General features: G+C 33.0%; 2 protein-coding genes across 2 annotated transcripts; one reads left to right on the forward strand and one right to left on the reverse strand.

Moving 5' to 3' along the window:
* The first annotated feature begins 3,847 nt into the window (after window positions 1–3,847).
* LOC149417039 (uncharacterized) lies at window positions 3,848–8,046 on the forward strand. The gene is made up of 5 exons (XM_089640742.1): window positions 3,848–4,116; window positions 5,590–6,153; window positions 6,262–6,825; window positions 6,934–7,497; window positions 7,606–8,046. Exons 1-5 carry the CDS (start codon window positions 3,877–3,879, stop codon window positions 7,972–7,974), a joined length of 2,301 nt encoding a protein of 766 aa, XP_089496868.1. The 5' UTR covers window positions 3,848–3,876; the 3' UTR covers window positions 7,975–8,046.
* A 10,564-nt stretch (window positions 8,047–18,610) lies between these two features.
* Window positions 18,611–31,498, reverse strand: LOC149417040 (uncharacterized). Its single transcript, XM_089641373.1, has 7 exons — window positions 31,227–31,498; window positions 30,326–30,684; window positions 27,502–27,835; window positions 26,635–26,993; window positions 25,156–25,455; window positions 20,045–20,372; window positions 18,611–19,191 (listed from the first exon to the last, which is right to left on the reverse strand). Exons 1-7 carry the CDS (start codon window positions 31,476–31,478, stop codon window positions 18,823–18,825), a joined length of 2,301 nt encoding a protein of 766 aa, XP_089497499.1. The 5' UTR covers window positions 31,479–31,498; the 3' UTR covers window positions 18,611–18,822.
* Between the last annotated feature and the right edge of the window lie 40,591 nt (window positions 31,499–72,089).

Genomic DNA, 72,089 nt, shown 5'->3' on the forward strand with positions numbered 1-72,089 from the left:
GTGATTTTTTAACATATTTTGGCATTTTACAAAAACGTTTTGAGAGATCGCTTTTCATACTGTGCCATATTTATAAAACGTAAAAATATGGGATAGACATCCAAGTCTAGGTACATTCATTGGTTTTAAACTGCAGTGAGCAGTTTTATATTTGATGAATGGTATTAATTAAATAACTCGGTAAATGTATGTTTATGACACCAATCACTCCAGTGGTTCCATGCTTGAAATAGGTGTACACGTTTACACGAATACGTTTTTAATATCTATTTACGAGTGACAGCAAATGATTCCTATGTCTCAAATCCAAATAATAAAAAATATATATTTAGTTTCCAGAGATAACAATCAATCTATGTTTAATCACAACATCATAATTTATAATTAAAAAATCTTCAAGAATATTGTTTAATCGCTTTACGATTTTCCGATATCCAGTGTAAACTTACCTACGTGCTCGCTAATCGATGCTATCAGATGATAATGATTTTATTGATATTTTCCTTAATGATTTATCGAAAGGAATGCAAAGAACCTTGAAAATTATGGTTACGTATTGTTTTGGGTGAAAAAGTTCATGGCCTTCGATGTATTATTTTGTTAATTATGGATTAAAACTAAATTTCCTAGAATGTTATAGATTTTCATATATTTTTAGAGATTTTTTTAATAAAAGCGCTTCACGGGAGTTTTCCATATGGTTTTTCACGCCAGTAAAAACATATCAACAACAAGAAAAGAATTAAACAAACTGTTTCATTTTATTTTATTTATTTTTATTGGAGAAAACACAGATAAAGATAGTAATACACACGACAATAAAAAAACATTACTCAGAGAATTCGTCTGCAAATATTTCTCACAGATTAACACGGCAACCTTTAAAATAATAATAATAAGCCTTTACAAATATAATATTATCAAGTAAGTTATATTAACAACTGTTAATTTAAAAATAGGAGACAGTGCACAATATCCATTAACAAATGTTTAAAAATAATTTATAGAGAATAGAGGGTAATAAGTCAGGCTGAAAACAGCGTTCAATTTTCTACTAAAGGTACTGCATATTTCAAAAAATATGTGGGAATCCTACAGGTTTTGATTTTGATTAAACAATTCATAAATTCTTCTGATTGGATCCCTGACACCAGCATTTGTGCGCGATATGCGAATGTGGAATAAGTCGTTAAACCTAGTTGTTCTGGGTGGTATGTTAAAGTATTTTAGTTTTAGTAAGTCAGGACAGTCGATAATGTTATTGCAGACTTTACAGGCAAATGCATATGTTCGTCTGTTAGAGAGAGTGGAAACGTTATATTTTAATAGCATATTTATGCGCTCATTCTGAATTTAAGGCGCTGCGGATTTTTTTTGGATGCTTTCAATACTGTCTTTATAAAGACCGTAAAGTGGAGTCCATATAGAGGGGCAATATTCAAGTTATAAAAAATAGTTCAAAATTATTAAGAGTTCATTTCAAAGTTTACAGACTACGTGCATTTAGATTCATATTTACTATAATACTCTTTTTTAACAACTTTATACAGATGCACGCGATGCAAAACGTCATTTAAAACCAATTAATTGTATACGCATAAGTCTAAAAAAAACATTTTAATAAAATAAGATTTATTTAAAAATGTAATTGTTTTATGTTTTGAAACAAAATATACACAACACTTTTAAATATTTAAAACTTCAATATTCATAGAAATTTAATATTTAATCAATAACAGCAATGAAACATTTTTACTCTACAATCCAGGAAACAGGTTATACCTAGTGGGATAGGTTATGTAAACAATAATTTTTTTTTTTTAATTTTCCGACTTTATGTCCGGGTTATATCTTCCACATAGAAAAAACTAAACCCTTCCACACACTTTTCCACAAATGATCATCCCGTCAATCAACATTATGCAAAATAAATACAAAACAATACAAGAACCAACTGTTACCAAATGGGAAAATAATTCACCGACTCCAGATATTTTCATATGAGAGGGTTCGGCTTGGTAGGAACTCCTAACAGGGCCTATAAATCTTAATGATCCCTCAACATAAATATTTCAAAAATCTTTCGTAATCCTACATGTATTTAAAATGACTGATTTTTGCATTTTTATGTATAATTTTTTTTATTGATCTAATACGCCTAAGTTTTTAATGAGAGAGCTAGGTATAATGCCAGTAGCCGAAATAACAAATGGTAATATTTTTATAGTCTGAGAATGCCAAATTCTTTTTAATAAAGAAAATTCATTATGGTAACTACTAATATTAGTGTTTTCTTTATTGGCACGAAAATATCTAAATTATATTTCAATACACGCCGATTTATCGGCACTGAACTAAAAAAAAACTTGAGTAAAACGAGACCTGGTCAATGTGTAAAGTGAGGTTATGACAAAGAACTAGTATTTTTACTCTTGCTAGAATCTTTGATATTACTTCTTTATTAAATAATAAACTAATAGCTGTCCACTACGCTCAATTACTTCCACCGGCAATTAAAAAACAGACAAATAATTAAAAAAAATATATCGAGTGGAATTTGGCTAGTTAAAAAAAGTGGATTTAAATCCTATCTCGACACATAATAGTGAGATAAGCACAGTAATATATTTTAATTTCTATTTCTTTCTTTTTCTAAGTTTGATAACTATTATATTATTTAAGTTATATTTTTAAAGTTTGCAATTATCTTTCTTCTCAATTTGTATTAAGTTATTAATTTTTTTTTGATAAACTTGGCACTGATATTAGTATTATGTCATCCACCGAAGTTGATTATTTATTTTATTTCTATTCTGTTTTTGTACAGATTAGTCAACAACATATTATGTTATTTTAATTTATGACCTAGGTTTACAACTATTTCTTAATTATTTAAGTAAATAAATTAATACATTTTTAGACCATATGAACCATAGTGATGCCACTCCCAAATCCAAACACGAGAAATAATTTTGGCATGAAGTTTTTTTCCCTTTTTTCGTTATTAGCTACGAAATATCTATATTTGTAAATCATTGTAATGTTTTTGTATATTTAATAATTATAAATAAAAACCAAAAAAAAAAAAACAATATATATATATATAAAAACCGATTTTTTATAAAAGTATTATTAAAAATAATAAAAAACATAATTTCTGAAAATAAATTAAAAAACAACGACCATTAAATTGCTACATTTACGTAGTAAGTGGGACTTACAAAGCATACAAAAGACGTCGACAGACTTAGATAATAGTAGTTAATTGACAAACTTACAAAAGACTTGGATAAAAGATAATTGGGACTTAGACACACTTTATTATTTACGGTTTATGATTTATTATTGATTACTGTGTAGAAAAATATATTTCAATTAATTAAAAAGAAAACAAAAAAAATATAGGAGATTTATCAATTTATTTTTTTATTGATGTAGCATTATTTAAAAATTTCATATTAATTACATTGTTAAATAAAAAGAATAATTATGAATATTGCAGTTGATTTTAAAGAACTTAACATACCAAGTGTGATAATGAAATATAATTAACTTAAAGTATACTTTATCAAACAAAACTGGAAGCAAGCGAAATCATAAAAGCACAACATTCCGTGCAAACGGAAAAGACACAATGCCGAATCAACTATTTTGACACAAGCCAATTAAAAAGGTGACAGGCTTAAAACAATATCAACGTATTAAAGATGCTATCGGCTTGATGAGATTACGAGATAATTTTGCTGAACTAAATATAGATTTTTAATCCGATTACCTAGGAGAGATACTAAATCTTCTCATAAAGTATAAAAAGACGAGTGACATTGAGGAAGGCAATTCAGTTTGTTTAGAAGTGTTCAGTTCAACACAAGCAAAATGAAGGTGGTTTTCATTCTTCTGGCCGTATTCGGTCTCTCTCAAGGAGCCGTAATTCCTCAGCGCGATCTCAGCAATGACCTCCAGGACTTTATCGACATTATCCCCACAGAAGAAATCCTGAACATCATCTTGGAAAACTTGGAAGATCCGGAAGTGCAGGCCGTGTTTGCATTCATCTTCGGTCCGGAATTCGCAACTTTAGTTGGGCAAGTCGAAGCTATTCCAGAATACGAAGCAGTGAGTAAAATTTTTATTTTTGCTATATTTACTTGCGGAATCACTGTTTATAATTGAATTATTAACCTCACTAGGACTAACCTGTGTCAAGGTTAATAATTTTACAAAATTCAATTTGACTTTGATTGTTATCTGTGGCGGTTGTTATTTTTTTACTATCATCGGCTATTTTATTTTACCATGATCTCTTATATTAGTAGTGAAGACAGCTCCTTGTGGTTCAAATTTAGATTTTCATAATATGATACAGTTTAAAATGGTAGTAGAACCTTTTGTAGGTGAAATTATGATTGACTTCAAAACCATGAAAATCCAAAAGTAACATGTATTTTGAGTTTTCATATTACTTTAATACAAAGTATTAATATTTACGTTCCCATATAAAATGCCTTCCTTATTTTGAAGAGGTGTAGTCAAGCGGTGCAATTAGTGATTCAAGGGAAGTATATGTATGAGTCAGGGATGTTGGTTACAAAAAATTAAACTCCTAAAAAAATAATTTTAATTAATTTAATCCAAATATATTTATATTTAAATTCTTTTCCCTTTATTTTGGCTTTCAAAAGTAGTTCCTTAAAATAAGAAGTTAATGATTCTTCTAGGAATATCACTTTCACACGGTTTGAAATCCCCTCTTCTTTGCGAATAATTTTGCTATTGTTTCTAGATTTTAAATTAGTAGGAGATTTTTTTTGGATGACCTGATCTTCTGTCATATTTTCTTATTACAGAAGTAATATCCTTTAAAGTTATTTTTATGGCAGTTATTTTGGGATGTTCATCAGTCTTTCCCTCAATTCCTGTTATTTCAATACAGTCATCAAGGTTTCACTGTTCTAAGAAAGCCAGTTAAGTTACCAGATTCTTAATACTTTTAACTTTATATGCCAAATTATTTTTTAATCTCTCAACTTCTCCTTTAACCTCATTTATAGAGTCTAAGCGAGTAATTATATTATCATATTTTTGAGAAAAAAATTCGGTCTTTTGATATTTCCAAAATTTTTTATCAATATTTTCAAGTATTTTTATTTTTTCTAGTTTTAAATCTATGTAAGATGATAGTTTTGAAATAAAAATCTTCTTGGTTAATGTCTTCAAATGCAGTATTCATTTTGAATTTGGACCTTGTTATTGATGATGTTGTCCAATCACAAGAGCTTCACTTAGTAGTAGAAATAGCTTATTTCACTGTCACTATTTCACAATGTTAATTATTTGAAATTAACTTAAACAATCGCACTTCAATGGACAAAATTTATATCACGTTTCATGCAGTGAGCACTTAGATAAATCTCGCGACTGTTTCGGATTGTATTGTTTACCAATATACAGTTAAACGGAGTTTTGACGGATCAATTTAACTGTGTGTTATTTTGATTTGGTAGGTAGTAGTAGGTATAATATTAAAACATTATATATATATGGTATATACACAGAAACCTTTCTAACAATTCACTTGTTTCTCTCTAGGTGATTTCTTATCTGGAGGGTGCCGGTCTTCCGGTCAGGAGTTGGATTGCTTCCCTTCACGAGCTCCTGGGAATTGCCCGTTCCAGGACTGCCGTTCCCCAATCCAAGAGTCTTAATGGTGTCATCGATCAAATCAGAGCGATCCTTCCAATTCAAGAAATTAAAGATCTGTACAACAGCAAGCTGGAGACCAGTCCCGCCTTCAAAGAATTGATTGAGAAAATCGACAGCCCAACCTTCAGAGGATTTGTCCAAGCTTTGGTTGACAACACGATTGTCAAAGATATCTCTGCCCGCCTTAAGGCTCTCGGAGTTGATATCGATGGATTCCTCGCTCTGTTGAAAGACATTTTCGGTTTCAACTACCGGGTGACTTATGATGCTCAGAGGGATCTGTATGGAGATTTCCAGGACTTCGTCGCACTCATTCCCACCGACGAAATCCTAAACATCATCTTGGCAAACTTGGAAGATCCAGAGGTGCAGGCCGTGTTTGCGTTCATCTTCGGTCCGGAATTCGCAACTTTAGTTGTGCAAGTCGAAGCTTTTCCAGAATACGAACCAGTGAGTAAAATATTTATTTTTTCTATATTTCATATGAAATTTAATTAAATATCGATTAAGTTTTATGCAAAAAGACGCATTTCTAACAAAATACTTGTTTTTCTTTAGGTAATTTCCTACCTGGAGGGTGCCGGTCTTCCCGTCAGGAGTTGGATTGCTTCTCTTCACGAGCTCCTGGGAATTGCCCGCTCCAGGACTGCCGTTCCCCAATCCAAGAGTCTTAATGGTGTCATCGATCAAATCAGAGCAATCCTTCCAATTCAAGAAATCAAAGATCTGTACAACAGCAAGCTGGAGACCAGTCCTGCCTTCAAAGAATTGATTGAGAAAATCGACAGCCCAACCTTCAGAGGATTTGTCCAAGCTTTGGTTGACAACACGATTGTCAAAGATATCTCTGCCCGCCTTAAGGCTCTCGGAGTTGATATCGATGGATTCCTCGCTCTGTTGAAAGACATTTTCGGTTTCAACTACCGGGTGACTTATGATGCTCAGAGGGATCTGTATGGAGATTTCCAGGACTTCGTCGCACTCATTCCCACCGACGAAATCCTAAACATCATCTTGGCAAACTTGGAAGATCCAGAGGTGCAGGCCGTGTTTGCGTTCATCTTCGGTCCGGAATTCGCAACTTTAGTTGTGCAAGTCGAAGCTTTTCCAGAATACGAACCAGTGAGTAAAATATTTATTTTTTCTATATTTCATATGAAATTTAATTAAATATCAATTAAGTTTTATGCAAAAAGACGCATTTCTAACAAAATACTTGTTTTTCTTTAGGTAATTTCCTACCTGGAGGGTGCCGGTCTTCCCGTCAGGAGTTGGATTGCTTCCCTTCACGAGCTCCTGGGAATTGCCCGCTCCAGGACTGCCGTTCCCCAATCCAAGAGTCTTAATGGTGTCATCGATCAAATCAGAGCAATCCTTCCAATTCAAGAAATCAAAGATCTGTACAACAGCAAGCTGGAGACCAGTCCTGCTTTCAAAGAATTGATTGAGAAAATCGACAGCCCAACCTTCAGAGGATTTGTCCAAGCTTTGGTTGACAACACGATTGTCAAAGATATCTCTGCCCGCCTTAAGGCTCTCGGAGTTGATATCGATGGATTCCTCGCTCTGTTGAAAGACATTTTCGGTTTCAACTACCGGGTGACTTATGATGCTCAGAGGGATCTGTATGGAGATTTCCAGGACTTCGTCGCACTCATTCCCACCGACGAAATCCTAAACATCATCTTGGCAAACTTGGAAGATCCAGAGGTGCAGGCCGTGTTTGCGTTCATCTTCGGTCCGGAATTCGCAACTTTAGTTGTGCAAGTCGAAGCTTTTCCAGAATACGAACCAGTGAGTAAAATATTTATTTTTTCTATATTTCATATGAAATTTAATTAAATATCGATTAAGTTTTATGCAAAAAGACGCATTTCTAACAAAATACTTGTTTTTCTTTAGGTAATTTCCTACCTGGAGGGTGCCGGTCTTCCCGTCAGGAGTTGGATTGCTTCCCTTCACGAGCTCCTGGGAATTGCCCGCTCCAGGACTGCCGTTCCCCAATCCAAGAGTCTTAATGGTGTCATCGATCAAATCAGAGCAATCCTTCCAATTCAAGAAATCAAAGATCTGTACAACAGCAAGCTGGAGACCAGTCCCGCCTTCAAAGAATTGATTGAGAAAATCGACAGCCCAACCTTCAGAGGATTTGTCCAAGCTTTGGTTGACAACACGATTGTCAAAGATATCTCTGCCCGCCTTAAGGCTCTCGGAGTCGACATCGATGGATTCCTCGCTTTGTTGAAGGACATCTTCGGTTTCAACTACTAAGACGTTTAATTTTTTTTTGCTTACAAAAATATGTTATTTGCGTTATTTGAAAATAAAATGAATTCAAAAACATTTCTTGTTATTAACAGCGTTTCTACCAATATGTAATTCAAGATTTCATTTAGTACTAACAAAGGTACTTCTGGTAACGTTTACAAAATGAACAAACGAGTATACACACAAAATAAATATCACATTCCAAAGTAATTTTTTTAAAAACATTTTTAAGCCTTGTTTTACCACACATACTCCAAATATTTGGTGGATGTAAAATTGTATACAGTTATAGAATCAAAGAAGTATATAACTTTTTTTTTTCACTCTTTGTTTTGAAATTTTTTGGTAAATTATTATATTCTGCCAGAAATACAAGGCGCACATAGGAGTAATAATGAAGAAATATAGTCAAACGATTTTCAAATATATATTTTATGGCGTTTTGGTGCCTTCGTAACTGACTGAAGGTTGCGAAATACTATTTTAAATCGAATGTTGATAAATTTGTTTGCACGTTCCGTTTCCGGTTTTGAAAACCTGCTGCACCCACTTTATTATTTAAGCAAGGCTAACTTTTACCAAATGGCTAACTTTGACTAGTTGACTAACTTTGATCAGTTGGCCAACTTTGACTGAGCTTTTCAATAATATGGTACTGACCTGCCAGAGTAAGCATGAAAAAAAAAATGTCTTTGAGACAAGGGCGTTTGATTAATTTTATAATCATTACATTAATAAAGCATATTAAATTGAAATTTTAAAATAAAGTAGGTAAGTAACAACCATTTATTGGATACATAAAACCCCTGCCAAAGGTCATCACAAGCGGTTTGCTACGTTTGGCGACTTAGCAGGGGTGCCCGGGTTCATGGGGTGAGGTTTAATAATAATAATAATAATAAGTGTTTTATTTTATGTAACAAATAGATATAATGATATCCTCACTGGGATCTCCCGTGCTGAGGATTTCATTTACATATTATGTATAATTTAATTATAAGAAAATTAATATTACATCAAAGTTACAAATAATTTTAACTATGAACATATATCATGCAATATAATTTTTTTAATAATTTTATAATAAGTAAGATGTTTTTATATATATATATATAGATATATATATATATATATATATATATATATATGAAGTGTTTTTTGGTATAGTTATATATATGAAGTGTTTTTTGGTATAGTTCAGTTGATTCTGTTTTAGTCTGTGTTTGATTTCAGTAAATTTTCTATTTCAGATCTCCCTATGTTAAGTATCCAGCTTTTTATTTCAGATTTAAATGTTAAAGTGTTGAGGTTTTTAAGTGTGAGTGGTATTTTATTGTAGAGTTTAATACTATGATATAAGAAGCTTTTTTGCCCAAAAGTTGTATTAGTAATTATTTGTTGGATAAGTTTTTGACCATGAGATCTAGTGTTTCTATTGTACGTGTTTGTTGTTATTTCTTGTATTTGTTGTTATTTCTTGTGTTTTGTACTTATGAATGTAAATGAGTATAGTTTTAGAATATAGTTGTTTAATTGACATGATGTTAAGATTGGTGAAGATTTCGTTAGTGCTAGTTCTTACAGGAACTTTCAGTATAATTTTCATTATGGCTTTTTGAGATTTAATTAGTGGATTTAGTATATTTTTATTTGCACTGCCCCATCCGATAATACCGTATTCTAACAGTGATTGGCAGAGAGCCATGTAGATTTTGATTAAGTCTTTTTTGATGAGCACATTCCTGATAGTTTTGAAAAAATAACTTAGTTTTTTAATTTTATTATCTAAATAGCTAATGTGATTGGTCCATTTTAAATTTCCATCTATTTTTAGACCTAGATACGTTATATGGTCAACGTTTTCTAATGAGGGACAATTACAATGCTCATTTAAGTGATGCGGGCTATGAATTTTCAAGTTAAGGTTTTCTTCAGAGTTTTTTGTATTTTTTATTTTGAAAGTGATGAATTTGGTTTTATTAGCACTTAGTGTAAGTGAATAGTAGTCTAGGTCTGTCTACAGATGCGTTTGCCCACCTACTGGATCGGGAGAAACTGGTTGAAGGAGACCTTTTGACCTCTCCAGCCGGACGTCTTGCGCCGCAGTGGGAAGGATTGATTCATACGTCAGTCACTCCTGGACATATGACCTCCAGATTCCTACTCACCCCTCATACTCTTTTCCTTGCGGGAATTTTCTCTCCTTCCTTTCCCTAAAAAGACCATCCACATAGTATCTCAAATGATGAAATAAGTCCACCTGTGTGGAGCTATTGTAAAAAAAAATCTGCTTAAAAATCTTATTATGGTTAACACTATTCACAGAACAACTTTTAATATGAGTCTGCAATGTAAATAGCTGCAGACTCGTGAGGATTGCATAAATTACATTTATAAGCGTATGAATATTGCATCTTTACGTTTTTGTGCTCTTGATAGATTGACTTGTTTGACCCTCTAATGAAAAATCACTACCTTTTGTTACTTCGTTCACCTTTTCAGCTAAACAAATATTATGTGTTCTGAGGGTACTGTCCATTTTAAATAATTTCTTCCAAAGGTTATTAATACTTTTGTTAAGCATTTAAAAATAAATACTCTTTTTCTACAGATGCCAAAAACGTGTATTCAAATTTGAAAGCTTTATGCTCAAAGCTTATATGAAAATCACATTTAAAGTTCCGTTCTTAAAACTTAAAGCTGACTTGCAAAACATTTAAAAGGTTTATAGTGTAAAATAAAAATGTCAAAGACTAAACAGTTCAAAACTTTAAATGTTTCGAGCGATAAAAACAAAAAAAGCATTAAAAACTATAATTGACATTTTATTATTGACATTTATGAATGGTTACTAATTTCGGGTGTGTTTCTGTAACTCCGGTTTGATGAACTCCACAACATGAATTTGCTTTGCTTTTTATTATTGGAACTGATTGTGAGAACAATTCAAACAAATGAAAGTAGGTATCACATAATTAATTATTATTTCAACATTTGAAATGAGTATTTTATTTGTTCAAACTTTTGACAGATATCGTAATTTTTCAAGTTTACTGTGACAGTTTACATTTTGATAGTCTTTAAAATTGACAATGTTTGTTTTTTAAAGGCCGTGGTTTTGAGGCGAATATTTATTTATAATTTTTTATTTATTTATTTAGTACAGGTGATGATACAATGACAAATGTACATATACATAAAAAAATACTTTGACTGCCCAACTAGGAGGAATTCCCGTTTTAGATTATATAATAATATAAAGCTTTAAAATAATTCTATAAAGCTTTAAAAATCGGCTCGTCGATAACAATTTTCTTAAATTATTTATTTACTGTGGAAAAAAGTGAATCCAATTACATTTCACAAAACTTACAAATAGCACATTAATTACACACAACTGACATGAAGACGCATTTTTCATAATCGCATTTTAGTACTGGCTGGCAAACGTGCCTAACTAGTCCAAACACCGTTTTTTTTAAATTCAAAACAATAGTCATATAAGTCGGAAAAGTTTTCTCAAATGCAATTGGTATAACTGGTGATGAGTGGAAAAAGTCAGTAAATGCAGTCTGAGTTTTAGCCCAAAGTATAATTTACATAAACTGCGCATAGTGATTTTATCAACAGAATATCTGCTCATTGGACTTAATGTCATTTTCAGGGATATTTCTCATTTCACTGATGTAGATTTTTTAAATATGAATAACGCACAAGAATTCCAACCACTCCCAACCGTTTGGAACCAGTGTGATTATGTCATCTCCAATTGGGGTTTGTTGTGTGGCTGAATAAATTGGGGAGAATAAGCAGATAGGGAAGAGGTAAGAGAGTACCTGGCTATTCAGATCTTGTCTCCAAACACAGCTTAAGCTATTCCAAGCAATGTTTCAATTCGGAATGGCAGTCTACCAGGGCGATGCTAAGTGTATCTTCCGCTCTGGAATGTGCCGCAAGTACACTGCGTATTATTTTAATTGTGAAATAGCATACTCATATAAGATTTACTAGCGCAAGCCGGGATTTGAACCTGCAATCAGCTTGCTAGTCGAGAGCCTTACCACTCAACCACATAGGCCGTCAAGAGGAAGAAATGTCATTTAAAAAAAAAAGTATAATGAGTATTACCTGTATACGTTCGAAATTATTTTACACATGTCTTAAATGATCTCAAAACCTCATCTAGCGCCTTAAATGTTATTTTTTATTCCCAATGCTTTATTATTTATTTATTTATTTTTTATTTATTTATTAGATACAAATAATTACATATATATTAAGGAAGCTTTGGCTCTCCAACTAGGAAATTTTACCGTTTTAGGACAGCCAAATTGCCTGGTTTAGTTAACATTTGTACACGCTGCTGTTATGAATTATATTTCCATACTTTACATTAATAGTTAAGCTAGTAACATATAGTCGATATACATGTATATTTATCAAAGTAATCAAAATAAAATTTTTCAGACATATTTGTACACCCGAATATTAGTTTTTTTTTAATGAAAACACCTGATAAATTTTATCAAGGTACATGTAATAATATGCATAATTAAGGAACACTGTATCAGGGTACATGATAACATATTGGATTAATTCAATTTATAGTTAAAATATAAGAAAAATATTTGGTGGGTTTCTTAATTTGATTGCTGTTACTGTGCTGTGAATTAATTTACATAATCAAGGTACATATAATATAATATACATAATCAAGAAAAATATAAACAAGGTACATGAAAACATATTGTATATTGTATAAACATAATCAATCACAAAAATTATCAATCGCATTGTATCAATCAGATGCATGGTAGGAATTTTTTATTTAACTGCCAATAACAATAATAAATGTGAGTACATAACATTTTGGTTTATCTGTTGGTCATCATAAGTTTGCTTTCGACTCTTCCTAAGTCTAGAAGCCAATAATTAACTAATTTACGCAGAATGCTTATGCTTTTCGATTTCCATAAATCGGGTAAGAGGTTGAATAATTTTGGACCAAGGTAATAGAATTGTCTTTGGGCAAAGGATGTCATAGTAGTAGGTGGAACAACTGGATTCCTCCTTGAATGTCTAGTGTCGTGATAATGATCAATGGAAGGGTAGTGGTGACGTTGTTTTTGAGTGTGTAGTATAATTTTTTTTATGTATAGTTGCCTTACATCAAGAACTCGTATCTCATTGAATAATACATCACTGGGGTACCTAAATGGTTTTTTTAGGATGACCCTTAGTAGTGATTTCTGTGTTTTTGCTAAGGGATCCAGTATTGATTTGGTACATCCGCCCCATCCCAAAGATGCATATTCAAGTAATGAGTTACACAGAGCATAATATAAACATTTCAGATCTTTTATGCAGAGAATATTTCTAATGCCCAGGAAAAGATGAGTAAGTTTTCTGACTTTTGTGGAAATTGAGTCTATATGTAGTTCCCATCTCAGAAATTTGTCTATCATAATTCCTAGATATTTTATACTATCTACGCATTCTAGGGTGTTACAATTACAAGTAGTTAGGTTATTGCAGTGGTGTATAATAATGTTTTGTGTTTCTTTCGGTTGTCCCGCTTGAGTTGCACTGAAGCGGATGAATTTTGTTTTCTCCGTGTTGATTATGATATTACGTGTTGTATTATGACATTACGTGATTTTTAACACATGCCTAAAATGATCAGAAAACCTCTTTTGTCGCCTTATATGTTATTTATTATTCACAATGCTTTATCATGATGTTTCTATTTTATATTATAGCAAAGATTCAATCCAAAAAATTTTTTTTTGTCTAAAACATAATCTTATCAAATGATTTGAAACTTCAGGTCAATGAATTTAGTTTGAATGTTTTAACAAAGATGTCGTATGTCTTATACCTATCTATAAATCTCTGAAATTTCGTGTTGCAAAATAATTTAAAATTCAGAAAAAAATAAGTCGTATCAGTTATTCCAAAAAAAAAATTCATCCTAGACCCGTAGAAAAGTCAATAGCTGTCGCACATTAAAATAAAAATGGATATATTTAACCTAGAGTCTAATTAGATTGCATGTACTTCAAAAAGAATTTTGCATCATACACAAAGAAGCAAGATAATATTGGTAGTACTTAGTCGAAGTATGATACAGTCAAACATGACCAAAGGGGGTGTGGTTGAATTAGCTTCGTTTGAGACCAAAACCCCGGCAAGTCTGAGGTCCTGGTTTACGACCTAGATGCGGCCGAATATTTTACTAATTTTTCTGTTACAAATTTTCGTTTGAGAATCGCTAATATTGTCTTCAATAATTAAATATTTTTTTTTTTAGGTTTTACTCATTAAGGTATTTAAAAAATGTATTTTCCACTATTTATTTATTCGTAATACTTTCACGTCTCGGTTCACATTTTTAAAAATCATCATCTCGAAAAATCCAATCCTGAAATTAAAGTAATAATTATTATAAAGTTCCTATGATGTTTCCTCGTATAAGCCGATTTGTTCATCGAATATATTATGAAAATGAATATAAAATTTCTTCCAATTACTGCTAATTAAGAAGACACCAACGTAAATACAAATTTAATCGGTGTTATCAGCATGATTTTGCAGCAGAAGCAATTCTTTTATAAGTTCTGTCATATCTCTTAATATGAGGGTAGTAAAATCTCCGAAATTGGAATTTGTTATTTTAAGGAGGATCACGTATAAAGCAGATGAATTTAAAAAATTCAAAATTATTTTTTTAAAGCGTTTGGGGTTTCTGTGGCATTCCTTTGGTATGATGGGTCAAATATATTCAATCAGTAAGGGACGATAGACATTTGCTTTTCGGGGTAGGAAATTGGTCTGAGACTGGATTCCAGATGAGGACATTCTTCGGGGTGCATTTGAGATTCCTCACCCCTCCAACATTCCTACAGGTGGCGCAAAGCTGAATACTCAATCATTAAGTAGGAACCCCACAAATTCAAATGTTTGCACCACACGGTAAGCATCATTGTAAATTGTAGACGAAGTTGACCATGAGCTACACATATTATTATGTAGTGTTTGAAAAGTGCGAATCAGTAACATTTTAACTTTTGGATTGTAAAACAGATATCTTAAATATTGAAAATAGATAAAGTTTACACATAACTTGTTCCGTAATTTATTACTAATATTCTCCTGGGTGGTTATAATCCGATCTATCATTCTATTGAAAAAGCCATTTTATGGCGTTTGATAACATAATTAAACTCTGAGCAACGGTTCTGTCAGATTATTTTAATGTTTTTTTTTTGATAAATGCAAATATTTTTTGCACATAATTTTCTTAAACCTAAACATAATTAAATAACAATACGTTCAGCGCATTCCACTAAAAAGTCGATTTTCATTTGTTATCTTTGTTCAAGAAGAGGGTTCGTCGTTGCCTATTGATAGCATCAATGTTCAATGATGAATTTATTTAGAATTAAATATGATTTGAGATTTTCACGGCCAAAATAATTGACCAAAGAAAGAGAAAACGCGACACAATATCCCTAAAACCAAAAAATTAACATAGAAGGAGGAAACGCATTACGACACAATGACAAAAAAACAAAAGAAGGAGGAAAGGCAATACGACACAACAACCCAAAAACAAAAGAATTGACCAGATAAGCAGGAACGGCAATACGACAAAATAACCCAAAAACAAAATAATTGACCAAAGAAGAAGGAAGGGCAATACGACACAATAACCGAAAAACAAAAGAATTGACCAAAGAAGGAGGAAGCGAAATACGACACAATAACTAAAAACAAAAGATATATACATAAATAGTTTAAAGTCTTTCACTCTACTGATTCATTTTGCCCCTTTTTTTCCTCATTTTTATTCATATTAAACTAAAACATATTTGCAATAAAAAGATATAAATTTGTTTTAGACCACTTTAATTTTAATTACACTCTACCGGTTTCGGAAGCACCCTTCCTTCGTCAGGAGAGTATTAAAATCTTTTGTCAGGAGAATATTAAAGTTTATTAGAAAGAATATTATATATTTAACATATTATTTTATTAATCCCATTACTAAAAATATTAATATGGAAATATATAAAAGTGATTAGTGCTGCTTCAAACGACTGAATCCAACTAGATTCAATTGTTTATCCCATATTTTTAGGTTCCATAAATTTGGCATATTATGGCGAACGATCGCTCAAAACTTGGCATAATTGCTCAAGATCGCTCGGGTGGTTGAAAACATATTTTTTTATTTTTTTATTTATTCTTTAATATATTTGTTAAACAATGGTAAAGTATATTGCCCTCCTCGCTAGAAGTTCACCTGTGTTGTAGAGGACTTTTTCAATTGTAAAGATATATAATTCTAAAACAATACCGTGGAGTTGGTTACACAGAGAAACATTAAAAATTGAAATATGAAATCGATTTTTCCATAGTTATTACAGTAGTTTTTCCATAGTTATTAAAAAAAATGAAATATAAAAAATTAAATATTAACAGGATTGTAGCCAGTTCCATATGTGTTTTTTGTATTCTGTAAGATTAGATGTTTTATATTGTGTTGGAAGTGAATTGAATAGTTTTATAGCCTGGAATCTGTAGTGTTTTTGTCCAAAGGATGTGTTGGTTTTTGGTATTAGTAGTTGGTGTGCATGTCTTGTTCTGGTATTGCGAGAAGTTTGTGAAGTTTTAAATGTGTTTAGGTTCTTGTAAAGGAAAGTAAGTATTTGTTTTGAATATAGTTTTTGAATCTTCAACACTGGGAATTGTTTAAATATGGTTGAAGTGGGTGTTAGTATTGGTACTTTAAGTATTACTTTTATTAAGGTTTTCTGAGCTTTATATAGTGTGTCTATGTATTTTTTACTGGCATAGCCCCAGGCAATAATGCCGTATTCCATTATAGATTGTGCTATTGCGAGGTATATATTCTTAATATCATATATGTTTAGTATATTTCTCACGTTTTTGAAAAAGTAAATCAACTTGTTTATCTTTCCTTTAACCGATTCAATATGTCTGTCCCATTTTAAATAACGGTCGAAGTATATTCCAAGATATTTGATATTTTCGGTTTGTGTGATTGGAGGACAATTGCATGGGGTGCTCGCTGAGTGACAGGAATGTATTTTAAGGTAGATGTTTTTGACGGGTTGGCCTCTCGAGTTTATGCTAAAGGTTATGAATTTAGTCTTATCTATATTTAAAGTTAATAAGTTAGAGTCAAGCCATTTTTTTGTAATATTTAGGCCAACTTCAGCTTTTGTGATAAGTGTGTTCCAGTCAGTGGCCTTAAAAAGTAACACAGTGTCATCAGCAAAGCTTATAATTTCCCCGTCTATTTGGAGGTGACATAGATCGTTAATATAAATAAGAAATAGGATTGGGCCAAGTACGCTGCCTTGTGGTACTCCGTAGGATACTTGTTCCTTGTCACTACATGTGTTTTCTATTGAGGTATATTGGGTGCGATTTTCCATGTAGCTTTCAATTAATTTGAGTTCTGTTCCCGTGATTCCGAAATATTTAAGTTTATTGAACAGGTTTTGGTGGTGAATTGTGTCAAACGCTTTTGCCAGGTCTAGCAATATTCCAATGCATTTTTTACCCTGATCTATATTTGTTTTGAGGAAGTCTGTTACTGAGGCTATGGCATGTGAGGTACTCATATTTTCCCTGAATCCAAATTGATTTGGTGATAGTATATTGTTTTTGTTAAGAAAAATTTAATGGTGGTTTTTGATATGTTTCTCGAGAATTTTTGAAAGCGTGTTTAGAATTGTAATTGGTCTGTAATTATTAATTTCTTCCTTGTTTCCTTTTTTGTGGATTGGAATTACTTTGCCCGTTTTCAAAATAGTTGGGAACACTCCTTCTTTAATGGACCGATTTATAAGTATAGTAAGTGGGATAAGAAGTGCTGACTTTATTATTTTTAGTGTCATCGGTGATATTTTGTCGCTACCCTGAGAGTTTGTGTTTTTTAGTTCGTTTATAAGTTTTAGTGTTTGTATTTGGGTAATGTATGGAATATTAAAGGAAGAAACACTAGTGTGTGTATAGTGGGTTGAGAATTCTGGGATATCGTCATTTGTAGTGATTCTGTTTGCTAATACCTTGCCGACGTTAGCGAAATAGTTATTCACAAAATTAAATACTTTTAGTGGTTGTTTTGATGTCTTTATAATCTCGTAATCTATTTTAATCTCGGTTATGGAATCGCTTTTCTTTAAAGATGTATGGGATATTTCTTTTAGGATTTGCCAAATTTTTTTGGGGTACTTGTTGCATTTATCTAATTTATTTTTATAATATATTTCTTTCGATATACGTGCAAGTCGTGTGCATAAGTTTTGATATCGTTTATAGAAATTTATGAGAAAGATGTCATATGGGTTAGATTTGCATTGTAAAAAATGAATGGTAAAAAAATTGTTCTCTGAAAACACTCCGAAAATTATTGATGGCATATTTTTTATACAAATCTGTGATGGTGTCCTCTAATGGTAATATTTGGTCCAATTCTATTCTTGCATGTGTAACATAATTTAAGATTGGGGCTGGAAAGCAGTAATACTTATAGGAAATCTTAAGCTTAAATCTTGAATCTTAATGAATAATTGAAGCGAAGAAATAAGACGATGAACCAGTTACAAAGAAAATTAAATTACATATAAGGTTAAGAATATGATGATATATCAGAGAGAAGTAGTAGAGGTACTTCATAAAATGAAAAGTCTTTTTTTAAGTACAGCGGGAGGTATTTTATTATCACATTATTTGAGAGTCATTTTTACAAATACAATAAGATTTCTTATCGAGTGTAGATGAAATACGATTAAACCGGAAAATTAAGAATTCAGTTGCTTAATAAGGCTTTGGGTAGAAGAAGTCTCTAAGGGCCTGAAGGAAGGCCTCAATATCGAGTCCAGCAGCCTTCAGCTGAGCAGAGATCGCCTGGATCCTCTCGTTGGCGTACAGGGCATCAACGAATCCTCTGAATTCAGGAGATCCCAGCTTTTCGAAGAGGTTGGCGAACTCGGGGCTGGTCTGAAGTTTGCCGTTGTACCAGGTCTTGATGACGTCGAAGTCGATGAGGGCCTTGATCTCATCAACCAGGCCACGGAGTCCTCCTAAGTTAGCCCTGGAGGCCTTACGAGGGATGCCAAGGAGCTCGTGGAGTCCGGCGATCCAGCTCTTGACGGGCAGACCAGCGTCATCGATGAAGTCAATGACCTGTGAAACAAAAAATCCAATTAGATAATGCTTTATAATAAAATGCATCAATCGTAAATAGAAAACTGTGTAACAAGTACAATCAAACATGCTAAAGAATAATCACAACAAGAAAACATAATATTAGCTAATTTCATGACAGGTGATTTCAAAATAATTGTTTTGGCATTTTTGATTTACGACTTACCAAACAACGCAAAGTTAGTCTTTTATTTGAAATTACTTCAACATTGCAGGTAGTTATTATTTAAAAATATGTAATTATATTTTTCCTCCTTTGGGAATTTATTTAAAACAATAATATTATATATTTGAAGAGTGAAATTAACCGAAATAATATAAACCGAACCGAGTAATTTAAAAGTTGAATTTGTTTAAATATTTATCTAAACAAAAGTTATCAAGAATTTCTTTTGTTAAATTGTGTTAGATTATTTACGAGGAAATTATTTTGTGTTATCATAACTAAAGCTAAAGGTCAGGAATCAGCTTTTTAATATTAATGCAGAGCCGCATGAAAATGTTTCACAATAACTAAAAATACTTCTTAAAAATGTGTTACAATAAAATTAGAATGTCAGTTGATTAATTTTTAAATGAAAATAAATCTCTTTCTAAACACCACTATTTAATCGATGGTTTATACTTCAGGATAAATGTATAGTGAAAATTAAAAAAGAAATATAATTTGAATCAATTAATATGTTATTTGCATCACCATTCAAAATAATTTTAAGATGTACTATAGATAAAATGATGGTTAAAAGAATGAAGAAATGTATAGATTAATGAAAACTAACTCACAATGGTAGAAAACAACAGTTGAAGAATAAATAAATAGAAAAGTACTTACGGCATTGTATTCGGGAATGGTTTCAACTTCGAGGACCAGCTCAGCGAACTCTCCACCGAAGATGAAGACGAGAACCTGTTGGAACTCATCGTCTTCCAGGTACTTGATGAGGACATTGACGATGTCATCAAGGGGCAGCAGGGCGACTAGCTCCTCCCAGTCCTCGGCGAGACCCTTCTCCGCCTTCAAGGGGGTGGCCAGGCCACTGCTTCCCAGGGCTACCACTGCGATCAAAGCAAACAAGAACTTCATGTTGGTTATATGAATCAATACCAAAACTGAATGATTATTTGGAGTCTTTACTTCGGTATTTATACGTTTCTTAAATCTGATGCGTTTGGATTTAAGTATGTTTTAGAAGATAAGAGACACCTGTTTGATAACCTTATCAAATTTATTCAAGGTGGACCATGATACCAATCTCTTTTGATCCAAAATTTTAGTCTTAATTCAACCGCGTGCTTGTCGAATAGTCCACATTAAAAAAATGAAGTGTGGTTTAGAAAGCACTTGTACAAATTTTTATGCTTTTGCATATTTAATATTTATTTATATTTTGTTAGTGAGTTTAATTTGTGGAACTCCATTTTAATTTTCTCTTTTCTTTCACATATTCAATATTATTAAACCAATAATTCAACTAACAAACTACAGGTAATTTATAAACAAGTTCCTCTGTGTTTCGCCTTATATATAGAACTGTTTACACATTATCAAAAGGCGAAACAGCTGTCACGCAATAATTATATGGCAAAACTTGTAAACAGTAAGAAAACAGTTTTTCATATATTGAATAATAATTTTATTGGATGCATATATTTTTTTTGCTTTCTTTAATCTCAGTGATAAAAATGACATTTTTTAACTTTTTTTATTAACTTTACAATTATACATAATAAATGGCACAATAACAAAGAATGAAATATATTTATACGTATAACTACGCCAATGAACAGAATGAGCTCTTGATCCTGGTGTTGTTGTAAAAAGTAATATCATAGAATGTATAATAATAGTATAAGATGTGGTAACTTTACAAAAAAAGAAATATGTTTTGAAATGAAGCTATTGAAATTTGTTTTTGGTGTTATGAGTGTTCAGTTGTTTTTAAATAATTTAACTTTTTTCTTGACGAACACCAATTCTTTTATAATATATAATTATACACATTTTATATTATTATCATAATTGTTAAACAATAATTGTTTTATTATATATAATATAATTTTTATTATCAGTCATTGTAAATACACATGTTATACAATTTCGTTATCCTACATAGGATAATGCAAGATTTTTTAAATATTTATGTTGAGGGATCAGTAGGAATTATAGGCCCTGTTAGGAGTTCTACCGAGTCGAACCCTATGATACGAAAATATCTAGAGTCGGTGAATTATTTTCCCATTTGATCTCTGGTGAGTTGACGTCTTGTTCTTGTATTGTTTTGTATTTATTTTGCTTACATAATGGACTTGCATAATGTTGATTGACAAGATGATAATTTGTGGAAAAGTGTGTGGAAGGGTTTAGTTTTTCCTATGGGGAAGATTTAACCCGAACATAAAATCGGAAAAAAAATATAAGTATATAAATACACAAAATATATATATATAAATACATAATATAATATATAATTTATTGTATATTTAAAAATACATTTATAAATATATATTTGTGTATTTTTTTTAATAAATAAAAGAAAAACGTAAAATTCATACAAAAGTTGGTATTTAAACTACACGACACGCCGCATTTCTACCGTTGGTATTTAAAAAAAATGTAATTGTATAGTTGATGGCCAAAAAATACATTTTCGTTTAGATTTTTTTTTGTACAACAAAAATACCTCATGATACAAAATAGAAATAAGCCCCCTTAAGAGTTTTCATAAAAACAGCTAAATCAAAAAATCCGCAGAAACTGTTTTGTGATAGTTTATTCATTTCCATAGATAGCGCACATCAAGTCGATGTGGTTTACATAGACTATTGCAAAGCTTTTGATAAAATTCCATACAGCACCTAAATTGGGACAGTCAAATCAATGTGTATACTATACAAGTGACTTCCTTCCTCTCATCTCGACAATCGTATGTAAACTGTGAACTGTTCAAAGGTTCTGCTCTAGTTTCGTCCCTGTCACCTGAGGAGTTCCCCAAGAATCTCACCTTGGCCCCCTTTTATTTATTATTTTTTATCAATAGCGTTAACAAAACTATCCGTAATTCTCGTCTATATTTATATGATGATGGCAGAAGGATTGTCGAAATTATTAAACATGAGCATGTAAGAAAGTTTTTATAGAGGTCCAAGTTGACATGGACTCTCTGTTCAATGTATATTGTTTCAAAAATCTTTTTTTAATGCAAATAAATGTAGCGTCACAACTTATTGTCGAAAGCGTGGAATCTATGTACTAGCTGCATGGCTGGCTGGATCGGAAGAGGCCGTGGCAGATTAAGTGAGTTACCGTTTTCCTTTCCGGAACTTCCCAGAACTTCCTAGAACTTCAGAACAACAGAAATCTAAATTCGATTATAGCTAACTTTTGTATCTCTATAGCCTACACACGTAAGAAATTTGGCAAAATGCATTATTCCACAATAAAGCAAATTAAAATTATTCATATATTATACCCTTGGAGCTACTCAAATCATCCAAATATTCTATATTATTATTAATATTCCGTTTAAATACATATTATTGGTACATATCTTGAACGATGTTGATGTATACGTAACAATACATCACACCGCTTTGAACAGCAAAATCATGTAAAAGTTTTTTTCTAGATACATAATTAAATTTTATAAGTTAAATATAAAATATTTTTTAAATATATAATTTTAAATAAATTAAAAATTTAATTTTAAAAATTATACTCCTCACAGCATTCCCATAGATTGCAAAGGTCCTGAGACAAATTATTTTCCTCACAGATTCTTGTGTAAGGTTAATGTAAAAAAAATATATGGTTTCCCCCGCTTCGAAAAATCATTAAAATTACTTTTAAAATGTCTCTCATATTCAGTTAATTTCTTGCCTAGCTAATAACATAATCATATTTATATACTTAAAACTTTAATTTTTTTCACTTCTAAAATAAGAATAAATTCCAAAAAGTTTCTCATTATTTGATTTCTTTCATTTGCTTATTTCATAATATGTTTAAATGCTTTCCCTTTCTTACCGTGTATAAAAAATTATTACTGACGTTAACTCATAAGCGAAATGTATTAGCCCCTTTGGCGTGAATACATTAAATAAATAAAATATAAATTATTAACTCTAACATAATGGTGTTTTAATATATTTTAAAAATTATTTTGTAATTTGTAAAGTCTTTGAGGAGGTAAGCTGGTAGGCACCTACTCAGTTTTCCAGTCTCGGAGGAGGTAGGCCGGTAGGAACCTACTCAGTTAAACATATTTAGCTCCGAGAAGTAACTGGAAATCCTGGCTTCGCATATATATTTGATATTTAATGGAATGGCGATATACGATGTCAAGTAGTGAAAGAGAGACGGAGCGGGCATGTTGGTCAAGATCTAATAAATAGTGAAAAGGTTTTTTGTTTTGCATTGCCATAAAATACCTGATTGGTCTATAAATACACCAAATAATGCGGGATATTAAAATTATACACTAACTTGTAACTTACCGCTTTGTGTTTTTTTTAGTATTTTCAAGGGAAATGAGGCAACATCCCTTTGAAATTATATTTAAAATCAGTGAATCAAAATTTTGAATTAACTTAAAAATTAGTAATCAGAACTATGATGTGATTAGAGTGCAGCTTGTTAAAAATGAATAATCGAAAATTTTGCGAAAAAATATTCGAAATTTGATGAAGTTGAACATGCGACGAATATCGGTAACTGTAGGTATGCTAGACGTTTTCAACGGAATTCCTGGAAACTCTGAAGGCCCTAATAAGGGTTTCGTTAAGTCTAGGATAATTTATTATCCCGACCGTCGCCTTTTATTGCGGGCACATTGCACCACTAACACAATCACCAGGAACAAGATTACATGGAGATGAATGATGGAATGGCCGAAGGTCACAGCGGTGCTGCCAAGGTCTGATATATATGTGAGGATACTGTGTCAGTGCTTAATTAGCAGCAGACACATACCTGGACGGATGACGAACCTCGTGCTGGTACTAGACGCGGTGTACTCTTTCGCTGCAGCAGCTGGTCCAGTTTCCCCACCACCTAGGATTCTTGCTGCAGAGTCTCCATCTTCTATCTTCGTGTCACCTGTTCCTGTACTTCATCACCTGTTCCAGTGCTTCATTTTATTTAACTTAATTTTACTTTATTTTTGTAATATTTATATTTTTTGTAATACCTGCATCAACTGTCAAGCGCCCCTGAGGTGATATCTGACAAAAGCGGCGGTATTCAAATTGTCCAATAAACAAGAACGTCAAGATTGAACAATAAAATCCTAACTTCAATGTTTCCTTAAACATCACAAAATTAAAATGTTCTCAAATTTATAAAAAATATTAAAAAAACGTGGTTGATGAAATCAATCCAAATAAAAGCTATACTGTGAAATTATTTTGCCTCCAACATTATAATATCTTAGTGTGTTAAGAAATCATATGAATACTATTGATTTTGTATGCACCGATTGTCAGTAAGGTAAACGGGCTGTGTTGTTTATAGCTAAATATCACTAAGCTTCATAGCGTACACCAATTGTATTTATTTTGTATTATTTCATGCTTTTTAGAAAAAAAAATTGTTTGTGTTACAAGCAAAAAAACTACACGGAATGCTGTTACATTAGAGCTTATTAACGTAACTTATAGTTATAAGTTGTTACATTAGCATTCAAGCCAAGTAATATGCTATGAGTGAGTACACAAGCTGAGCTTGTACTCCAATCTCCAGGGTGTGGATTATATATAGTCAATTTCCCCAAATGAAACAAGTCTCTTGATATGAGTTTTTATTGTACAGGTAATACAGGTAATACAGGTTATCAACAGATCTACAAAAGGTACATAGCTCTTTAAGGCCTGACTTGTTTCTAGCAATCTATTGACTCTAAGGGCTCTGATTGACAAAGGTATAATATTAGCTCACGTGTACTTTACGGTGGATGCGGTGAGACGGTCAGCAGGTGCCAGGGCTGGTGCCATGGCAGGGTGCTGGATGGAAGCCGAAGGGTTGCCACGTGGGCACGCCACGCTGGACGACAAAGGACGCCAGAGCGGCGGCTGGAGGCGCAGAGACGATGGAGCAGGGCGGGGGCACTGATTGGAGGGCCAAGGGGCTCCACACAAACAGGCTGGAGCGGCAGACGCCCAGGACTGAGGCAGGGGTCTATGAGTTCACTGTTCTCAGCCTGGCGTGGACGGTAGGAAGGGCGGCCGGCATCAACAGGCGAGGAAGAGCTGGAGCACGGGTCGGTTCGCCAAAGGGGTACTTCACGACCCGGCTGTGGTGAGCAGAGGTGTCTGGGCCGTAGACAGCATGTGGCCCGGACGGAGGAGACATGACCCAATTATATAATGTTACGTGCTGGTGGGCCTCAGGCAGAGGGAGACATGACACAGCTCTACAACGTATGGGGCTGGTGGCCAGCGGCCGATGGAGACAGGACACAGCTCTATAATGTAATGGTGCTGGTGATTCTGGGGATCCCTTTGAAGTGGAGAACTGGTACTCGAGAGGCGACACGCAAGGTGAAACAATTCCGCCGGTCCATTTTTACGGCGTCACAGATTTGAGCGGCAAAAGTTAACTCGGAACCAACACAGCATGTTGCAATCCACGCGCTTCCCAGGGAACTGAAGCGTGGGTAGCTGGCCGCGAGTACTTGACCTGCGTTGGTCGCTCGCGGGGGGGGGCTTGTCCCACTCTTTGGCGCGTGCCCCATGCCCTTATAAGGACACGTTTTGCATCTTAGCCATATGATTGGTTGTAGGTACTTATAGGCCTACGTGACCAATATCAGGTCGGAGACATCGCGGATGTACGTGTATGTATTGGTGTTCACCCGATTGTAGACATGCCGAGATGCGTATATACTAGTGTGTTTACACGCTCTGGGTGTATGATCGAATTCCGGCAACGCGTGAGCATATACTTAACTTTGCAGTTAGCTCTTGCAAGCTTTGTGCAAACATAACAATGCACTTCTATTATCTCTTCAGTGAATCTTTATAAAAAACTTGAACTCTTTTAACAAGAACTCCATTGAAGATATTTATCGCCTAGAATGGCCTGTTTACCAGTGTTATTCCGCTAATTATTGATGATTTGACGCCGCTATATACCAAATCATCGAAAATAAACAGCAATTGAAACGAACAAAGAATTTTATCGGCCGTTCGAATGTATGTATCGAGACTGGATAGGAAAGTGGAAATTATATCACCTACGCAGAAAGGAAAGAAAGGAGAGAATTCGTTAAATGAAAAAATTTATTTAAAATTAGAGTTGATATTATTTTATTATCACATTATAGTAGTCAGAGTAACAGTCATTTATATATCCAATTCATTGTTTAATCGAGAGAAGATGAATAAATCGCAAATATATAAAACATGAAACTTTTAGCTTAATAGGGCTTGGGGTAGAAGAAGTCCCTGAGGGCCTGAAGGAAGGCCTCAATATCGAGTCCAGCGGCCTTCAGCTGAGCAGAGATCGCCTGGATCCTCTCGTTGGCATACAGGGCATCAACGAACCCTCTGAATTCAGGAGATCCCAGTTTATCGAAGAGGTTAGCGAACTCGGGGCTGGTCTGGAGCTTGCCGTTGTACCAGGTCCTGATGACGTCGAAGTCAATGAGGGCCTTGATCTCATCAACCAGACCACGGAGTCCTCCCAAGTTAGCCCTGGAAGCCTTGCGGGGGATGCCGAGGAGCTCATGAAGTCCGGCGATCCAGCTCTTGACGGGCAGACCAGCCTCTTCGATGAAGTCAATGACCTGTTAAAGAGAACTCCGAGTTAGACAAAGATTTTTTATCAAAATGTATCAATTGTAAATAGCACATTGTGTAACAGGTAGGTTTTGAAGTATTGGCATTACGAGAAAACATAATATTAACTACTAAAACATAAAATTCGCCATTTTTAATTATGTAAAGAATTAGTTATTCTTTTATTTAACATTTCTCTTGGGTACATATTTAAATATCTAATATTTTTTTCGTTCCTTCTGATATTTCTAAAGAATTTCAATCTTGACTGGTGAAATTACTATTCATAACAATTCTCGAACAGAATAATTACCAATGAGGTGTATTTGCTTTAATATTAATTAAAATTCAAATAATTAGGAGAAAATCAATTTGTTTGTACACATCCAAAATAAAAAAGGAGGAGTCAGATCATAAATATTAAAAATAGCCACTAAAAATATGTTGAATGATGAAAATTAACTCACAATGGAAGAAAACAACGGCTGAAGAATAATTAAACAGAAAAGTACTTACGGCATTGTATTCGGGAATGGTTTCTACTTCGAGGACCAGCTCAGCGAACTCTCCACCGAAGATGAAGACGAGAACCTGTTGGAACTCATCGTCTTCCAGGTACTTGATGAGGACATTGACGATGTCATCAAGGGGCAGCAGGGCGACCAGCTCCTCCCAGTCCTCGGCGAGACCCTTCTCCGCCTTCAAGGGGGTGGCCAGGCCACTGCTTCCCAGGGCTACTACTGCGATCAAAGCAAACAAGAACTTCATGTTGGTTATATGAATCAATACCGAAACTGAATAATTATTTGGAGCCTTTGCTTCCGTATTTATACGTTTCTTAAATCTGATGCTTTTGGATTTAAGTATGTTTTAGAAGATAAGAGACACCTGTTTGATAATGTTATCAAATTTATTCAAAATGGCCTTTGGTATCGATCTATTTTGATACCAAATTTTATTTGTAAATATATCCCTTAGTCTAAATTCATATTTTATAATATTGTGGTTCAGCAAGCATGTGTAGAAAATTGCGTGTGCGTATTTTTTAGTGTTTCGTTTCGTTCATTTAATTTTCGTTATTTTTCAAGTTTAATCTGTAGACCTCCATTTTAATTTTATTTTTTTCTTTTAATTTATTCAATTATTGCATAATTATTTAGTGGGGTCATTTTAAATTTAATAAATAAATAACTTTGTTAACACCACTCTTTAATCAAAAAGGATTAATAAGTTTCAAATTAATGGTATCTTTGTAAGGGTTAATGTTTAGTGAAAAATTAATTCAAATTTACCATCCATTTTCTAAAAATATTCAGGTTTTCATACCATGCTTAGTAAATTAGTTTATAAAGTTTACTTAGAAATAAATATTACTAAACAAAAAGCAAACAATATCAGTTTAAAGAACGAAATTATTATGTAATTAATTCAATAATTTGCTGTATTAGATAAATCAATTCGGGAGGCGGGTATGCGTACCGCCGCCCCGGGAAAAATTTATTGTATAGCCAACACCCCTGCCATAAGTCACCCAAGAGGTCCGCTACGTTTGGTGACTTAGAAGGGGTGCCCGGGTTAATGGGGGGATGAGGTTTGTCTAGGTCTTGTCATCGGATGCATTTGTCCATCTACTTCGTGGCGGGTCGGATTGAGAAAAACTGGTTGAGGGAAACCTTTTGACCTCTCCAGCCGGACTCCAGCGCAGTTGGAGGGATAAATTCAATCGTCCGTCTCTCCTGGACACACTGTCCTCCAGATTTCTATCCACCCCTCCATAATTTTTTCCTTTCCAGAACTTTCTCTCCTTTCTTTCCTCAAAAAAACCCTCCACACAGCATCCCTAAAGATAAAATAGGTTCTGAAGGAAATTATCTTCCTCAGGGACAAATGTAAACAAAAAAAAGAAAAACTTTTAAATAGTATAATGATATAAACATCGTGCCTCATAATAATAATAAGCCCCCTTGAGATCTTTCACAAAACTGCATTGTACAAAATATCCAATTATTTTTATTATTCTTATTTTATTTAAATATTTTGAAACTTTTTATCTTTTATTTTTATTAATTTATTTAGAAGCCCATTGTGCTTTTCATGCTCGGAAATGGTTTCTTACGATAAGGGTCGATTAGTAGATTAGAAAAAAGTAGCCGGATTTAAATTTTGATAAAAATTGTTAAATTTAATGTCATCTAGTACACTAATGAAAGCACGAATCTTATGACTTATTTTTTACGACAGAAATTCGTTCACTATTTACATGACTGCGCGGAACCCTCCAAGAGGCGCACTGGCTGACCAACTTACTAAACGTCTATTCTCATAACAAAGTACTCGATGACGTTGGTTTTTTCGTCAGGATTCTAGACTATGTGTACTTAAAATGTTAATTGATTTAACCCTTAAAAGTAAATATTCAATCAATAAAGTTGTAAATATTCACATTGATTTCTTCTGATTATTTTACAATATTATGTTTAAATTTTTCCTTATTCTTACTGTGTTAAAAATAATCAGTTTTCATGTTAACATTTTCCAAATTATGTGTTTTTTGAGAAGGTTCTTATTTTTCTTCTTTAAAACTTAAAAAAATGTATTAGAAACTCATTTGTATAATCTATCCGAGTAAAATCTCTGAGTTGCTACAGTATGAAATTATTTTACCTACAAGATTGTAATATTTTAATCTTAATATCTTAGTTTTGTTAGCCATATAATATCGTATTTTGCATGCATTGAGGGTCGATGAGGTAAATATATTGTGTTGTTTGGTGCTACATAATTTATATGCTTTATTGTATAGTAAACGCAATGCATTTGATTTATATTGTTTGATGTTTATGTACAATTATTTTATTTGCGGTTCAAATAAAAATAATATAAAAAGTTTACGGAAGGCACTTCCATTATCTCTTAAGTGAATGTTTATAAACAACTTTAACTCTTTTAACAAGAACTCTGTTGAAGATATTTACCGCCTAGGATGGCCTAGTTACCTGTGTTATTCCGCTACTTATTAATGATTTGACGCCGCTATATACCAAATTATAGAAAATACACTGTAAATTGAAACGAGCAAAGAATTCCATAGGCCGTTTGAATGTATGTATAGATACTGGATAGATAAGTGGAAATTATATCACCTGCACAGACAGGAAAGAAAGGAGAGAATTCGTTTAATGAAAAATGTTTTTTTTTTTAAATAACAATTGAAATTATTTTATTATCACATTATTGTAGTCAGAGTAACAGTCATTTTTACATCCAATCCAATGTTCAATCGAGAGTAGATGAATAAATCGGAAATATGTAAAACAAGAAGTTTATAGCTTAATAGGGCTTGGGGTAGAAGAAGTCCCTGAGGGCTTGCAGGAAGGCCTCAATGTCGAGTCCAGCGGCCTTCAGCTGAGCAGAGATCGCCTGGATCCTCTCGTTGGCATACAGGGCATCGACGAACCCTCTGAATTCAGGAGATCCCAGTTTATCGAAGAGGTTAGCAAACTCGGGGCTGGTCTGGAGCTTGCCGTTGTACCAGGTCCTGATGACGTCGAAGTCGATGAGGGCCTTGATCTCATCAACCAGACCACGGAGTCCTCCCAAGTTAGCCCTGGAAGCCTTGCGGGGGATGCCGAGGAGCTCATGAAGTCCGGCGATCCAGCTCTTGACGGGCAGACCAGCCTCTTCGATGAAGTCAATGACCTGTAAAAGAGAACATCGAGTTAGACAATGATTGTTTATCAAAATGTATCAATCGTAAATAGCACATTGTGTAACAGGTAGGTTTTAAAGTATTGGCATTACGAGAAAACATAATATTAACTACTAAAACATAAAATTCGCCATTTTTAATTATGTAAAGAATTAGTTATTCTTTTATTTAACATTTCTCTTTGCTACATATTTAATTAAAATATCTAATATTTTTTTCATTCCTTCTGGTATTTCTAAAGAATTTCAATCTTGACTGGTGAAATTACTATTCATAACAATTCTCGAACGGAATTATTACAAATGAGGTGTATTTGCTTTAATATTAATTAAAATGCAAATAATTAGGAATTTTTCTTTCTCAATTGTTTGATTTCGAGTAAATCAATTTGTTTGAACACATCCAACATAAAAAAGGAGGAGTCAGATCATAAATATTAAAAATAGCCACTAAAAATATGTTGATTGATGAAAATTAACTCACAATGGAAGAAAACAACGCCTGAAGAATAATTAAACAGAAAAGTACTTACGGCATTGTATTCGGGAATGGTTTCAACTTCGAGGACCAGCTCAGCGAACTCTCCACCGAAGATGAAGACGAGAACCTGTTGGAACTCATCGTCTTCCAGGTACTTGATGAGGACATTGACGATGTCATCAAGGGGCAGCAGGGCGACCAGCTCCTCCCAGTCCTCGGCGAGACCCTTCTCCGCCTTCAAGGGGGTGGCCAGGCCACTGCTTCCCAGGGCTACTACTGCGATCAAAGCAAACAAGAACTTCATGTTGGTTATATGAATCAATACCGAAACTGAATGATTATTTGGAGTCTTTGCTTCTGTATTTATACGTTTCTTAAATCTGATGCTTTTGGATTTAAGTATGTTTTAGAAGATAAGAGACACCTGTTTGATTGTCTCATCAATGTTATTCAAGGTTTCAGGTGGTCCGTGACACAGTTGGATTTATTGATATCAATTATAATCTGTTCTTTTATTTTATTGATTGTTCGTTTCCGCTAATTGATGTTTTTTTGGATTAATGTGATATTACGTTTGTTATCTTTCGTCACGTAGCTGACACACCTCTTAGGGTATGTATCGGCTTACTTTAAATTAAAATTAATATTTTAAACATAAAGGTTTGTTTGAACTTTTTCGTGATTGAGGTTCAAATTCATACCAGTAGTATATGCACTACCTATATAACCAGGTTTCATGATAACTCAACATAGTGACAATTCAACACACCTTTAAAAAGTGATATAAAGTCATTCGATGAAAAATAAAAAAATTAACTTAACCTAACCTAACCTACTTAACCCAGTTAATGAAGTTTTTGTTTCATCACTTTCCATGACTTGATATAACTTTTTAAATATGTGATGAATTATCATTGTGATGATTTATTCGGTCAGTAGTAGTCAGTAGTTCGGCAGTAGGTTTGAATACATAAAATTGTTATAATTTTTTTTTCATATTTAGTAATTATTCCAAAAAATGTTGAAAGGTTTGCCTGTTTTTTTTTTAAATAAAAAAATCGTAATTTCTAGAGGTTGGGTATAAATCATTTAGTTTAGGATTGTATTTCTAAATTTCTCATCTTTTAAGGGGTTATTCGCCATTGTATTTCACTTTTTTTCTTTTACAAAATTACATTAATGTTTTAATTTCTTATGTATTGGTAATTTTGTTTCAATTTTCTTATTAAGTTTCTTTTTATTCTGCTTCTTGTGTCATAGTTTTGTGTAAGGCACGCACTGGAGATGAGTTAGAATTAACAATGGGTCATGACTCATTTTATTTAAAGTGGGAGCCACGGTACCAGATTAATATTATCGTACGGCTCAAAGAGTCGACTCAATTGAACGACGGCTCAATTGAATGGGATCCATGAGCTCAGAGCGTATGCGCAATGATATTATTGTTCTCGCCCGATACGACTGGCTGATACGGCTCTCCGGGTACAGCTCCCCCGCTACACGGCTCTTACGATACGACTCCCAGCTCCTAGTGATTGATCGTGAACCGGTACGCCGCTCGTACCGGTTTGAAAAATAAGATTCTAGTTAGTAGGTGTAGGTACATAATGTCCAGATGTCGAACTGTCAGATGCCGTTCATGTTTCTGAGTATGTAACAGCAATTAATACTTGGGATAATTTTCATGGCGCTATTTTTCTAAAATATCTACTGTTCAAAAAGAATAACCGTTCATGTGAGCCGTGGTACGGTTTACCGGGAGTTGTACAAATATAGCTAGTTAAAAAGATCTTGCTCAATCGTGCGGCTTGTGTTTTTGGTGATTTTAGATCGTGGCAGTCCCTTAAATGTATGGACTTGTACCTTGCTGTCTAGTTGGCGTTGGCCAACTAAAAACGACCATGCAGTGTACCTATTTTATTGCACTGTCCTACGAAATAATTTAACACAAACTATAATAATTTCTTCGATTGAAAAAATACGATACATCAACATACAGAACATAATATTTGCATATAGTTTAATAATGCCCTTGAACGAGTTAAAAAATGCAATAGTTTAAAAGTGTTATATTATCACACCGTGTCTGTTATCAATTACATAAATTAAATTTCAGATTTATTATATTCAGTCTCATTGCCGTTTAGAAAGATTGTCGAACACTTTTTTTTTCTATTATTATTTTTTTTTTGGTAAACTAATGTTTAAGACAAGATTTTTTATGCATAGCACTAAGGGTAACAATTATTTTACAAGCAATAATTATTCGCCTGAAACACTCATCCACATTGAAAAATCTCCTGATAAAAATACATGACGCCAATTCTTGTCTCTGTATGCATCATGTATCTTTTATCAAGAGATTTTTCAATGTGGATGAGTGTTTCAGGCGAATAATTATTGCTTGTAAAATAATTTTTACTTTTTTTCTGATTGGTGAATGGATATCAGCCGATATTTTGGTGATGTTATGGCCTCCTTTAGACATCGAAATGGCGTGCACAGAGTTTTGAATCAGGGTAAGCAGAAGGGAAAACAGCGAATTCTTAGAACTTGCCACAGAAAATTACTTCTTATTTTCGCTAACAATGGAGCCAAGAGAAAGTGTTAATGGAGTTTGATTCAATGTTGTTATCTATTTCGTTCATAATTTTAGTTATTTGTAGATTATCATCCTTGATTTTTTCAATTTGGTGCTTATGTGCCTATATGGAATGCCTGCTTCTGCCTGAATGAGCATCGTGCACACGGGTACATTTTTGGTTCGATTGAAGACAACGTTTAAATATAATTCACCTATTTGGTCCGCTTTAACAATGTAGACAGAGTTCAGCACAAATTTCTTATAAAAATTCCAATTGAATACATTAATTATGTAAGTTTGATAAATCAATTGCATCTAATAACACTGTCTGGCACAAGAAATATGTCAGACCTGGTTGTGTTACACAAAGTCATTAAAAAACTTAATTGACAACCCTGCCATCATTACCACTAATCAATTCCACGTGCCGACTAGGAACACAAACAAGATGCTACATTTTTCTGCATTACATACATAACCAACTATTAGACACACTCACTAACCAATATGATGCATGATGTGGGCAACAAGTTTAGGGATGCTATTGACATATTTACTGAATCTATTTATAGAATTAAGTGTAATCTATACCAGCATTTTGTTGAATCCTACAAAATTATAATTGCGTTGGTAATGTAGTTTTAATGATTTGTCTTATGATAATTCTTGTTTCTATATTATTTTATTTTATTGTTCCATGTTTTACTAATATTGTTTCGTATTCAGTTTAACAATTCACCGTTGATTCATGCTTTTTTTGTATATTTTTCGATGGCTCACTAGGTATATTCTGTTCTTAAAAATCCATGAAAAAGCCCAACTACTTAGTTCCTGACTTTGGTGCCTTATGGTAGTGCTGTTGGAGCGGCGCCCATTCTCATTTAAAAATCATTCTAATATTTTTGAAACTGTGTATTGTTTTCCTGGATTAATTAAATGCATTTCAATATTGTTTATATTTTTATGCTAGCAAGGCATAGAAGGCAGTGCTTATGTTCCTATATATCACGCCCCTGCATATCCCCTACTAAAAAATATTTTTTAATTATGTTCATAAAACTCCTCCCGTAACCACGAACCATGTAGCTAAAGTATGGGTAGAAGAATAATAATATTCTCTTAAAAATTATTTATGAATGTAATTTGAACTCTTTTATATTTTCCATGATAATAAATTGCTAAAACTTTCCTAGTGAGGCAAGATTATTCAAAATCTCCAATAACGATCAAGTAATTAATTTTTAATTTTATCCTTGCTCAATCTTATAAAATACACGTGTTTAATTTTTATTGTAAAATTGAATATTTCAAAAAAGATAATAGTTATCAAAAATACAAATTTCAACTGTGAGTCAGACTTTCATTGTAACTCTGGTTCAATGAATTCAGATTCATATTTCAATATTAAATGACACTAAAATTCATTTTAGTGTCATTTTCCAAATTGGAAATGATTGCGTGATTCTCACAAACGATAAACTACCTACATACATTACAACATTTTATTAGAAAATTATTTTAACTATCATTTTTTAAATTGAGACTGATTTATTGAGATTTCAAGTGATAAAATACATATATTATACCCTTAAAACTTTTTTTATTACCAGCGGATTAATTTAATTCAAACAATATTTGTATTTCCTGGTTAATCTTCACACGTAAAATAAGATTATGTGATTTTCCAAGAGTCTACGCTTTTTAGCTAAAATTCAATTGTCAATCCTACAATTATAATATTCAATGGGAGTGATGAATATGGTTTATGTAATATTATAATTATTAATAAATTTTCATTTTCAGATAAAATTCTTATCTCCTTGACTCATAACAAATCATTTTATGTTATTATGTGACTTAATATTTTATCTGTACAATTTTTCGGAAACGTGATCCCGGGTGATAATTAGCCATCAATAATAATGTTACATTGTATTCACTTGGTGACAATCGTAAAAATTAAAGGATTACTATTTTATTTATTTCTTGTATCCGAGTAGATTTATTTGGTCAAAGATTAACCTACAGCTGGTCGCTATAATTTTGATTATATAAGCAACTGCAGTTATTGATCAGTCAATCATCATTTTGATAGGAAATGACCTTACCCAAAACTTCTGCTCACTTAGTGATTGATAATGATTTTTTGGTAATATCTTATGCTTAGCGTCGGATATAATATAGATGCAGACTAACTCAACTAGTCCCAATTATTGGATAACCAACACCTCTGCCATTGGTCACCCCCAGGGGTTCGCCACATTTGGTGATTCAGCAGCGGTGCCCGGGTTCATCGTGTGAGATGTGCTAGATCGGGGGGAGGCTAGCTCGGAGAGACCCTTTGACCTCTCCAACTGGGCTCCCGACCCATCGCCTTGAGCCGTAGTAGGAGTAATATATTCATATGTCCGTCAGTGCTGGACACATTGATTTCTAGATTCCTACCCAACCCTCATACCCTTTACCTTAAAAATACCTCGACATAGCATACCAAAAGATGACATTGGCCCTGAGGGAAAATATTTTTCGCAGGGACTCCTGTCTGGGGTAAATGTTAAAAAAGGCGGAAAACTGACTAGTTAGAAAATCGAAAAATATTTTTATATCATCAAAAATAATATTTGTATTAAAAACTTTTCACGTGAAATAATCTCACGGAGAATATAATATAAAACAAAATGTCTTTTCATTGATTTATGTAAAGTTCATACATAATAAAATAAATAAATTGTTAAAGCCCTTAGGGTTTTTACATCAAACAAGTCTTAATTAGCGAATTCAAAATTATATTATAACAACAAAGACAACAAAAGTTTATTCCCAGCTTCATGAATGGGATATTATATAATTCAATTTATTCGTATTGAGACTCAAGCAAACAACAGAATATCGAAAATAAGACAAGAATAAAATGAGTCAACATAATACTCGTATAACAAATATAAACAAAAGAGAAAAATAAGTACTGTAGATTTCAATAGCAAAAATGAATATAAATCCAAAAATTTAAATAAAGGCAAATGTAACTTATTCGAGTATATTTTATTAGAGCGGAGACGGTATACATAAAGTCCCTGTGACCACCCAGGCCATGGGCCCATTGTGCTACTATTTCCCATTCTACCTTATTACTTCGAGTTTTTTTCCAGTTCAGGTGAGGAACCTTGTTTTCTTGCCTATGGAATCCTGCATCGGTAAGGGTTTTCCCATAAGAAGTTCCTCTTAGTTTGGGTTCCCTGAAGAGCGACTAGTCCACGGAGGTGACCTCTCCTCTCCACTGACCTTTTGTTTCCTGAAGGCCCCAAGAGGGAAGATGGCCTCTCCACATGGTTGCATGAAGGCCCTGCGACGATATCCACTCCACTGACATATTGTTCCCTGAAGGCTCCACAAGGAAAGAGGGCCTTTTCACTCACCCTTTGATCCATGGAGGCCCCACGACGAAGAGTTCACGGGGGTGGCCTTAATTCTCCTCTCTGTGGTTCCTCTTTTTAGTTCCTCGTTGCACACCCCACAAATGCAGAGTCCACGGAGGAGGTCTCATCTTTCCTAAGTTTCAGAAAAGCCCCTAGTTTTTGAATGGTCCGATTGTTGTCTCACGAGTATCTAAGGATATAGAAGGTCCACTCCAGCAGAGCCCTGGGGGCTGGGATAAGGTCTCTGTTTGTCAGAGGCACCGTTCGTGACACTGTTCCCCAGGCCATTCAGCTTGTACACGGTAGATCACTCCTTAGCTTGGGATGGCCATTGCAGGTCGTGTTTCCACTCCATGAGCGATCAGTTTACCACACTCACTACGCTTCAATTACATACATTTGTTTATAATTTGTAAAGCGCCCTTGGGTTGATTTTTTAAAAAAATGACGCTAAGCAAATGATCCAAATAGTATTCTTAATTTTTTTTAATATGGCAAATTTAGGTATTGCATATAACTAGGTACTTTGATTTTGAAAATAATGAATAAATATGAATTTATACAGACTGAAAAGAAATGTTAATTTTATTCTGTAAGCACCTGGTAATTTAGTTCACATGAAATATTCCTACCTTCCACCAAGAACACTTTACACATATCGAAACGAACATTCCATTGATACATAAATATATAAATAAAATAAAGGCGTCCAATAATACTCGTAATTCTGTAAAAAGTATATTGCACGATATCGCGCCGAAAGGATAAGGCGAAAACACTTTCTATTTAATTTGCATTATATGAGACGTTCTCTCTTTCCTCTTTTATTGGTCTATCGAGGAGGGGTATCGATCTGGTGTAGGCGCGGACAGATAGGGGAAGGTGGGCCGCGGGCTCCAGGCTATGAATTCCAGCATCAAATTTATTTACCTGGCATTTTTACTCTGCAGGATTCCACTCTTGCAAATAGTCGTAAATAGCAAGTGTGGATGGATGCAAGGTGTATGGAAATTGGTGATCTACATTAGAATTTTATTTTAAATAAATTCGCTACTCACTGAAGATGTGTGTGCATGTGAGGATTTTGACATTTTTTTATTTAATATTTAATATTAGAAAAAATATTTTTTTTTACATAGATAAATACAGGATATTAACGAGATATAAAACAATAGAAATTATAGCCTTTCCTCACCATAAAGAGACAATGCTCTTGTGTTTGGTGAGGGAATTCTAGTTCAATTATGTAATGTTAGTATTAAAGTAAATAAATTATTTAGAAACAACACAAGATTTAAACACTATTACTTCTAGATGTAAGTAGTGAACGTATTTAATTAAATTTAACATTATTCTTACATTTTGATTTCTAATAACATCATTTGATAGACTCCGTGGTCGATGGGTACTAGCAACCCGAAGGTCGCGGGTTCAAATACCGGCGTGCGAAAGTAAATTATATTTTATTAATTTGTGTTATTTCTCAGTTTATAAATTATAATTATAATTTATTTTTTTGACAATATTTTTTACATTATAAGTTTTCCAGTAATGTAGGCCTCACTGGGTGGCTTGCCCGTGCTGAGGTCTTCATTTTATAATATGAAAATATAATCTACATAATACATTTAAAGAGAAAATAATACATTTAAAATTAAAAATACATAATAATATATTTAAAATTAAAAAATAATAACATTGAAAATAATCTTGTGTGTTTGTGAGTGATGTGTGTTTATATTGGTTTTGTGTGTTACGTGTAGGTTTTATTTTTATTTTATGCTATGACATTTTGGTAATATTGTTTTTTTTTGTTCTTTAATCCATTTTGTAATTTTGTGTGTGAATTTATTTTTATTTTTTCAATTTTAATTTCAAGTTTTACACTGTTGAAAGCTTTTATAGCATGGTATTGGTAGTGTCTTTGTCCAAAGCTTGAATTTACTTTATTTTTATTTTTATAGTGAATACCTCACAAGAGTCCCAACTGCTCCCGTCTGGAGCCAGTGAGACTATGGCATCCCCAATTGGGGGATGTTGTGAGGCTGAAGGTAAGTGGGGAAGGGAAAGAGGAATTTGGGGAAGTACCTGGCTATTCAGATCTAGTCACTAAACACGGCTAAAGCCATTTGGAGCAACGTTTCAATTCTGAATGGTGGTCTTACACCAGGGCGATACTGGTAGTATCTTCCACTCTGGAACGTGCCGCAAATATACTATATATTATTTTAATTAATTAATTGTGAAATAACACAAATTAATCAAATAAAATTTATTTGCGCACGCCGGGTTCGAACCCGCGACCTTCGGAATGGCAGTCCAATGCGTTACCACTGGACTATACCGGCCGTCATACTGTCGGAGTTTTTATGTTTTCTTTGTACGCTTGTCTAACTGGTCTGTTAGTGTTATTTTGTGTATGTTGAAATTTATTTTTTTTGTCAAAAATGTAGTTTAGTAATGTTTTTACGTATAATTGGCGTATATCTAGTACGTCACAGCTGTTGAATATTTGGTCTGTATCAGTCAGTCTATGTTTTTTTAAGATCGTTTTCTGTGCGGTTTCTATGTAATTGCTAGCCGAGTTTGTTGCTCCTCCCCAAGAAATAATTCCATATTCTATTATTGATTGGCAAAGTGCAAAATATATTGTTTTCAATTGTTTTATTTTATATATGTTTCTTATGTTTAGGAAAATGTGTATTGTTTTGAGAAGTTTATTTGTGATTTGTTTGATGTGAGGTATCCATCTAAGGTATATTAATATATAGTACACTTTCGGCACATTCCTGAGCGGAAGCTACTATTAGTATCGCCCTGGTGTAAGTCCACCATTCAGAATTGAAACGTTGCTTGAAATGGCTTCAGCCATGTTTGGTGACCATTTTTGAAAAGCCAGGTACCTTCAACATCTCCATCTCATTTCTCTCCCCACTACCCTTCAGCACAGCGTAAATATATTAATAAATAATAATACTCAGTATAATCAGTTTAAATGTTGCATTCAAAACCGTTTTTCAGTAAAAACGCGTTTCTCTATTTAAAACTAATTTATACTGAATGCCTTTGTTACACCTAGAATTTCCTAGCTATTACTAGAATTAACTGCTATGAATGTTTGAATCTTTGATAAGACTTAATCCATTAAATTATTTATTTGTTTTAAAATCAAAATTCGTTTCGGATCGGGACAGTTCATTCTTTTGACAGGTTATAATAGGGCTGTCTAGAGAAGGAGGTAAAACAAAGAATAGAAAGGTCTAGTTTTTTCTCCTTCATATTATCTAATCTTTATCATTAAAAATAATAAAACTAGTTTTAACTTTGAAGATTATTTTGTCAAAACAAGTTTTGTCTAATTAAAACCAATTTTAACTGACATTCATTTTTGATCAAAATTATAAATTCCAGTTGTAACAAAAGTATTCAGTCTCTAGTTTTAAATAGTGAGAACGCATTTTAACTTAAAACGGGGTTTCACTGTAATATATATATTGGAACATTTATTGAAAGACTTGTAAGAAGTTTAAATTTAGAAAGTGTCTTATTAAACTACATAAAAACAGGTACATCAATATTTATTTAGACAAATAAATTTTCGTTAATGATTATGTTAATTATTTTTTTGGAAATTATTGGTACACTAGTTTCCAGACACCATGTATAAAAAAACTAAGAAAGGTGTATACCTAACAAGCTTTTACTTATACAAGATATACGGTTGGTATATGTTCGTTTAATATAAACTCATAAAAGTCGATACATGTATCTTCCGATGTAGATACTTTGTATTTATGTACCCACTTTGGTGGATCCTTCGTTTGGGAGGTAACATCGAGTGGATAGTTCCAACCTTTCGTGTTTAATTTTATGAAAAACCGCGTGGGTTTAGCTATCAGACGCGGTAGTCCCCTATGATTTTCTCGCGAAGGTCTGTAATGTCACTTAGAGTGATGTGGAAAGTTGGGTGATCTCTGTAGAAAGATGGTGATATTATATCAATATGTTAAAAATTAATGTGCATATTTTGAATCAATAAATTTACATGTTAATATTATTATATTTATATTTTTTTAAATAAGTTATATTCAGCGCGCGTCAGTGCAGTTTGTTTAGATAACACAAATTTTTTTTTCTGAAAATTATTTAATAAAGTAATTACATATTGAATTAATCAAATCAAATACAAATGTGTTATTTATCATCCTTAAAAAATGATATTATCACACTGAATCAACATTCAAGATACGTAAATCGAGTATACATATGCCTGAATTCTGTCGGAAAATTACACGAATAAGGAACGGAAACATACTCGATTTCCGGAGTGGCGCTCGATGAAGATTGAAGCCGGAAATTGCCGTGTTATGAGATAGCTTCCGGTCGAGAAACGGATACTGGATTCCCTCATATTCCGCTACTGGACGGACTCTGACAAGAATATCACTGAAATTAGATTTTCTTTGGAGAACTAAAGGATTCTTTGATCAGGTAGTGGCTGAGTAGTCCGAAGCGTTTGTTTTCCACACGGGCTGTTATTTCAGTGTTGTCAGGAGTATTATCAGCCGGATTAGATTGTCAGGGTTTATATCAGAGAACAAATTTGCGAACGTAAATATCTCTAAACATGAGCTTAAAAAGCAACTGAAATAAAGACCCTAAGTGCTTCATCATTGTACAAGCAACGTTTTCCGTTTATACTATTATGTAAGTATAAGTAAAGCACCCCAGAGGCGATTAATATCAATTGGCAAAGGTTACGTCAGTTTAAGTCAATGATGCCATCGACAATTATAACTACTAATTGATCATTTACAAAGTCAATTATTGGATTAAAAAGCATTGCCTAAAATTTATTTACACGCGTCCAAACAATTTCACGAAAAATTCAAATCGATCTAGCCAAAGACATGGCAATGTGTATATGTAGCACCCCATCGCTAAACTAGATTCCCAAAGAAATTTTAATTTTACTGCCCCTAAAATGTACAACACACATATTACTTACACATACATTTTCTTATTATGCTAAAATATTGTGTCACACATATATGTATATATATAATTATATTAACAAATTTCGATATAATTTTCAATGAAATCATAATACGGGGATTTGTTTAGTGTGGTAGTCGAAAAGATTGTAAAACAACTCTGTACAAAAACTTACATCTATCTATCTATCTATATAAAAAAAATGTTAACGTTCGTTTTTTCAAAATAAATCACCAAAAGTTCTTCACGGACTGCTTTGAAATTTTGAAATAACGTTGCATTCAAACCGTTTACCTGTAACCTGTGAATTTTTAGCAGGCAAAGCATCGATTACCGACAGTGAAATTTAAGTGAGAAAATGTATGGTCGACTATATATCGAGTGTGAAATGTACTTTTTACGAATAAAGTGTTTTTTAAAATAGTCTTTTTTCCTAGCCGGGTTATGAATTTGCGACCTCCGGATAATGCTAGGGACATTTTTTTAGAAATTCTGTTTTATAAAACAATCACACCGTTTTTTATATTTTTAGTGGGTCTAAGAAAAATAAAAGAGATAGGAAAAGTTTTAGAATAAGAATACCTGTTAATAAAGTATATAACTTGAACGGTAGACGCCTACACTGGATAAAAAACTAAGCATTTCAAATGTCGTTTTCTTTTGGCAACGCATTTTCAGCATTATTATCAAGAAAGCTCGAAAAAACGTTACATTTAGGAGTACGTTTAATTGAAAACTAGTTATTTTGCTTATTTTTTATGATATCTTACGTCCTCTGCGTTTTCCGGACTTCAAACAGAGTTTTTAGAAATCAGAACTAATCAGTGACCTTTCTTAAAGGTCAAGTGTGAAAAATTTCATCAAGCTCGGAACAAAACATAACATCCAAATCAATTGGAGAAAGGGCAAAAAATCAACTTCGTGTAGCGCGTGAGGTGACGTAACCGTCCGGTACCGTTCTGTAATTTGTCAATACAATAAGATTTCTGCGTACAGTTAAGGATTATGAAAGGTTATTCCCCAAATTACCAAAACCGCATACAATAACAGCGTGTCAACAATAATTGTTTTTAACGAATCAGAATCAATTGGTTTTGAATGGGTACCGACTCATAACAGATTAAATCAACTAATTGCCTGATCGTGTTATTTTTATCCACGTTGATTGCGAAGTTAGTACAATCTGAAAATCAATATTATGATTTGATAATAATCTAATTGTTTTTAGTTTATTTTTTTTTGTGTAATGATGTGACTTTCCCGTGAGATTTATTTAAAATTATGTAAATTTTATTTAATATTTTTTTTAAATATATTTTTATTAGTTTTATGAGATTTTAAAATTATTTTTTACTTAGTTTTTGGGTTTTATTTCAAATAATATAAATCACGCCATGCCATTAACAAAGATAGCTAGTATGTATTTATTTATCTATAAACAGGTGTTGATTTGTAATTTGTACACATCAAGTCATTTCCAGGTGGCAATTTATGATTATGATTAAATAAAAAATATTGGTGTTAAATTTTCCGTGTTCACATTATAATAAACTATTTAGAACTAAATAGTGTATTATACAAGGGTAGATAGAGATGACGAACCGACAAAAAACTCGGCTTTGGCACACTCTCTTTGATTCACATTGATACATCATCTCATACATATTCGGAAGGCGGTTTTGGTTACCTATGTCCCAGGAACCATTTATTGGATACCCAACACCTCTGCCATAGGTCACCCAAAATGGTTCGCTACGTTTGGTGATTTAGTAGGGGTATTCAGGATACGCATGCCTACCAGCAGCGTGGAGTGCCAGATCGGAAGATGCTGGTTTGGGGAGACTTTTTGACCTCTCCAACTGCTCTCTCAACCCATCGCCTTGCGCTGCAGTAAAAGGGATATATTAATATGTTCGTCACTCCTGGACTCATTGATTCCCACCTACCCATCCGTCATATCTTTTACCTCCCCAGAAGTTCTTCTCCTTCATTTATTTAAAATCGATCCTCCACACATTATCCCAAAAGATGACATAAGCCCTGAGGGAAATTATTTTCCTCATGGCCTAACTGTGTGGGGGGTAATGTAAAAAAAAATATTTTTTAATCTTACTTATAACCCTAACATCAGTCTTGCATTTTTTTAAATGAAATACAATATGCAAACAAGTTGTTCTGTTAACAGTAGCTAGACTTCTCGTATGTTGATTACTTCGACTTGACATCCCGCAACGCTCGTGCACTCTGGTGGAATAAAATGGTACTATCAAACACGGCTACCGTCTTGACAGGTTTCACCGGCCACGGAACACAGAAACAAATTTAAAGATTAGTAGTCGCCTCATTAAAAGACTTCACTACCAGTCATTAATGACTGTCAGACCAGCGCTATAGTGGCTCACTATTTTTAAGTAGGTACTGTATTTCGTAATTAATGCCATTTTATTAACTCTGATGCCTTTTGCTTCATGCAAACATTAAATTATATCAGCGCTTTAACAATATCTATCGATGATTTTTCCATACGGATTTTTAATTATTTTTTTTTCAATGTGAATACCACATAAGATTTCCAACTGCTCCCAACCGTCTGGAGCCGGTGAGACTATGGCAACTCTATTTGGGAATGTTGTGATGCTGAAGGTAGTTGGGGAGGGAAGGAGATGAGAGAGAGGAAGGTGAAGAAGGCTTGGCTAAACAGATCTGGTCACCAAACACAGATGAAGCCATTTCATGAAATGTTTCAATTCCAAATGATGGTACACCAGGGCGTTACTGAGAGTATCTTCCACTTTGGAATGTGCCGCAAGTTCCTATGCTTTATGTTATTTTAAATGAAAATGTTGTGAAACAACAGTATTTATTATTATTATTTAATTAGATACGCTCATATCTGATTTCATAATGAGTTTAACAGTAATTGAGTTGTTTTAAATTTTAAATAAATTAATCCTTTCTTTTTTCCAAATAAGAATTCAAACGAGCTTTAAAATTAACAATTCAAATTGGTTTATATTAGTAGAATCGATGACATATTGTGGAAGTTTTTTCTATGCCTCCACCACTTTATTTGCAACGAAGCGTTTCCTAGGATTGGATGTAATAGGTTTTTAATTATTTTTTGTTTCCACGGAGATTTATATGTTTTTTATTTTTATTCTTTATTTTGGCTTTCACCCATTAAGAGTGATCTTGGCCATACATTACAACATTTTTCTTATTAATAAATACAACAAATTACAGGATAAAATTGACATGATTGACAAAACAACATTGATAAAACAACATAACATAACATAACGTAACATAAATAAACCAAACATAACATAAACATAACATAACATAAATATAACATAACATAAACATAACATAAGCATAACATAACATACTTAACATAAACGGTACAGAGCTGGTAACAGTAGATTATCACAAAATTATAAAAATAGGAACTTGTGTACAATATATATAAGTGGGCGCTTTTCGTTATTAAACCAAAGATTTTTCTAAAATTAGTAGCGTTTTTTAAAAATAGAATTATGAAATTGGCAATCTTATAAACAAACACAGCATATGGGAGTAAACAAATGTGATTATAAAACATAAAGATAAACATAACACAAACATACTATGAACATAACATAAACATATCATAACATAACATGCACATAACATGAACATAACATATCATAAACATAAACCTACCATAAACATAACATGGGTGTAACATAAACATAACTTAACAAAAACAATACAGAGCTGGTAATAATGGGTAATTACAAAATTATAAAAATAGGAACCTGTGCACAATAGTAGTGGGCATTTTTTGTTATTTAAAAGAACAGATTTTTCCAAAATTAGAAGTATTATTTTTTTAAAACAGTTCTATGATATGAATATAAACAAATACAATAAAAGAATCAAGAAAAATATACAAATGCATAAAGAATAGTGTTTTAACTCAGTCAAAATATGCAGAGTTGGGATTAGTAAAAATAGATGAAAATAGGAACCTGAACAAGTGAATACAAATGAAAGTGAAAGAAATTTGGTTTATATTTATTATTATGGTCAGATATTAAGGCCATTTTTATAAATAAATTTTGCCAACAAATGGTAAATTTCAGGAGTGTTTAAACTAAGAAGGCAGGGAATACTGGTAGGCAATTTAATATCAAGTTTTACCAATTCATGCATGAAGTTTGGAAATTGGTCATTGATAGGACACTCAAAAAAATTATGGTCCAGAGTATCCTCTGACCCACAATCACAGTACGGCGAACTGACTATGTGGAACCTGGCAAGATGGCTAAGACAACAAGTGTGACCCAGCCGCATTCGGGTTAAGGAAGAAATATATTTTTTAGGCATGGTAGTGTATTTGTGAAACCAGGGCTTAACAGGAATAGAAGGTTGAATTAATGAGTACTGGTGACCTTTTATCAGAGAAGATTTTTTCCATTCAGAAGACCATTGGAGTTGGTACTTAATTTTTAGAATAGGGAAATGGTCTCTAACCGGAATAGGGATATCACTTAACGGACCATGGGCAGTGGCTTCCTTTTTTTTTTCCTCTTTTGCCTTTATATGTTTGTTGGAAGTGAAGATTTCAGCTTGGATAACAGGGCAACTATAAAGTATAAAGTCCATATAAAGTTTTGAAAGTCTCAATCAAGTAACCCCTATCTCTTCTTTCTTTTAACGTTATTAATCATAGTTCCTTTAGTCTATCTTCATTTTGTCGGTCTTTCAAAGCTCTTGATATTAATAAAATAAAATTTAAGTAGCAATTTAAGTACCCAATCACTCGGGTCTCGAGTATGACGGGTACCTAGACTTACGGCGATGGGCGGAACATCGATCTCTCTTCTCATGGGTTTTCATTTTTAAAAGTATCTGATCAAAGAGCGGGTTCTCTCGACCGATTACTTTGCCAGTGGGTCATGAGCGACCCAGGTCAAGTAAAATGATCGATTGATCCAGACACAGATTCGACAATCTTGCAGAATTTTCACAAATAAAAGGTAAGCCTTCATGAAATCGACCCATTCAAAACAATCTTAGTGATAAATTTTATTATTTTTGGCATATTATAACTTCAATGTTTGAAGTTGTCATAATATACTCAGAATTACTTAACTACTTTGAGCGTCTCAAGAGACCATAATCCAATGTAAGATGTTTTGAATATCCCGGGGGTGCAGATTTTCATATGACAGATGAGGGGTCGGAATTATAGAAGATATCGGTTGACAGAGGTCTCACGAAAGCCCAGTATATCAACAAGCAGTGAAATACTAGGCAAAATTATTGTTATAAAAGTTTATGAAGTTCCTAAGGAATTAATTCATCATTTTATTGAAAAAAATAAAATAAGTGCAACCCATTTTTCCTTTCTCTAAACATTTTATTCGATTTATGGCAAAAAATAGATTCCCCTTAAAAAATTAACATATTTTTTTCACTTAAAGATTATGCATTTGCCTATCACTAATTTACTAATTTCACCAAGACCATTGATGTATTATATTTAGATGAGACATGAAGCGAAAAAACAGGTTTTACGTTTTTTACCTCCAAACGACCTCCAAAGTTCCCAACACTCTAACTACAACTAGCAAATCCGATCTCCGCACACCGCTTATCACTTTCAAATAGTGGAATATCTTTCGATGAGATATTAAATGGGCAATAGCGCCTCTAATTGTATATCTTTACGCCAAAAACAGATTGACTGTTTGCCCACACTTTAAAATTTCGGAATTTACTTAAAAAAACTTGTGCTCTGGACAGTGGACATTTCTCCAAGTTTACACTATAATGATGTCCGAAACATTCTAGAACCAGAAGACCTAGACACATATCCAATGACAACCCTGGTGAACTTTATAAAAGGGAGTGGCTTACCTGGTAAAATGGGAGATAGCACAATGGGCCTATGGCCTAAGTGCTCACGGTAACCTTACGTCAACCGTCTCCTATAATAAAAAAATATAAATATAGCGAATCTATAAATCTACCATCGGGCAGCACAGCATAAGCATATTTATATTTAAAAATGCTGTTGAAGAAGGCCAACAAGATATGGTGCGCTAGTCGGCTGTGCAAATTCAGAAGATCGCAAAGTAAAGCCACAGTGTGAACTTAACTCGGCCGCCCTTTATAAGGGAAACTTTATTTCCTGAGAACACAATAGGCACTCTACCACTCTGCACCAGCAGGAACCATAAAGCCAGGGGCGTACTTGGGGTGAGGAAGTTTTATTATCTTCTTGTTGTCTTGTCATTGGGGTGATAATATTTTTGGATGAAATGCTGTGAAGAAATGTAAATAAAAACACAAAAAAAATCTTTTTGACTTCATTGGGAGTGAAATTCAAGTTCATCAAACAAGTTGGGACCTTAGAATTATGGAGAAACGCACATGACACACTTGCACAATATACAAAGAATACAGAATAAATCTTCAATTATTCTCCAGATAAGCCAACGAAAAAACTATACCAAAAAATAAATTGTGCACTCATCATTAAATACTGAAAGTGGTAAAAAGTGGTTTGACTGAGAATTGAACCTTCCTCCCCAAGGACTATTGAATTTGCCTTGCGACTTGCTTGAGACAAAAAAGGAAAAACCCTTTTAGCAGAAAATATTTTCTTTTTTTTTTACCTAATATTAATCATTTTTAAAATTTATTTTTCCTATGCTCCGCCACTGCACATAAAACACCCCGCAAGAAAGGATGAGCTGCTGTGAAACTTTGAATGTAGATTTTTAAACTTTTAAAGTGCGGATCACTGTGTTTTTAAATGCATTAAGTCCTCGCCAAAAGAAACAGTCGACAGTTGCATTTGTGCTAAGAGAATAGTTAAGTTTAAAAACCTTAAAAATGTAGATGCTTTGTGTCTTAGCTATAAACTTAAAGCGTAAAAAAATGTTGGAGAGAAAGATCGACTATGGATTTCAAATGCAATTTGAAACACAGCATTCTTAATTTTTACTGACGTCTAACGTACTATTCTTTAACCCATGTTTAAAGCTCTTTTAAAAATATATGTTATCTTAAATTAATTATATGAAATTTTCAGGATGGAAATTTTTTTTGTAAATAATGCTGCAAAAATTCTAAAAATATTCTGGTTATGTTTTCTGACATGCTATGTGTTATAGGTATGAAAAAATCACAATGTTTCTTCTTATGCAAATAAATTCAAAGTTTTTTTGCCATTTTTTGAATAATTTTTATCCATTAAATAATTAAATTAATTACAATTATTTTCACATTAGCGCGTCACCTTTATCTTTCGTGTTTACATTTTGAAATTCTTTAAAACCATGTTCAATAATCTTCTTCTTCTTTTTGAACGCTTATAACAGAGCTTTAATTAATTGGGATACATACATTTTAAGGGGCGTTTCTTGTAAGTAAGTACCGATTTGATACAGAAATTTTATAAACAATACTATTTTTACAGAAACACCCGGTTAGATCCAGATCGAGACTTTTCAAAATAATTTATGGCTATATTAAGGAACTTTTCATATCGTACGGCCAGCTTCTTTAAGTGCAGGAACAAGTGATAAGGGGGATGATCAAGTTGTTTCCGGACATAGAATAAAGAAGAACACAGGAGTTGCCTCGTGGACATGTTTTGTGATCCAAATATTTGCCCAATAGAGGAATAAATTTCCAATGCAAAATTGTGTTTACCAAATTCACATGCGATGAAGATTTACAATGTCAGGCGAGTGTAAGTAAGAGAGAACGCTGAGCTAAATGGAACATTCATTTCCATTCAAATTTGTTTGGATGGCACTTCCAGTTTTCTTTTTAAACAATTCTACGGGCTAAATAGAACATTTCTTTCCATCCAAATTTGCAAGGAATGCACTTTCTTCTTAGTGCCCGAATTACAACTGCCGAGTGGTCGGTCGAGATAGTGCATTCGGCCTCAGCTGATATTTATTTATTTATTTACGCCCGTCGGGCTATTACATAAAAAAATAATTTAATAAATTTACACAGTGCATTAATATTTACATATTAAATTTAATAATAATAATTAATGAATTGGATTTGCAATTTAATTTATCCGTATTGGAAGTACTAGCAACAATAGAATATAAAAAAATAACACAAGATGAAAATTAATCAGTGTAATCCACATAAGTACAAAAATACAGGTAAAATAAGTAATAATATTTTTATTCCCATCTGAATAAATTGGATTTGCAATTAAATTTATCAATTAAACTATTGAATATAAGATAGCAACAAAATAAATCAACGTAATACACATAAGTATAAAAAATACTAAAAAGAGAGAAGAGAGAACAAAATATATTTTACATCTTTTTTAAGACGAACATTTTTGGTGTTATAATGAGATACAATAGGGATTTTATTTCTAGAAAATAAAATTTAAAATCATGTAAAAATTGTTCAGTATAATTACACCATTTCTGTAAGCAAACAAGATTATATTGAAGAATATTAGAATCATCATTGGTATAGATAAACGTTTTGTAAATCTTCAGGTCATCGGCAAACAAGAGTATGTTTACTCTTTCAAATAAATAAATACCAAAAATAATATAGGTCCCCAGTGAGAACCCTGTGGAACTGAAAGTCTCAAATTGTTTAGAAAAGAAATCCAAAATTTTAACTGATTTTTTTCTGGATGACAAGTAGGTTTTGAACCAGTTTAACATACTATTAGAAAAACCTAGAGCTTTTAGTTTTTGAATTAAAATTTAATGTAATACATTATTAATTGTGTACACTGTATCAGTTTGGGAAAGTTTATTAAATGTTTCAAATATATGGTGTTGATAAGATTTGTTAGTTTTGATCTTCCCGAAATGAATTCGTGTTGAAATGGTGTTATAACATTAATTAATTCTCTGTTAAGTTTTGTTAGTAAGATGGATTTAAATAATTTAGGAATTGCTGATTGTATACAAATAGGTTTATAAATATGAAATATAAGATATAAACAAATATGATCAGTATAGTCAGTACTCCACCTAGTAGCGGGCCAGTGATTTAGGCGAGACATTTATTTTATTTTTATTTTTATTTTAATATTTATACATTGTATAGAAGCAAAGCCTAATGACTCCTGTCGAGAAAAAAACCCCTCCTCCACCTGCATATTCAACTCAGCGCTTCACTAGTTCTCCACTCGGATAGTGCAATCAGCCGTGTCAGTCAGAAAGAGAGAAAAAATATATTTTATAATTTTTTAGGAGTGTTTGACGTATGTTGTTGTAATTTTATTAAATTTTTTCCGTCCGTCGTGAAACTTTGTTATCAGCACTTTAAACTGATTTCAATGAACTGACTCGCCCTTTATCTTTTCTACATGAGATCACCTCTACTATCCAATAAGTTGCTCGGCCGAGTAAAAAAGCGAGTGACTTGGCTAAGCACTCGGCAGGTGTAAATCAGCTTTAATTTTGTGAGCTAAATGGAACATTTAGTATCCATTAAAATTGTATGCAAGGCACTTCCAGTTAACTTATTAAGTCAATGGGGTAAAAGGAATATTTGTTTCCATTCAAATTTGTATGGAAGGCGCTTCTAGTTTTCTTCTTAATTTTGTGGGCTAAGTGACATAAATACAAAGAGACGTTATGTTCATAATAATCGAACAAAAATATGGCACGTTTCTGTATCTAGATTGAAATCGAATAACGAAATATACGAGAAAAAATATTCACAACGAATCAGTGTGAATTAATGAAATTTCTACAAATAACATCACATATCTAAATGAACGGAACGCATTAGAAAGAGAAAGCCATGAATGCCCCTCGTTTCTCTTGCCTTCTTGCGACATTGCAGCTTAATGCGGGCCACTGACGGGCGAGCACGTTCGCGGCAAGAATAACGTCACCGGCGAGCGACGCGCATTTATGTTTCGACGACTGCTCGCCGCGCACGTGTTCGCCCGTCAGTAGGCTGCTTTTACCCCCCATTTTTATGAAAAAAGAGCGAGCTAGAAAACGACGTACTGCACTAGTTTGTCCTTCACACTCGTATGTGTGTCTGCGTTTGGTTTGCTGTCTCACTTTATGTTATTCGAAAAGCATTATGAATAATTGTATTTATTGAAATAAGAAGTGATTTTTGACTACATGCGAATGGAAAGAAACTCCATCAGGTTTGGTTTTTACTCGAGAAAGATTTGTGCACATCTCAAAAGCACAGGAAAGCATTTTCCACAAAAAAAAGCCTAGAACTTCATGTTTGTGGCAGCCAACGATAGCTTATTTGATACTGAACGCAGTATCACCAGTTTATCCACTGTACCCAGTTCAGCGTAACCACGCCCGTTGTCTCAGTAACATATCGTCACTTTTAATTCATCTAAGGTTTCCATTTAAATTTGTATTGATTGAACTTCTAGTTTTCTTCTATATTCTGTGGGCTAAATGGAACATTTTTTTCAATCAAAATTGCATGGAAGGCATTTCTAGTTTTCTTCCATTGTTCCAAGCAACAACGGACTGCGCTGCAAACCGTTAAATAAAGGCGATATAATTTTTTTAACTTACATAAATGAGAGAAGTCATAGATAGGTACACGATCCAAATGTTAAAATGCTAAAATTGAATTAAAATCTTTAACAAATTACAGTTCTTATTATTGTTATTCCCACTGAATTTACGTATTTCGCCGGCGTGGCATCAGCTATTAAGACGTCTTGTTATTTAAGTCAGTTACAGATCCCCTAGACTTCGGACAAATCCCGCACAGTCTGGACAGTGGACAGGCGCCGGGAGACCGGACGACCCACAGAGGTCCGGACAGGTCCCGGCAGAGTCAAAGAGACGGGTAAAAGGGATAAGGGAGGGAAGGGAGTCGAGTAATCCGGCTGACAGGAGTTAGATGGATGGAGAAATGTAAGGACTAATGAAGAAATGTGCCGGGTTCGGACGAGGAAGACGCTCCGGTGCCCATGCAGGAGGGTTAATTAATTGATCGCCGAAGGGAGAAAAATAGAGCCTTCGAAGGGATGGAACCACAGAGAAGTATAAGTTAAATAAAAGACAAAAAAGTGTTTTTAAAGGATGAACTAAGTAGGAATGTGTCCCGAATGATTTGTTGATGAATATAAGAACAAAAGTCTTGCAAGAAAGGGTAAAACTGGTGAATGATTAATCTTAATTTATTTATTCATATACATTATACGCCCAAATGGAGACAAACATGTTTTAAAATGTATATAATTCGGTGGAACAGTAATCAACTGCAAATTATTCTTTTAAAATTATATAGAACCCATGTAGGAGAAAAGTATTATGCTAACCTAAATTTTTATTATTACTGAGGTATTATATTATATCCTTCTTGTTACATTCCGTGCAGGCAAACACATCTACTATTTCTGCGAAACAATTACTAAATGCATGCAATATTGGTACTAGTATCTAAATGATGGTCCTGATATTTCTGTTGAAATTAAAAATAATTTTCTATCGAGTGGTTCTAGTTAGTATGTTGAAGGTGATAAGTCTTAACAAATTAGGGCTTTTAATTCCATTAAAGCCCTCTGGGCGTTAAATAAACAAATAAAAAAGGCTTAGAGTTTTGATAATTTTAATTCTTTCGTCAAGTAGTTTTAGTTTATAACTGTTAAAAAAGTCGAGGAGAGGACACGGACGCCTGGAGGCGCCTTATCGAAGCGATGGGTTCACTATCCGAAAGCGCTAGTGGAAGAATATGACACAAGATGAATGAACAGGAGCAAGTTGACGATTTTGCGTATTGGTAAGAATTGTCGTTGGATCCCAGAAATCTGACGAGGATACTAATATAAGGGTATAAACTTACGTACATCAATTTATTTAATAGATAATTGAAATAAAAACACTGCCAAGAAGTTTTTAAAAGAAACGAGGTTAGCACTGACGTCAAAAGAGATGGATATGCTGTAACGCAAAATCTGGGTATCATTTTGACGAGCTGGTGGAAAACCACGTGACATTTTTTTGGCACCAGGGTTAAACAGGCATACACAGAGTAATGTTGCAGTTTTTTGGACGATTGGAGAATTGTGCGGCGAGCACAACGGCGACCGACGATGACCTGCGGAGTTCGTTTTGGAACGGTAGCAGAAATGGCCTCTCCTTTCACCATTAAAGGTGATGTTTGACCACCAGATAATTACTTCCACAACTGTATCGTAGGGGCGGATCGGTTGAGACCTTTGAATTTGGTTAAAACTTTTTGTGAATAACGGCATTCTCTTACAAAATGCCCGCGTGTAAGCTTTGTGGACAAGTGACGCCGTAATCTCTGCGCGACGGCGCCGCTGAACACCATGGGAGGCGCTTTGTATTATTCTCTTATTCACAATGGAAATTTTACGACAGATAGAAGCGATTTCCATTAGAATATAGTTCAGGGCTATGTTTTATTTGGGGAGTTTGAGAGATTACTGATTCCTGACGAAGGTCTAGCCACGATCCCTGATGACTCTAGAGTAAATTTGAGCTTGAATGCCAAAAACACCTAGTGTGCTGCGATCTGGCCGGTCCCGTACTTGACTAGTAGATGAATTAAAAGAGAAGAAAGGTTACTGAGACAAATAGTGCGGTTTCACTGAACTAGGTCCAGTGGACAAACTTGTGATGTACTGCAGTTACTACCGCAGATAATTCCATCGATCAGACAAACTGTCACCAGCTGCCAAAAACACGTCACTCTCTTGTGATGTGCACAAACCATTATCGAACAAAAACCAATGCGATGGAGTTTCTTAACATTCGCACGTACTCAAAAATCACTTATTAAAATAAATACAATTATTCACAATGATTTTTGTTACAAGAAAACGTAAAACGTCAAATAACATAAAATGAGACAAACAACGCAAAAACACATACTCGTAAATGAATGAATGACAATCTAGTGATAATACGAACGTCGTATTCAACAAATCTACGTCCTTCGCCTGTGACGTAACGCTTACCGAGGATTCGCGCGGCCGTTTAAGCTCGCAACTGGTGGCGTGAGGAACGCATATAAAAACGAGGGGCGTTCATAATTATATAGCTATTTCACCCGTACAAATATTCTTTGGATGGCTATCTCTTTCTAATGCGTTCCGTTCCATTAAGCTATTCATGGTGTTATTTGTAGCCATTTCGTTCATTCGCGCATATTCGTTGTGGCTATTCTTTTCTCATGTTTTTCGTTATTTCGTGATTTCAATCTAGAAACAGAAACGTGCCATATTTTTTGTTCGATTAGTATGAACATAACATATATTTATCTCAATTTTATCCAATTTTGCCTGTCTTTTTTTCTGATTTTAAACTATATAACATTCCCTAAAACTCTACCTATGAGCATTATTGTTGCCCACATATATGTGTATGGCGGCTACCGTAAAGTGGACTTCTCTACACGTATCAATTTATTAATATACCATTGTTTAATGACGAAATTAAAGACAATATTCGATTTAACACCTTTAGACTTATTGCCTTATTTGTGTTTCACAGTTCTGTGGAATAGCTCGAAGGAAAACACTGTTTCTAATTGGCCCAGCCGCTAACGATACAAAAAATCCCTTGGATTTATCTGCGAGTTAATTACCAAACCACCTCCACCTTGTGATGTATCCCTTTTTACACGCAAATTTAGCGCAAAATAAGGCATTTAATGAGATTAATTTCTACCCATGTTCAAGAAATGGTTCCAGTAAAATGCCCCATGAGGTCATTGAACATCAATTTGCTTTTGAAAACAAGTAAAAATATGTACCTATTTTATTTTGTGTACTAACATTTTGGACATGTTTAATATTATTGCTGTTTGATGTTGGGACTATAAAGTCGTCGACACTTTTATTAGAATATCAACCATATGCATACTTAAAATACTTCTAATACACCATTCTACTTTGGTCTAAATTTTTGCAATATACTATTATTGGAATCTGTATAGATAAATATAGATGTTGCCAACTCCATTAAGCACAACGGAACTAAAATATGTTATTTAAAATAAAATAATGTCCATATAATATATATTTTTTTCATTAATCCCACAAATGAGGCCCTGAGGAAATTAATTATCCTCAGGGCCTATGTCATCTTTTGGGATGCTGCGTGAAGGGTCTTTTTTGGGACAGGAAGGACAAGATGTTCTGTGAAGGAAAAAAGGGAGAGGGGTAGGTCGGAATCTAGGGATCAGTATGTCCAGGATGGAATTTTGAATCTATCCGTCCCGGAAGGTAATGGGTTGAGAGACCAGTTGGAGAAATCAAAGCGTTTGAACGCGGGCATCCCTGCTAAATCACCAAACGTAGAAAACAATTTGGGGCGACCTATGGCAGTGGTGTTGGTTATCCAATAAATCATTCTCGGGGTAGCCGTACCCAAAACCGCCTCCTAAATTGAAAATATATAACTTAAGTATCAAGTGACAGCTTCGCAAAATTTGTGTTAAAAAACTTAATTTTTTATTATTTTAAACGCCCAAATACCTTTTACATACCATGTAGCACCGACATTTACAATGAAAAAAATAATAAGAAACTCCGTTTTAACAAAATCCAGGAAACAGAAAATAAAACATCTAACATAATAAATAATCTGCCAATATCCACATTTTTTTTATAATTTAGAAACTAGGTCAAAATAGTTAGCACACGGCTTTTAAAGTTTGCTAAGTTCAAATGATTGTCAAAATATTTATTATCAAGACTCTGAAAACTATGTATTGGAGAATGCAAACCATAGTTTTTGGAATTAGGCTTTGTGGCTTGACATTATACGAATGAAAAAATTCTATGTTTAAAACCACTTTATTTGATTTATGCTCAACGATCGGTTTCGGATGATCTAAACCTTCATCAGGACAATAAACATAAAAAAACAAACAAACATAGATAGAAATCAACATTTTACTAATTTGTATGTTGATGTGTGTCTAGTCAGTCATTTAGGTACGTATAAATTGCAGCAAATGCAGAGGTTCAAAACGATGAATTATTATGTTTTTCCGACTTTATGTCCGAGTTAAATCTTCCCCATAGGAAAAACTAAACCCTTCCACACACTTTTCCACAAATGATCATCTAGTCAATCAACACTATGCAAGTGCATTATATAAGCAAAATAAATACAAAACAATACAAGAACAACACGTCAACTCACCAGAGATCAAATGGGAAAATAATTCACCGACTCCAGATATTTTCATATCAGAGGGTTCGGCTCAGTAAAAATCCTGACAGAGCCTATAAATCCTACTGATCCCTCAATATAAACATTAAAAAATATATATTCTTATGATTATTGTATAAATATTTTACGATGATTATTGCAGTAGATAATCTGAGAGATGGCTTACAGTATAATTAGCTTGAAATCCGTTTACCGTTTTTTTCTCAGTTCGTAGGTCAAGTATGTTGCACAAATGAAAGAGTTCAGAGGATTTTTTCCAACATTTGTCAAAAAATATTTTCACCCTGACAGAAATACATTTCTCTAGTTTTTTAATCATTCAATCGCTAGGATCCAACCTATGTGTTTGTCAAAGATATCATCAAACACTCGATTAGATTCTATGATAAAACAGATCACAGGAAAGCAATTATTTTCTTTGAAGTTCAGAAAAAAAGTAATTCTTCAGTTGGCTATTTTTATCCGAATTCCGCCGCTCTGTGTTTTATCTCCCGTGAAGTAAAACTGAGTTTAAAATGCTGATTAGGAACCCGCATACTTTACGTCGCGTTTACTTCAAAAGCGAACTTCCTCTGTGTTTTAATATGACGTTACGTCGAGTTTTCTGGATGTGTTTGAAGTATAGAATATGACATATAGTAAGTACATGCTAATTTAATATTATCTAAATATATGGAAAACTTAAAAATGTCACAAAAAATAAAGGTTATTAGAATTTTAGAAAAATAGGTCAAGTCCCATTTAATAAAATAAAAGCCCAATAAGGCGTCAATTAATAAATAAATAAATATTTTTGCCGATGGGGTGGGACAGACATTTATTTCGTATATTAACTGGTGTAATGTCATGCAATTTAAGAGAAATGCTTATATGTCCATGTGTGTACGCATCACCAAAATATTTGTAGGTAATTAATATTTGTAATGAAAATTTATTTTAACGGATATTAAATTTTCTGAATAATAAACCTTTATTTTCATGCACTACCTGTACCACCCTGTTAAAGGTGGGGAACATCATATGGATCCCAGGAAAATTAATTTAATGTCTGAACGAAATTTATTATCGTTTCATCAAGCTTTGATTTTCAATTTCCGTTTTTCCATTCAACTTTGAAATGAGAAATATTAAAGAGGTGCATTTTGCCGGGTTGTCTAGCCAATGATAAAGAGTGAGATGAAACGAATATGTCTGGTACAGGGACGTGGAGCGATTCTGACCAAAACCTTCTAGATCACAAGGCTAGGACACTGAATCAAATAAGCCTACTAATTTGTATGAGAACCTCAAAAAAATGTATTTTTTTAAAATTAATTGCAACATTTTAAAATGTTTTAATAAATGAGAATAAATTTAAAAAATAATTAAAACTATTTCTTTTGCAAACTCGAGTGTCCCGGCCTTGTGATCTAGGCGGTTTTGTTCTGACCAACCGCTGGCGCAATATCACCTTGACACCTGTCCTGACTTTAATCATTTATTCTACAGACCTCTCCATGGAAGGTTGATTCGTTCTCAGCACTTTGTTCATTGCGTATTTTATAACCCTAAATGTAAAAATTGTGATAAAAAAAATAAAAAAATGAACTGGAATATTGACATCAGGCATTCTGCAAACGATAAAACGAAATGTATTGTGTATAAAAAAATGAGCTTTTTAGCAAAAGAAAAAATAGAATATTGACTAGAAATAAGATTAAACCTGTCTCAAAATAGATTTAGTGTTATTACATTTTATTACATAAATATCGTTATAAAAATTATAAAAAATCACAAATTAACTAACAAAAATAACATTATTATATTACATTATTTTTTTAATAGTAATATCATAACGTCACCTTCAAAAACATTTTTTTGTTTACTTAAACATGCATTTTTTCACTGTGTACTATATTTCACATTCATAATTATAAAAACAGCTTTTAAATTTTTTTTAAATATGAAAAATATTCTGAAATAACACTAGATGTGAACATACAGTTTATTTTATATTTATTAAGCCTTTATCAAAAATTACTTGTACCAATTAGCTTCAAATACAATCACTTTTATTTTGTTAAATATTTAACGTTAAATTCTTCAATTTATACTCAAAATATGTCTGTTAAACAAAACAAGAAAACAATTAATTACCATCACGAATTAAATGGCGCAGAATAATTTTTCTTATATAGATAATGATAATGAAATAGAAAGTAGTACAGTAAATAATTTAGAAGATTGGATAAAAAAACAAAACATAAATTCGTCTGATAATCTTGTTTGTATTCAATTAAATATTAGATCTATACAAAAATATTGGGATGTATTGCATATATATTTAATTAATTGTTTGAAGCATATTGACATTCTGATGCTATGTGAAACATCTGTACAAAATGAAAGTATGTGTATTTACAATATTCCTGGATATAATGCATATAACTACTGCAGAACTGATAAGTCAGGAGGAGGAATTATATTGTATATAAGAAACAAATTTGAATTTAGACTAAAAACATTAAAATCAATACATTTTGAAAATATATCAGGAAAGCTCATACTCCAGGACAAAACTAAAGTCAATATAATAGCTATCTATAGACCTCCTAATTTCAGTAAATCTTCATTTCTGATGGAATTATCATCATATCTTGAGACAATTAATAGTAAGGAAAATATTATCTTACTTGGAGATATAAATCTTAATTTGCTTGATGAACAAGATAATATTGTAACTTCGTATGAAAACTTACTTACTAACCATTATTTAACTAAATGCATCAATGTAGTAACCAGAGAAGCTGTATCAAATGGACAAATTACTCGCACGTGTATTGACCATATATTTGTCAAATTTAGAGGCAAGAAAATAACAGCTTGCGTCTGTGAAAATAATATTGCCGATCATTTTATCACTGCTATTAATATAAAATGTCATAAACGTCAGGTAGACTTTGCAAATAAGTATATTCAAATCATCTCACAAAAGGATATTGATAGACATATCAGAGATTATAACTGGAGTAAACTTATAGAGGATAAGGATTGTATTTCATTATATGAAAAAATAAAATCTTTATTTAATAAATTTTACAAGAGTAGTTCTAAAACGATAGTGCAAAACCCGAAAACACGACCTTATGCAATAAATGAATGGGTAAGCAGTGAATTATTATGTCAAATAAATAAAAGGGATAAACAATATAAAAAATGGAAAAGTACACCAACAAACAAAACATATGAAACAGAATACAAAAAATCACGAAACCTTGTCAATAAAATTATAAATAAAGATAAAACTAACTACTATAATAATAAATTTAAAAACTGTTTTAATGATACAAAAAAAACCTGGGATGTGATAAATAATATTTTAGGACGTAAACCCAAAAACGATTGTGATGAAACAATAACACGATATATGTTAAAAGATAGAACTGAGGATTCTGTGTCAAATGATTTTGTGAATTACTTCTCGGATAGCATCAGCAACATGTTACATAAATGCAATCACAAAGCTACTAATATTGTACTGGAAGAACTGCCTCACAGTTTATTTATACCAAGAGCTACTATAACTGATATTGAAAACATTGTTAAAAAAATGAAAAACTCTAAAAGCACAGGTATTGACAATATAAGAATGTTTGATTTAAAAAGAAATATAAAAACTCTTGGGCCAATAATTACTCATTTAATCAATACGATAATAAAGCAAGCAAAAATTCCACAAGAATTTAAATGTAGCATTACTAGACCAATATTTAAAGGTGGAAAACACATTGAACTGGAAAATTATAGGCCTATTAGTATACTACCTGCGTTAGAAAAAATTCTCGAAAAATTTTTATCAAATAAATTAAATAATTACATTGAAAAATTCGCTATCATAGATCCAAATCAATATGGCTTTCAAAGAAAAAAAAATACTGAAAAATTACTGCAAGATTTTTCCAATTACATAAATAATCAATTAAATAATAAATTACATGTTATTGTGTTATTTATCGATAACTCTAAAGCTTTTGACACAATTAACTCTAAAAAACTGCTAGAAACCTTAGAAAAAATTGGAATAAGAGGAAATGTGTTAAATTTATTTAAAGATTATCTTAGAAATAGAAAAATATGTACCAAAATAAATAATACTTTTAGTAAAACAAAGAATGTATCTGCAGGAGTTCCACAAGGTTCAATATTGGGACCTACACTATATATAATTTATGTAACTATAATGAAAAAACTTTTCTCTTTTGTTAAACATTTTGTATTTGCAGATGATACGGCATTGGTCATATCACATAAAGATCTAAAAATTGCAATTGAACTCATGCAAATTGACTTTAATCAACTTTGTAAATGGTCACATGATGCAGGACTATTAATAAATGCTAAAAAAACCAAAGTTATGCATATAAGATCACCTAATGCCAGATTTCAATTCAATCCTAATATTATTTCTCATAGTTTTAATTGCATCCATAAAAATATCCCGACTAATTGTAAATGTGAAAGCTTAGAATTAGTTACAGAATATGTCTATCTTGGTGTTACAGTAGATTGCTTTTTCAAATGGGACAAACATATTAAAAAAACCTGTAAAAGACTCAGATCAATTGCTGGCAGAATGTACACATTAAATTTTTTCCTATCAATTGAAACACTTAAAATAATTTATATGTCAATGGCAGAATCTATTATAAGATATGGATTAACCATATGGGGAAATACTAGTACAACCAATCTGAAACAAGTCCAAGTTGTACAAAACGCAATTGTAAAATTACTAGTCGTCCCTAATATTTTTAAACAGAGACATAATACACCGTTGCTGTTTCAGAGTGCCAAAATTTTACCTGTTAAGGCTATACTATGGCAAAAAATCATAATTCAGTATATATTTACCCCGCAGCATAAAGAAAAATTAGAACATAAATACAGTACTAGATTCACGCGCAATGACGGGTTAATAGTTCCGAAATTTAATAATAAATACGGACAGAGAACGTTTGAATACAACATACCGAAGATATTTAATTTATTACCTGACACTATAAAGCAATGTAAATCTATGAATAAGGTTAAATATATGGTGAAAAATTGGCTATCGGAAAAAAAATATTTATTTTAATATGTATGAAATATTGTATGAAAAAATTGTTAATTCTGTAGATATAAGATGTAAATTATAACTTTAAAAAATGTATTTGAAACTAACTTTAAGCACCTGTTGACAAGCCAATTCAATCGGCTTAGCAGGACTTGTTTTTTGATATTATGTATTAACTATTTATTCAATAAAAAAAAATAAAAAGAATAAAAATGATTATAGAATTATTATAACAAGATATATACGATAATTATTAGTTCACTGAAACAACTACCGTTGTTTATCATATTAGGCTTTGCAACTGGTGACTCCGACGAATTCCACAAGTCTGATATTAACGATAAATGTCTGTTTTTTTGTCTGTTTTGCTCCGTGTCTTTCATTAGAGTTACGTAAAATCGTTTTAAACGATATGCGGAACTAACAATAAACGGCTTAAAATAAATTTAACGACTATTACTATCTTTATTATTTTGGGTCCTGAAGTAATATATTATGTCTTTGCTTTACACAACTTTACTTTAACATGGTCATGACGAATGTTAACTCAGTACAGGCATCTATCAAAAATTAATAAGTTTTTAGATAGGTACCTAGATATAGGCTATAGGTATAATGGAATACTTAGAGAAACAACAGAATTAAGAATATATTTGTTTATTTGTTAATTTCATTTCATGGAGTTCAACAGTTTACTTAATGGTTGGTCTATACTTAACTGAGAATAACATATTATGTATTGTTTAAAATTAAAAAAATAGAGGTATTATACATGCCATGTTTCGCCCTTTCTACTTCAACTTTTTCTTCTCTTCTTTCTACGATAAATTTTCTTTAAGTCCCATAGGTAACTTTTCCATAAGGCTTTGGTTATGTATATATCCGGGGTAGGAAGGTCCTCCCTGCCGTCTTTCAATCCCTTGCCTCTCTCTTTATTACACAACCCTTCAAGTGTGTACATCCTAGTTTGTCTACGTGACGTACGACCTTGAACGTACTCATTTCACGTGACGGATCAGTATAAAAAGGCTTCACCGAACGTTGTGTTGGTTTTTTTGTTTCTCGGTTTAGAAACCTAGTTATCTATGTATGTGTGGTATCCCTTGGTTCTTTTGAGATAGAGTGAGTTGAATTCATTACCGCTGTGTTTTAAAGCCATCTCATAAACCTGATTTTTCTGAGTCGCCCGCTCTTCAAACTAGCTACGTGAGTCTACCTGTCATAGGATTATGTGAGTATAATAAAGTGTTAGATTTTATATATGTGATATACATACGATAAATTTATGGTGTTAGTTGTCGGCGCCATCCATGTATATATTTTGGGAGGGGAAGGGGAGGAAAGGAAATGAATTTTTTTTCAAGCTAAGATTGACTCCTCCTCTTACCAAACAAAACTGATGGATGATAATTTGAGCAAGGCGATCGATATCTGCGTGTCTGGATATCACAACCGGCCGGGTCTCCCCTTGTTCCAAATCGGCAACCGTCACGCCAGAATAAAGAAAACCAGGTCTCATCACCAATTTCAGAATTGCCCCAATCTCATACACCTCCAGGATAACCTACTTTACTGAGTGTAGAAGGGGAAAGCCATGACATCCCTTGTCACGAATCTAGTCGCGAAAATGTGACACGCAAGGTCCTAAGTTACGTGCCACCTCTAGAAAACGTTGTAACTCCCACGCCGTCGGGGATTTATATCCCTTTCTAGGTCAATACATAGATAACACACGACGATCTTGTCGACATTTAGCCTGCTTTTTAACGATAGGTTGTGTGCCTACCCATTCAGCCAATTATCATGTGAGATATATGTAAGGTCTACTCGAAATGCCAAATTTAGGATGAGGACTGTCTGTATTTTAATATTCGGTTCTAGTAATTATTTTATGAGGTTACTAGCATCCTCGTGTATTAGGTATGGGTAACTCCTACTGAATACCTATCCTCTCAGGTAGGTATAACCAGATAATTGGTTTGGTTTTTGCATTTAATTTAAAGAGGCTGCCTACCTCTCGAAAGGTACCTGTTGAGAAAAGTTGTTCGGTTGGTAGTTTTATTTCGGAGATTACCATCTCCCTCTTTCGACTTTAGATTTGTTTTGTGCATCCCAATTCGTAACTTAGAAAGTCAAACAATAGATGAAAAGTATTAAATTAGAAAGTCAAATAACAGAAGAAAAGTTTTCATTTTGTTCCGTCTGGTTGCATCCGATCGCTTTCAATTTGGGACGGCATACGCTAGCAAAACTTCCCCTTTGACTGACTGTACACCGCGCCTCTCGGCCTATATATGAAAAGGTCATTGGCCTGTCTCTCACTCACAGCTGATTGACAATCCGTCTAGGGTATTCCTTTTAATGATAACATTATTTGGGCGGCAGGTGTCGTAAACTTAGTTCCTGTACCTCGGTTGTATCCGTCTTTTAAGAGGGGTCCTCTGGAATTTAATAAATAATATAAAAAACTCACCCAGTTAGTCACCTCTCATTCTCAGCGTGAAGCTTACCTGGTTACACTATATAGCTAAATCACTTTAATTTTCGACCTCCTCCCTACGCTTATAAAAGGGTAATTAAATATTCCTGTAAATAAAATTGTACCTCCCTAATCTGTCAGGATTCGAACCCACAGTTAATAATCTATTTGATTCTCTGGTTTTCGGTCTCCGTGGATAGAATGCCATCTCGCCAAATCAATAACCTAGCCCGATTAAACACTTCCTGCCTTTATATGTTCACTCTGTTTTAAAAACGCAATCATTATTTTTATCATTTCCATGTTTTTAAGACAAGTCACTTAGTTTGAACTACATATTTACGAAATCACGTTTAATCTAACACACTTTCACTTCACACAAACACCGGATCAATAATCTTTATCTTTAAAATTAACTGTAATTTCACATATCACTTCTGACTTGTATTGATTTCTTGGAGCTGTCAACGTATCTAAATTCAAGACTCGACTGTCTCTCCGATCTCTCCTTTCCCGTGGGAACATGGCACTTCTAGCCCGCCTGTCAACAAATCCCATCTGTTAGCCCAAACAAAATTTTTTTTGAGCACGTTCGTTTATTATTTATCGTTTATTTATGTGGATGTTCAAAACATCACATACACACACATACATTTATGTGTGTGTATATATATATATATATATTTATATATATATATTATGTGAGTATAATAAAGTGTTAGATTTTATATATGTGATATACATACGATAAATTTATGGTGTTAGTTGTCGGCGCCATCCATGTATTTATTTTGGGAGGGGAAGGGGAGGAAAGGAAATGAATTTTTTTTCAAGCTAAGATTGACTCCTCCTCTTACCAAACAAAACTGATGGATGATAATTTGAGCAAGGCGATCGATATCTGCGTGTCTGGATATCACAACCGGCCGGGTCTCCCCTTGTTCCAAATCGGCAACCGTCACGCCAGAATAAAGAAAACCAGGTCTCATCACCAATTTCAGAATTGCCCCAATCTCATACACCTCCAGGATAACCTACTTTACTGAGTGTAATAAATATATATATATTTATATATTTTTTAATAATATTGAAATTTTTTTTTTTTCTTTCCTTTATTCGTGAAATATTTTTGAATACAGTTTTTTTACACGCTTTTCGACTACCACACTAGACACATGTCCGTATTATTCCGTTTCAATTGGATAAAACACTTGTTTTGCTCTGTAAAACAAGTAAGCGACATTTAAGTTTATTGATTCGGTTGGTTTGAAAAAATCGCCATCTTGATTTCGTTACGTTTTGTTTTCAACGTAGTGTGTCATCTGTCAGTGCAGAAGCACTTCTTTATTGACAACGCGAACGGAAAATAAAAAAAAATAAATGAAAAAAATTTCCTTTACATATAAGAGTATATGTACGATTACAACAAGAAATTTCATAAATACATCATTACATTTTCTGTCGTTTGGTTAAGTTGGGACATGAATACATTTTTAATTGTGATTTTTGGTACTCTATGGTATTTTTACTGTTTTTATTATTTTCAAAAAAAAGAAAAAAAGACGATAGTGAAACTATCGTTATTTGTTTCACGATGTTTTCCATTCAAAGGATTGCACAAACGCGTGTGCCGCATTATTCTTATTGTGTGTTTATCATTTTATTGTAGAGTAGGGTACATGGAGTGAGAGGGGTTCGTTATATAATTAATTAGGTGTAAAATGTAAGATCGTGTGCCATAGAATTACCAATGAGGGGTCCGCAAAAATACGCCGTAATTGTACACGTAATGAACCCTTGTTACCTGAATCATTTACTGAAAGGAAATGTTTGATTTCGTAAGGCGGGTGTACGAAGAAATCTGGGATGTTTCAGAAAGACACTGCGAGTTTAAAATAACATGCTTGACCGAAATTTTTTGTACAAATCATAATCATAGCATTAGGACGGGTTAAAATTCAAGTTCTGTGAAAGTCCTATTCAACTTTTTTAACTGTTAAAATGCTGTGAAATAATCTGCCCATAATGAAATAATAACACAGCTTGGCTTTTTGTTTTTGAAATTAGATGAATTATTTAAATTCTGTAAAACGATCTGTAAAGGACAGACAAATTCACTGATTAAAAACCGGGTAGATCCCATATACAGTCAAACTTGGTTATAACGAGCACAAGGAGACTGACTAAATTTGCTCCTTATTGCCATTACCTCATTGCTCAGTACTTACTTGCCTGTATTATTAACATATTGGCAAATGGACAGTATATTTTTAAAATATGAGGAGGCATTACTTATGAATAAAATAAATTATATAAATACACTTTTATTGTCAAAATTATTAATCAATAATTGTTTTAAAGATTTCGCTTTCATGCTTCTCAATTTCCCCCTCAAAACAATCATAAACATCATCACCTGGTTTGGAGTCTGTAGTTGGTCTTATTATCACTAGCTTGTGTGTATCGTACCGCTTATAAAATCTCACTTCTCATAAATAACTAGCTTGCGGGATTGTTTTGGCTGTAAAATTTTACGTGTCACAAACCAGTGATGCACAACCCGCGGCCCAATTCTTGCAGCCCGCATGTCAATTTCATAAGGCCCACTTAGAGAACACTATAGAGAAAAATCAAAATGTTTGGAATAATTCATGAAAACCCTGGTCGAGAACATTTTTTTATAAAGTATTGGTTAATTTACTCTGCCTGTCCTAAATGGACCCAAATTTGAAGAACAGGTATGCATAACACGAAATTCAAAAAATCAACACAAACCTTTAATCTTGAATTTTGCTGTCAACCCACTCCTCCTCGACGACAACAACATAAATCAACTTGTAGGTCTCGGCCTGCTTGAAAAAGAGACAAAACGCCCCTCTGATGAAAAAGTTGCACACCACTATCATAAATTTACCCCGTGCAGGGATGTAATCGGTGAATCAAGTCAACTTTTGGACATCTAAGATTTTGAACAAACGAAGAGATAGATTTAAGGTGGTCGAGTGGTACAATTAGTCAAGTTCTCACTTGGGCATCCCAGGTTCAATTTATTTATTAACTAAGAACTCTTTCATTGGTCAAGCAACATTCTACACTGATTATGATGTTAGCAAGAGGAATACAGATATTCGTATTCTGGGGATAATACGTTTATTTTAAAATTTCGTCTTTAAAATTACCTGCATATTTTATATGTATAATAAACTAATGAAGTTGAAGAGATAAAACGTTACAAAATAATAATTTGCAGTCGCTGAAGAGACAACAAGCATTTAAGTTTTTTCAAACACTTTAATAAAAATTTTCATTTCAAGGAAGTTTTCCGTTCCAGTGGGGCGCCTGTAAAACGGCTCATGTTTTGAAGAAAGTGGAAAAAATGAAATTAAAAGTCCATTTAGCATTTCCAGTGCCTCCACCCCCCTGCCCCTACTTACCCTCACTTGCCATGTCTACTTACCTCTACTCGCTACTGCCTTCACTTGCTTTTAACTAATAATAAAGGCATCTCAAGTTGCCTAATTGGCTTAGATGGCCCCCAATTGCTCCAGAAGAATCTCAAACTGTAGATTATGTTTTTATAATGTTAAATTTAAATTTGAAAAAAAAAATGAGGTTTGTATTTCAAAATGTTGGGTTTTATTTCACATATTAAATACTGAAGAGGTTCGTTTAAAATATTTCATGCGAACTTCTTGTTTGTGATTATTTTTTTTTTAAACATGAATGCGATGAGTTGCGCTATCCGTATTCATCAAAAGTAGGAATCATTAAATTCAATTAAATTATTCATGTTGTGAGTTTTGTAGCGACACGCTACTTCTAGCCGCATGTCGCGCGCACAGCCAGGGTATCTTCGAGACCAGCAGCGAGAACACGGCGATGGTCCCACAGCTTCTAGAGCCATCCGGGATACTCTACCAAATTAACGACATTAAATTACATAAACAAAAATCTCCACCACCCGCAGCGTCGAGCGTTTTACTGGTGAACCAGGAAGATTCGTGATCTTCGACACCAGCTGAACTCAACATTTTTGAGCACAGGTCCATCCCGACATGATGTGATCTAGATAATATGCATCTCAATGTGATGCATACACCAATACTGTCTATATAATAATGTTACCTACTTCAACATCTTTCATTGTCTCTGCCTACCGTTACCAAGAGTTCAATTCCTCAGCTGGCTAAGTTCTCCGTCACGACACAACCGACATTTTCTGCATACTGTTGTGGTAGTAAGAGATTTTAAAATTACTTTCAGGTTATTTGAACACGGGAATATTTTTCTTTCTTAAAAAAGGAAACTGAATATGTAATAGATTTGCATGGCTCGTACAATGAAGATGTTTTTTAAACGGTAAGTCAAACATAGTCTTCTGGTAGAAATAACAAAACAAAAACAAAATATAATTTAGAATTTTTGGTATGATATTAATTTAACATTTATCGAATTCTAAGGACGGGTTGTTTTAGAGAATTTTAACAATTCTTCAAATTTCAAAGCTAATTTTCAAGTTCAGTGAAAGTTTTTTTCAAGTTCTGTTATTATTTCAGAACTGTGAAGTAACTGGCCTGTAATTATATAATAACAAAACTTGAATAAAACATTAACAGAATTCGCAAATGAACGTTGAAATTTGATGAATTATTCCAATTCTATCCTATGAATCTGTAACTTCAAATATGCGCATTAGTTCAAATTTTGTTATGATGCAGGTTTTTTTGCTATTATATATGTTTGTACAGTAATCAGATAGGAAATGTTTTTTATTAGCAGTTACATTCCTAACCTACAGTAGTAAAATATAATGTATTTCTATGAAAGAGGAACGTAGAGTATTTTTTATTGGGCAAACCGTTGGAAAACCACTGTTAATTCATTGGAGTGAAAAACTTTTCCGAAGATTGTGCCATCTTATATTTACCTGCAGACTTTTTTTGAGAGTGGCTTTCAATTTTGAAACGTACACAAATTAAAATTTTAGGGAGCACCTTTACATCCCTCTTCCGCGTACTTTCAAATGTTACTGTATTTTTTAAATTTTAAAGCAAGCACGTGCTGGAAAAGATGGAGGCAAGGAAAAATATAAGGCAGTAGAGAAAAGTGCATGTTTTGTGTGCCATTGATGAGGCGGTCTTACAAGAGTACCAACTGCCCAAGGTTGTGGGTCTATGGTATCCCTATCTGGGGATCATTGTGAGGCTGACAGAATTATATTTTATTATTAAAGACAATATTAGCGATTCCTAAACGAAAATCTAAAACACAAATATCAGAAAAAGATGCGGTTACATCTAGGTTCTTCAATAATTAAACATTACAATTTGAGGTTTTTCTCACTAAATATTTAAAAAAAATAAAATCATTATATTTGTTTCTTTATTTTACGCCCAAAGGAATTTTACATAAATAAAGGTAGTAAAACTTCAAAAAACTTAAAGTTTTTTGAAGGAAATTATAATAATTAAATTACAACAGATAAAAAAATACAAACATGAAATGAAACAAAATTTTAGAAAATTACAGTGATCAGATAGGTTAACAAAGAGGCAACCAAACGTTTAAAAAATAGGGTAGGAACCATAGACATATGAATATTAGTAGACCTGCCCTAAGTGATTAAAAGCGTATTATCCCCACTCCCCATACCGGTTCCATTGGAGCCGGCTGTGCTCGCGTATGGCCTCAAGTGAAATTTGAAAACGTGACGTCATCATTCTTGTGCGAACTATGGTCGAGGCATCATCGGTTCATTTTACGAAATAACACGGCAAAATGTTGACTTGTACTATGAAAACTTGTAAAAATAGATGTGAAAAAGAGAATAAACCCAATTGTCGTATTACATTCCATATATAAGCATTATTTTACTTTATTTTAAGCATATTCACATCGTATAATATGAATCAGTTGTTACTATCACATCGAGAAACATCTGGACGCGAAACACAAAGCTGGTTGGTTGCTGGGAAGTAAATTATGAACATTTATAAAAGTGTCTTAACTAAATACTTAAACGAAATATTCGACTCTGAAAATGGAACCGAATTTTTTTGCCGAATTTGGACTTCGCAAATTTGTTCATAACGTGGCGAGTAATTTGCGCTCCCATGTAAAAATGTCTATTCATTCAAAAGCAGATTTTACTTTTAAGAAGTAAATGGTGATATTATAATGCGAGATGCCTATTTACTGTCAGATTGATTTATTGACGAATCACAGTCAGCTTCACTCCCTTTGTTCTTCAACAGTTGATTTTACCCCTCGCCATTATCTTCTCGTCTATTAATTCCTATGTCTGTGGTAGGAACAGTATTTTAAAATGATCCACAAAATTCGGTTAGTATTAAACATGCCAATTAATTATTGTAGAATAAAGTATTATTTCGTGTTGATCTCGTGGGTATGTGTAGGTTTATAAGTAACAGAAATTCAGAACAGTCTAATATTGAGTTAAGTATTTTAAATAATTTTTTTCACAACTATCTTATGCATGAATTCAGTATTAAATAGGAAAACATATTTTTTGTATTCTAGTAGTATTTTTTTTTGTTTTCGCTCAACGTTAGTATCTTGAATTTCGTAAGAGGGAGACCCGAGTTTTAATATTATTCAATTAGGTTTCTAACTAGATACAAAATGGAGAAGTGTTCTTTGAGAATTTCTCATATTTCTTTAAAGCCCACGTATTCCAAATTTCTTACAATTAATAACGTATTTCTCTTGGACACTTTTTTTTAGTTTCGAAATGTTACAAGTTGTTTTTGAAGATAATATGTACGAGTAATTATGTAAAATTTCCTCGATACAAAAAAATCACAAAGTATGATCCGAAAATTATTAAAAAACACATTATGCCTAGTTATTTAATATGTTATAGGTATGAAAATCATCACAGTGTATCTTTAAATGCAACTTATTTTTGCTATATATATATATATATATATATATATATATATATATATGTTAATGATTAACTAATGTTTATAAGACAAGGTTTTTTATGCATAGCACTAAGGATAACAAATTATTATAAGCAATAAATAATCACTTGAAATATCCATACAAATTGAAGATATCGAGATACGTCGGCCTATTTCCAACACGCCAAATAACTCAATATGTACTAGTACTTCAATTAAC

This window comes from Hesperophylax consimilis, chromosome 16 (assembly GCF_061612785.1).
Source record: "Hesperophylax consimilis isolate HC1 chromosome 16, BYU_Hcon_1.0, whole genome shotgun sequence".
In the NCBI taxonomy this organism is placed as follows: domain Eukaryota; kingdom Metazoa; phylum Arthropoda; class Insecta; order Trichoptera; family Limnephilidae; genus Hesperophylax; species Hesperophylax consimilis.

Bases quoted from the DNA above. Each gene is read 5' to 3' on its own strand.
- LOC149417039 (XM_089640742.1), top strand. From the start codon at position 3,877: ATGAAGGTGGTTTTCATTCTTCTGGCCGTATTCGGTCTCTCTCAAGGA. The intron at 4,117-5,589 runs GTGAGTAAAATT...GTTTCTCTCTAG, and splicing joins CTATTCCAGAATACGAAGCA to GTGATTTCTTATCTGGAGGG. The intron at 6,154-6,261 runs GTGAGTAAAATA...GTTTTTCTTTAG, and splicing joins CTTTTCCAGAATACGAACCA to GTAATTTCCTACCTGGAGGG.
- LOC149417040 (XM_089641373.1), bottom strand. From the start codon at position 31,478: ATGAAGTTCTTGTTTGCTTTGATCGCAGTAGTAGCCCTGGGAAGCAGT. The intron at 25,456-26,634 runs GCCCTATTAAGC...CCCGTGCTCCAG, and splicing joins AGGGACTTCTTCTACCCCAA to CTCTTCCTCGCCTGTTGATG. The intron at 19,192-20,044 runs GTAAGTACTTTT...TTTGTTTCACAG, and splicing joins CCATTCCCGAATACAATGCC to GTCATTGACTTCATCGATGA.